The following is a 71,716-nucleotide window of genomic DNA, read 5'->3' as shown; positions in this document are numbered from 1 at the left end:
GCAGCGCACGAGCCAACAGCAGCACAACCAGCTTCTAGATGCGTTCAGGGCGATTCAGTCGAAGAATTTGGAACTGGAACTAAAACTAGGGCAGTGTGTTAGTGGTGATGCGGATGACGAGGAACCGACGCCACTAATCGATGCGGCGTTGCTACGAAGCAGTGAGGCAACCATTGGGCGCTTAAGGCAGGACATATCGGAACTGGAACGTAAGTTCACACAAAAGTCCTCACCAAACGCAAGTGTGCGGCCAGCGGGAAGAAAGCGTCATAAGCTTTGTCCCAAGCATGGCGCGAGCTGTTTAAACAGCGGTGAAAAAGAAGATTCCGAAATGCGGGATCTGTGCGTGTTGCTAAAGGCAATCGAAAGCGATAATCGCCGCCGTTTGCACCGATACGAGGTAAACAATCGTACGTTGCTGAAAACGGTTAAAGAGCATGCCCGCGAACGTAAGTTGGCAGAGAAGCGAACCACTGAACTTGAACAGGAACACGAAAAGTGTTCTCAGTTACGGTGCGAAATGGCATCGTTGCGTGAGCGCTGCTTGCTACTGGAAGCAGATCTTGAATCGAGCCAGCAAGAAGCGACAGGATTGCGTGCAGGGAAAGATCGTCTCTTCAATCTGCTACAAAATAACTGCTTGCTAATGGCCGATGGCGATGTGTGGGCATCGCTGAAACGGGCATTCAAGGAGCTTCACCAACTGCAGTACGAGCACAAGAAAAACGGTAGACTTCGAGAGCAGTTGGAGGGCAGCTCAACAAAGATCGCCGATCTTGAGGCATCGGTTGAACACTGGAAGCTGGCAGCTGATACACAATCGAACGACGTAGACGAGTTGCGTTCCGAGCTGGCCGTCAAATGCCTGTTGTTGGAAGACGCTCATCGTGCCGTGGAGAGACTGGAAGGCGAAAGTAAGTCACTTCAGCAATCGGCATCCTTGGTTGCCGCAAACGAAGCAAGTATCAACGAGCAGCTTGATGAACTGAACCGACTGGTGCGGATACAAGAAATCCGGTTGGAAACTGCTCACGAGAGGCTAAAACTATACGAAGAATCGGATCGGGTTCTAGCGGCATCGAAGGAGCGGTTTTTCCACGACCTACAATCACTGCAAGACGCGATTCTGCAGGAGCGGCAGGAAAAATGCGAACTCCAGGAGGAAGTGCGAGAGCTTCGACAAAACATGGTGAACGCGGTGGAAAACAATTTACAGGTTTGTTCTCTCTAGTTCCGTTTCTACAAGATAAAAGTTTTTATTTCTGAATACTTTTTTATCAAACCTATTCTATTCCTGGTCTATGCTGGTGCCGTATATTCGAATCGATGATTTATCTATCTATTTTAAGGAAACATAACTGAAATCGCCTAATGTCCACCTTTTCCACATGGTGCACCGGCCTTTGTGGACTTGAAAGATTAATTTTCTTCACTTCCACTTTCATTGCAATGTATTTTTATGTGTTTAATGATGATTTTCTGCAACGTAAAACAAGTTGTCTGAAAAGACCTACTAATTTGGTTCCATTTTAACATAGTCCTTTTATCCTTCTGAATGTACGCTACTTCAAATTTTACTACTCTACTACGCTATTATTTATGCAAAAAGTAAAAATAATACACCGGAAGGTTGTTGCCACACGCGGGAAGTGGCTCACCGCAATCTTTTGTCTTGGCGGAACTACCTCCCGTTCCAACTGGCACAACACTGGCCGTAGGAGACAGTTTTCGCTTGAAAATGGCGCGACTCGCCGTTATGTTTTTCCCCAGTCTATTGTCGAGACCAGAAGAGAAATGTTTCCTGCACCACCCCTAAGATAAACTGTGCGCGCGAAAGAGCGTCCCGCCGCTTGAGCTGATAATTTATTAGATTCGGTGCAGCGCGATGCCACCTCGTTTGGGCCATTTCCGCCAGTAACGTTTTATTAATTTTTCACACAATTCTTCATTTTTGCAGAAGTTTCATCTAACGCAGAGCTCCAATGGCATCAGTGGTCAACGATCAGGCTCCATCGCCAGTCCCGATCCGAAGTCGCTTTCGACGCCATCTCCTTCCAGTTTGGACATCGACCAGCTGCAGGCACTTGTGGAGGAAAGTTCCCGTAAGTGCTGCACTCTGCAACCGCTCAACGAAAGTGTATCATCGCTCCGTCAGGAAATGGACAATCTAAACTGTGTATTACAGTCTCGCGGTTTTCCACAGCACCAGCAACCGAATCCACGATTTCCACAATCGCTCATGCAGGAGCTGAACGACGCTACTAACGGTTATTACGGAAGTAGATGAGTGTAGGGGCGAAAGGAGCCATAGTGGTTTGAATTGTAGGACAGCGGAGGATGTACGAGGTGTTTGAATGCCCCCAACGATGTCAAAATTCCTTAATTTTCGTGAAAATAAGTGTTCCTTATGCACATTCTGTTAGCTTTGCTTTCTAGTCACACTTAAGTATTTTAAATTACCACCCCAATTTCCGCGATGTATGTTTCATAACACACACAACTGTGTTCGTTGCTTCGGCCTCAATGTTTTGTTAGTTTCATTTGTTCGCTTAATGATGTATTTTTTCAAAATCATGCAATCGATCTTTTTCGACATTCCGACTAGTGCGTGAAGCAAGCTGCTTATTAGATCCGTTTTCGATCGTTAGACTATTTTTCTGGCTTTCAACGTGCGTGAAAGCGATGTTAAAGTAGAACTAAGCAGTTTACGCAAGTAGGAGAGTATATTTGCTTGCGCAGTAAAGAATCTTAAATCTTCACAGTAGTGTTGCGTGTCAACAATTGTTCGCCAACCGTAGATTAAGTATAGCAAATAGCAAAGCCGATGCTCTAATGCTCATAAAATACGACACCGGGTAAGGTCAGCAGAACTTTGAAGCATAACATAGGCAACGGTAACAGTTTGTTATCGGTAAGCTCCAGTACTAACACGTTGTTATTCGTTTGCACAGATGCTAGTGTTCCATTAGTGGTCGTGTTGCCTTTCCTTATTTTCGTTTATTGCGATTCGTTCTCCACAAATAAGTCACATTAAGTTTTATTGTGATACGATGGCATGCGATGCCGGCATGATGTCGATATACATTATTTAATTTCTGTAAGATGCTTTGGCGTTCCTTGGTCTTTAAGTAATGTTTGTAATTCAACCGTTATTTTAATGGCAATCCCAATAACTCCTCATTAATTCTGCGGACGCCGAAAGCGAATAAATTGTTGTATTATTCTGGCCATTTTCTTTTTATTTTAAATTAAAATATTTTGCGAATGATGCGAAAGTGTAAAAAATCAAATGTATCTATAACCCTCTCAGGCACGCAATTGCATGCGCACTACACAGACATAATCATTTAACGAAGAGCCACAAAACTGTTTGACGCGCGTACCGTTTCCCACTGAATTCTTTGCTCAATTGCCCGCAGTGGATGATATAAATAAAGTGAGACGTTGACGCACTAACGGTGCTGGATTTATTGAACTTATGCTAATACCAATTAATCGCACAGAATACCACCCCACAAGAAGCGGAAAGCCAAAGTCAGGGAGAAACATTTACCTTTTTTCATCCTACGAGCAACGAGGTGCCACACGTGCGATGTGTGCCAATAGTTGCGGCGATGACGGCAAGGATGGAAATGGTATCGAATAACCTACACCGCGCGCGATGGTGTTGCCCATGCTGCGATCGGGCGAATGGGTTCCGCACCATGAAGAAAAATGACAGTACGTTCGTTCGATGGCTGCGGTATAGCGCTGGGCGCCCCGTTGCCCCGATTGAACGAAGGCGTTCGATCGTCACGGCGACAAGCTGTTGTTTCTGCGGCGCTTGTTGAGGGTCTGAGGTTTCGAAGACCCGCTCGATCTGCTTGTCCCTTAGCTGACAGTTGATTGAACGATGAAAGGGATCTTGCCGCCATTGCCGACCGGTCAGACGCAGAAAAGTGATCCCTGCGTGAAGGCAGTTGCCGGGAGAGGGGGGAGACTAATAAAATAAAATACGCACAAGCTGCTCTTGGCCACAGGGAAAAAAATCATCGTCTGAAGCCAGCAATGAAGCGATCGACGGTACTAATTAATGTGTGTCTCGTAATGAATTTATCATAAGATGACAGATTGTAATGGTTCCGGCGGCACTCGATCACCCGATCGGCCTGTCGAGAGCATGGATTATTTTGTAGCAAACGAAAGCGAGCCGGGTATAGAACTTTTCTTAACATAAATATGAAACTACCAATTATTTCATAATCATTGGGCGTTTAGCTAATCCTTGTTTTATGCAAATTTATTATTTTGACGCGATCGTTATTTTAAAGTTAAATAAAATCATGCAGTTTCGACTAGTAATGAATTTGGTGATCGGTTGTTAAACATCCCAATCGAATTCCCCATTCGACTGGAGCGACCCATTTCTTGACCTATCCCACTCGGAATCATGGTCAGTTGATCTTAACCGCTCTCCTTCATCCTTCACCACTGTAGCGGTGCTTCATGAGTATGATTTTGTTTCCGATTGTCTTTATCTTGTTCCAAACTTCGAAACAAACAAACAAATCGTCTTATCTGCCTTAAGGTCCTACGGAACGATACTTTGTGTTTAACCGGTTTGAAGTTGAATTTCGGTGCGCAGCGTGCTTCTTGCAGTTTTTTTTTCTTCTTCCTCGAACATGCGCGCAACCTGATCGCTTGTTTCGTACTTTTGGGCACCATCGGGAACAACAATGTTACGGGGAGCGCCAAGCCTACTCGCAAACCAGATGATTCCGTCGATCGCAGCTACAGTAGCTTCAAGTCCGCTGGGTGCTGAGGGAACCGTAAGGAACCTCCTGAAGACGAGTCACGCATTTCCTTTCTATTCCAATTTTTCCTTTTCTGCAAATTCCGCCCGATGCTGTATTCAATTGTTTGGTTTTTTTTCCTTTCCAACAATGGCCACACCTCGGGAGCACGTGAAGCAATAAAACCCACCGAACGCCACTCTATTCCAGGTGACCTTTCCTCGCATTCCGCATCACTTATTTATGAGTCACCAAGTGGGTGAGTCTTATGAATGCAAATAAGAAATGATGGAAATCAGAGGCGGGGAAAACCGCCTCAGCACCATGCGCCGTTGTTTTTTTTCGTGCTTTGGTCTGTTCCCTCCTGTAACTGTAGAAAGACAAAGCCCCCAGAGAGTTGCAGGCGCAGGACACCTATTGTGTCCATTGAAATCTGGACCTTTCTAGCGGCACCCTTTCACTGTGGTGAACCTTGAACTCCTTGGCATCGATAATCGAACACATTATTGGCAAAGCAGCAGAAGTACCGATTTGCTTTTTTTTCTATCTTTTCTTTGATCTTTAAATTTAATTTCTTCAGATATTGTCCGTGAGCAGTATTTTCCCGGCCAGCCGTGGCAGGTTCCATTATTTACCCTCCCACTCTTTGACACAACGTTAAACACCGGCCAGAGAGTGGTGACCGAATAAAAAACACACGTCTTGAACAAATGCACACCTAGCGCAGACTTCCAAGCGAAGCGACCAGACCAAGCGAATTGTGTCCTGGAGAAGAGAATACGGGAGTCTCTGGACCGGTTAGATTCAGCGCATCGGGTCCTTGGTCCCGGGGGACGATTGAACCTTTTCCGGTCACCCGTTATCCTTCCATCGCTTTTGGATCATCCAAAATTTCTCTCCAGGGAGTGCACGAGATTCGACAAATTTCGCACATCAGAACCGCCCGGGATTGTCATCACATCCCCGTAAGATTATTGGGCACTCTGCGCGAACCGGACCAGTGTTACCCTAGCGCGTTCGGTCTCTACTGTAGTGTAATGAAACGCTTAAACGTTTCAATGTTGGCCATACACCGGCAATGCAAGTAAGTGAAGAAGCGTTCGACTACCTTCTTCTCGAAGGTCAGTTGGCTTGCCTTCGTTTACAGCTCCCATCCGGACGATCGGTGGTGGTGGCATCATGGCGTTACAGACAATTTGGCAACGTTTGTACCACAACATCTTCTGAGAAACAACGTCGAGGACGACCACGAACCGGACGATCCACGCTGGGTACTTCTACCGTGTGATTACTTTTAAGCATGATATGACTGTAAAGTCCGACGGACGAACAGTTGAACCGGGGTTTAAAACATTTACGGTCATTTGAAAAAAAAAATCATTGTAATGAGAAAGGTCGGAAGATATTTGATGAGAAAAATTACGATTTTTGGAAAAAAATTAAAACCATTTCGGAGTCCTCTAATTAACTGTAACAAGAAATTTTGTACACTGTTTCGTTTGTATTAAACTTTATGGCTTTTATCTTCACAAACTTTCCCTCGGCGGACTGATCCTTACTAGAGTGATGTTTAAAAGATTACCTGCCTCGCCGTATATTGAAAAGGGCCGGAGCGAAGTAACAGCGGTTTGATGAAATCCTGCCAAATCGCTTTATCCCTGACCTTGGGCGTAGCTTTGGGCCGTTTGGAAAATCGCTTCTTAGTCTCTGGGGTTCACAGTCCACATCGCGAGAGGGTCGGCAATCACCGGAACGTATTACGATAATTGCCGAACGGGATTACAATGATGGTCCCGGAGCACGCATGCCAGTGCGTGCAGCGGTCCTAGGCCACCAGGGGAGTGTATCTGGCAAGATCTGGTTTCCTACCGGAAGCCAAATTGCCTCAGCCATTAACGTGCCACCCTCGGTGAAGTGAATTCGTATCATATTTCTCGCCGAGCACAAACTGCATTCCGGTGGTCTTACTACCTGTTCCCATAATGGCCAGCGATTCCTGGCTTCCCCAACCCGGCTCAGACGGCGGAATGTAGATTTTGATTTTAGCACTTTAGGAAGCCCCGTCAAGCCTGGTAAGCCACAGCCACATGCAATTGTACGCCATTCGGCAGGAGCATCATCCGGTTTGGGTAAGGGCCGAGCGTGACATCACAGCAGTTTGTGGGCCATGCGGACAGTTTCTGAGGATTTAGGAAAGGAATATTGCTACTTTCCATTACAACGACGTTCATCAGCTTCGTTCGCCATCGACTCAATATCACTTATTACACGTTGTTTTTGGAACTTTATGTTTTAGGGAGATACCATTCAAAGGATGTGTTACATTTTGATGTGTAATTAAAGTAGATGAGAAAAAACAGAAGAATTGTACAGCGTCAAACCTGTTGTATAGTGGTAACAATGGTATTTAAAACCGTTAAAACCCCGTTTTTGCTCCTATATTCGAAAATGGATTTCAAAAAATCATTTTCAAAATGTTGGACAACCCGGCTATAAATGAGCTATTCTGGGCTATTATCCGTGGAACTTTTTGGTCTTGTTATGCATCTCGTTACACAAGTGGCAATGTATGGCCTGGGAAGCATTTCAATAAGTTGTAACCAATGTGCTCCTATTGCATGATAAATGTAATGTTTTTAAGTTGCGCATGGGAGCATTACTCATCAGATGATCCGAAGTGTTAACATGATTTTATATTAACATACGCCCAGATACTATCATTTTCACCGCTAAGTACAATGACTCACAATGGGCAGTGCTCTCCGCTTCACACGGAACCTGTGAATGACGAAATGAACGATCCACTGAAAAAATCGGTCTGCTGTTAGAGTAAACCAAAACCAAAAGTTTTTCCATGTTTCTAATCAAATTAGGTAATCGATTGACAGCGTGGTCAAGAGCCAAAACTAGTTTTGAGCGGAAAGCGATGGAGTCAGAGAGTATACTAAATACGAAAGAAACAGAGACCGCGCCTAGTTCTTCAACTTTGAAGAAGACAGTCAAAAAAATGGCCCAATAATTATAAACATCGTTGGCCGATGATGTAAGAATTTCCGTACATGTTTTGCACCGAAATATTTCATACTATTCTGGGATTTAGCCTGTCAGGCATGTCGATTGAAGAGGTTTTTAAACATTGGATTGTGACATTTACAACCTCATGATCAGCAACAAAATTTATTCTAAGACTACCTATCGCCTATGATCAAAGATAAGCGCGTAACAAGTGTCCGATAAAAATGCCACTATAAGCTTATGTTAAATATTCGTTTTTAAATCTTCAATAATTTTTCTGGGTTTTTTCTGTGCGAAATTCAATCTATTTCATGTACTTTGAACAAAAATTTATCCGTTTTAATAGCGTCATCCGTCCTCCATTCCTCCAAAATATAGCATGTGAAATTATTTCTTTATTGGCAAAGGGTAAACCGTTTGGAGTTACTTTACGTGACGACGTTACATCGTACTTAAACAAAATACAAATTAACAAATTTGTGCGTAGTTAAAACGAAAACTTTTGCTTCTTTTTTCTCCTTTTTTGGAAACCAACTCAACTTTATATTGTCAATTTACATTCACTTTACAACTTGAAAAATTACAACCAAATACTACGAGGTGAGGTCAAAGGTGATTCAAAATCGGTTGATCGGTCGGTTGAGACAGGGAAGAAGATTCCCTGTCTTGATATTTCTGGTCCTGGAAAATTATTGCAACCATGGAAGAGCAATTTATCTTAATTGAAGCACATAATAAGACATGATTTCGGACAATCAAATACATCCTTTTATTTTCAATAGATTAATAGCTAAAATAAAAGCCAGTCTGTCTGGCTACATCATGAATAGTGCCGACGTTTTTCCTGAAGACACAACACCGTTGACTTTTAGTACTAAACTAGATCGGAGCGAGCGCGATAATGCGAAAGTGAGCTGCGTCTGACGGAAGCCGGGCGATGGGTTCCGATTTGCGGTGCCATTACTCTCGGAAGCGCTGGGCTAGCTCTGGAGGCTTATCAAGCGCATTAATGTTGGTTATCTTGGTGTAAATGTGCCCATTGCGCGATCGCAACGGGTGCGTGACGCGATCGGTGCTGTACGGCACGGATCCAATGAATTTCCAGTTCCTGTCAGCCCGACGGCCATGACGATCGTCGGAAGCGATGCTGTGGCGTCCGATCGTCCAACACATTTCGATAATAGCCTACCCATTACGGTATCGATGCCGTGCGTAAGGATGCCGTCATCAGCCGTCAGTTTGGCGCACGTTATTTGTGCAAAGTGTTAAACGGTTCGCGCAACGGGGCTAGAACATTTGGCAAGTGCGCCGGGGGTGATAAACAGGCGTACCGTAATTAAGTTAACGAGAACCTGCCTGCCAGCTCCGATGTATCGCGGGCGCTACTACCGGTGATGCGATGATCTACCGGATCTTCTCTGACGTGCGCTTAGTGCTAGTATACCCCGCGATCCGCTCCGTGTGCTCGAGGACAGCGATGCCAAACAATTGATGTGATGTTCCCAGGGGTCCGAGGTTAGGCGGTTATTTAAACGATGGGTCTCGAGCCACCGCTCGGTTCAGTTGATAGGAAGACCGCGCCAGTTGCTAGTAGTGCGAGCGTGCTAATAGTGTTCAGTGTCCCGAAGGTGGCCATCGGTTGTTCAAAATAATTTCAGACGAACTTTTGTGAACCCCAAAATGGAATCAAAACAGTGTTTGCTGCTGGCGACGGTTATGGTGATCCTTGCGGTCTGTGGAACCGGTTCCGTAAACGGTGCCGCGCTCGGTCGGGCTCCGCGACAACTGAGTAGTCTTCTGACACTGAGCGGTGAATCGAACGCTAGAATAGAAAATGGTAAGGATCGATAGAAACCTTTGTTTCAGTCAGTTGCATTAGTGCACACATCATTCAACATACGGTTTTTCCCGAAATTTACAAACCAAACATTGACCATTTGGGGAGCTTGACATCAAGGGACGGAAAGGAATCAATAATTAAAGTTAATCAATGACAGTCAGACGCATCGCTCTTGCTGTTGCTTGCTGTAGTTGCTTGTATTCTAACGTACGTTTGGCTTCGTTTTGTTCTCGTTCAACGTTCCCAATCCCAATCGCAACGCAGGCACCATCATCTGTGACACGCTTAAGTGCCCGCCGGAGTCGTTCAAGTGTGTGATCGTCAAGAACTCGACCAAGGACGACGTGAACAAGATCCAAGTGACACGCGAATGCCTGGATCCGGCCGGTAAGGCGACGGCGAAGACGCTTACCACCGAAACGTCCAGCTTCCCGGGTCAGCAGTTCGAGAGCTACGCCGAAATCGATAAGAATGGCAACATTGCATCGTTCGACAACCGCGGCAACACGTACAATCACTCGGGCAGTGGTGACATTCACTCCTATCTCTACGAGCAGATAGAGGACCTCCACAAAGCAATACTTGATCAGCTGAGCAACGCTGGAAATCCGTTCACGGCTACGTAAGGTCTTCGGCTCACAAGGTCCGTTAGCGGAACCGTCGAAGGGAGGTCGCAGCAATAAAGGCCCACAGTTTCGTAGTGCCTACCCAACTGGAGTGTTTGTCAATCTTTATTCGAAAGAACTGTGAATGGTTTTGTGAAAAAATCCAATGAAGTATTCGCGGCACAAGGATTGCTTTCTAGCGCCTAGTAAAGGCGCTGCTTCAAAGTACTCCACCGCCCAGCTAGGGTCCGGTAGTTTGCTAGTTTTAATTGGAACACCATCATGTAGAATATGCAGTGAACCTAATGCTTCTGCCCATCGTGGGAAGGTAATCGTTATTCGTCTGCCTTCTCTCATCGTGCTCCAGTGAAACGTCATTGTTTTGCGTGGGTACGACTGGGGTAAGAAATGCTCCGACGGACTACGAGGAGCTATGATGCGGACAAGTGTGGGAAAACCCGCCGTGATTGGGAAGTGGCTATCGAGAGTCGCTGATCGCTGTGTACTAATTAGTAACCCAATAGTTGCATCCAGTGCGAGAAGCACTTACTCGCTATTGATATCGCATCGGATAGGGTTTTACCTGGCAACGGATATCGTTGAATTGTTCTGGACCGCAGCACATCCCGTTGTTTGCCGTACGGAGTACAGAGAACTGAAATTACCATAGCTTGTTACGGCAGAAAGAACAAAATGTGATTGTTGCTACAATAATTGAATGATGCAGCAATCAACACCACATAAATCATTTCATTTGTATGGTGATTTGGATGCTGATTTGATCATTCTCTAAAGTAACATTATTCGAATAGCTGTTGGATTGTTTTAATTTTATTTATCGTGTACTTGGTTCCGTTGGTTGAAGCTTTTCCATTCAAGACGAAGTGGCAGGAAAATCGTCGGTACAGTTGACGGTAAAGTAATTACTGCATTACAGCGCATTTTGTAAAGACTAAGTGCTGAAGCACTTAAACATGAAGCAAAACAAGTTTTTTATTGCATTCATGTACGATTGGCATCTGGTTCTAAGTGACAGCCACACCGCCCGTGAATCAGAGTGGCCATCAAAACCCAGTTCGCTTCCATTCTGGATCATTTCATTGGAAGATCAGTATCGCGATACGAATCGTTTATAATCACCGTTGGGAATTTTTATTGCATGTGCCACGGAACACTTCCTATTGCGTGAGCAACATCTGTGAGCTTTATCCATTTGACCTGTTTGCTCGATGGGTGTACTATTTATTATGTTACGCCTAGAAATATCTACTTTTTTGTATGTAGCTGCGTTGTAATTTTGGTTTCAGTAGAACTGCACGTTGCATAGTGTCATGTTATTTAGTTGTAAATGTTACCCAGTGAAAAAAGCGCCGTTGAAAAAAAATATCAATTTGGAACATTGTTCTTAATAAACACGAATACCGTAACAGTGCATATAAATTCGAGGACAAACTCTAAAGCAAATACTCTTATGCCCATAACGTGGTACTGTTACAATTGTTTCTATCTCATTTGCTGACAAAACAGAATGCCTCATTAGCTATTGATACAGCAAAGAGATAGATTGCTGCCAGCCAGACGAGGCCGAAGTCTGATGATTTGTTTTATGTCATTTTCGAAGGGGAACCGGTTTTTTTTAATGTTGCAGGAATATTAGCGAACAGCAATTGACACAGAATGACAACAAGGTACTTCATGTGATGTTTGCCAGCATCAAAGAAGCTGGGCACGAAGAACAAGCATATTCAACATTGTTCCGATGCCCGCAGTGAAATCAATAACATCTCCTGACGAACCCAGCCAAAAATATTCGAGTTCCAAACGTTTGTGCACTGGCTACGGACGAGATAAGAGACACTAACGCGCAACCATCCGTTATCCGTTTGAAAGAAAAGCAACCACCACAAGATTGTACGACAAACTCCACTCGTTCCGTTGTTCACTGGGAAAACGCATCGTGTTTTGTTTGAACCACACTTCGAAGGGTGTCCGGGTCCAGCACTTGTCGACGGTGAAACGAAAGCCTTCTACATCATCCAGTTCCCGAGTTCCAGACGAATGAGAAACATCCTTCTCGGCCGACGGTCCAAATGGTTCTGGGGCCGTCCACTCCGGCGCCGGCCATTCGCTGCCGTCTCCCTTATCCTTGGTGCCCGTGCGCGTATCCTGGAGCCTGTGCGCGTATCGCCGCCACTGGTGTGCGTGTTTGTGGGGGGCGTCCGGCCAAACCGGTCGTTTCGCTATAGCCGTCCTGCTCGGAGCGAATTGCACGCTCTGGTTGGCTCGCCGGTTCCTGGGGCCGGTCGGAAGGAGCCACCGCCGGGCCGGGTGGTAAATGGAGCCGTTGTCGGAAACCTTCCCCTCGGTCGCACGCACACTGGTGCACACCCAGGGGGGGGGGACATATGATTGAAGCGGACCCTGGGGAGCATCATCATCGCGGAGGGGATACTTCGTTACTGTTAGGGAAGCGCGATGATTGCGCTGACGGCGAGCGCGGCGAATAAATAAAAAGGGGGAACCACTTTTTTGGTGTTCGTTTTCCGTTTACATAGGGCGGTCAACTCATAATCTTCTCCGGTCCCCTTTTCGGCCGGCCTCTGCTGCGTCGTTATCTGCGGCGGCCAGCTCCTGGATACCTGGTGCCGTGCACATACCCACATATTTTGCGATCATTTGCGCACACCACGCATCGCGCCGCGATTTTCCGTGCTGCTACACAAACACGTGCGCAAGGACGCCCCAGCATGGGACAGCACACCCGAGCGGGGCCGACCGACGACGCCGCGACGGCGAGCGATGGACCGGGCCGGACTCAGCCAAACGAATCAAGTCAAATCAAAACAAAAAGCACAGATGAATAGTTCCCTTTTCGACTGCGGATGAGTGCACATCGCTACATGTGTTCCATGCGGCCCCGTACTTCATCGCTGTCATCCGTCGTCGATGGCCGTCGCCTGTCCGTAGTCGCCGCTGCTAAACGGAGTGTGAATCGCTGACCACCGGGCACCCGGCTGGAGAGTTTCTGTGTGTGTTTGTGTGGTTGAACTTAGCCCTTTCTGGGGGAAAACCGCGTTGCACTTAAGCGGTAAACACAAAAGCCCAAACAAACCGGTGGCCGAAATTCTGACCGACGCACCGAAAGGACCCGCGTCGTCACGTGTCACCGCGCGAATCGGCAAATTCTTGAGCTTCGCGCGCATTCTGCACGACACTCCGGGCCGTAGCTAATGAAGTGACGCTTTTCCGGCCGGTATTCGATCGTATCCACCACTCAGTAGTGCTCTTCCTCGCCTCAGGAAGCACCGCAGGTCTAAGTGTTTCAAAGTCGCGGCCTACTAGCCAGGACGTCCATTTGTGCCGCAACACTAACAGATGAATTTAAAACGTGAAAATAGAACAAACGGCTTTTTTCTAGTAAATGGTGCGTAACGTGCAAAGTTGGTCAAATATTTTTGTAAAGCACGCTACAGTTCAAGGACATCGGAACCGCGGTACAACACGAGTGGAAGTGCAAAAGTGCGCCCATACTGTTCCATATAAACTTCACTTTGATGTGTAACTGTTAACTAGAACACGAAACACTTTCCAATAACGGTAGACAGAACATAGCAACCATCGAACTATTGATGAGCAGAAAATATCGTAAGGAACAATTTTAACGTGTGGTTTAGTGTAAGTTTTTTGTGAATCTCGCCAATAGGGTGGGCGATAATAGCGGTAAGTAGCAAATGTTTTATCAACAGTAGATGGGGCAGGTGGGATTATTCAGTTTAAAACATGGGAACTGAACGTTTCTAAATATTTTTTACATTTCGCTGCGGTTTTGTCGAAAGGTCGTGGAGGGTGTAAATTCGAGAAGACAGGCAGGAGTTAAAATCAAGCAGACTAGTTCTTCTAAAATTACGACCAATTCACTCGGTGTACTATCAGTTCCATGGGGATAGGATACGTCTAGGATAGTGCGGCTTAATTTTTCACCCGTGTCACGCAATGTTGGCTAGATGCGCATTCCCGGAGGTCCATATGTAAGTTCATTCAGCAAACTGAAATAGTTGTGCAAACCACATTATGACATACCGCTGCGGCCGATGGTGTTGGTTCCGATGTGGTTGTTGAATTATTATTTTCATCACTATATCAGCGCGAGTTGACCACCGAGTTGGTGGTCAACTCGAATCGAACAAAGACAGCAAGCGGTGAAAAGTCTGCGAAGCTGCGGTTCAAAATGCGGTGCTTTGGTTCGAGGCTCTTTAGCATTGGATGGCAGGCAACACTTTCATGTGAAATGCGTAATGAAATGCGTTTTACGATGCAGCGGGAAGCCGAGTCCTTTGGGAGGCCGCCGACGAATGTGTGGCTTCGCGTGCCGTTTGCATGCCAAATGAACGAGCATTAGTTACAAAACTCTGACTGTCGAGATGCGTACAGTCGTTTGCTATTTTAGAATAGGGTATTGAACTCACATACTGTTAACTTACGAGATGGTTAGCTAACGCGAACAATATTTTTTTCGATGGCATAATACGATTGTCGAACTTCCAATTTTCATTGCTCCCAAATTTGAATTCTGCTAACAATCTGCTACAAATGCTTAAATTATTTCTGGCATTCGAGGGATTCATAAAGCATTCGCATTATTCATCAATGTGTTAGTAAAATTTTCCTTTCGGTTTTCGGCTAAATTCACCCGAATTTCAGTTCGTCAGAACTTCTTTTGAACAGTTCCGTTCTGTAGATGAAACGGTATTGTGATTGTTCGAAATTCGTTTGCTCCACAGTTGTCATTCGGTTTTTACCTTTTAATTAGTAAATTACCTTTTATATTGAAAGTATTGAAAGTATTTTAAAATTTCAGAAAAGTAACCAATCTTTTAAATCTGTATCTGTATCCGTGAATTACCCTGTGGAATCGAATTTGACGATCAGTATCCCGTATAAAATGATTTTGGAAAAATAAACAACAATGTTTACTTCTATTGATCAAAAATCCCGTTAATTGTTATTTGCATACTCCTTTACTCCATTATTTGTGTTCGCCGTTATAAAACTCAAAACACAAATGATTACTGCAATCATTCTCTTCCTGGTGTTTCTGGAATTGTAACTATATCAAGCTGGCCCATTCATATGAACTTAATTTATTTTTCTCAGTTTCTATAACAAAACAAGCCAAAGCCACTAACATAAACCTACAGATCGGTATATCTGTTACTGTGTAACATCAAAATGCGCTGAACCGAATAAGCACAAATGTTCACACAATCAGTCGTCAGTCAGTATTTTATTTATATTACGACGAACAGAGCCGTGTTATGGCCAACTTTAAATTTTGTATTTAAGTTGATGCACTAGCACAGTTTAAATTGACGCCCGTCGCATAGGAAGCAACCAGATTGTTAGTCTATGTCTCATCAAAAGACTAAAGTCTATACAATTATTTTATTTCTAATTACATATTTAAAAACTCGATAACGAGACGACTGACATAACACAACAAAACATTGGCCATGAATATATTCTGGCAAACAAGCTCCATCTTTATAATGTGCAAATATTTTAGGAATTTGTTTTCTATACAAAGTCATGGTTTGACAGACATTTCTAGACTCTTTTCGCAATACCACACAAGTTCAAACGAAGAAACGATTGTAACAAAATAAACGGCAGGATCGGGTAAATAACAAAAAAGCATAAAACTGTTGCAAACGAGATCTCGGCGGATGCTAAAGATTATCCGCGGTACACAGGCCGCGAGCCTCATGGAGCCGCCTGGTAGGTTTGAGACATAGCTCTCGCACTGCAAGGTTTCTAACAAAATCAACGAAACAAACTAGATTTCGCTTACCAGCCACAACATGGCGACGGGGGAATGCCATCAATTTTGTGCCCTAAACGATTCCGGAAAATTATTTCAAAACGCAGCGGGTCCGAATCGCTACGCTGCCATCACCGTCTGGGGCGTCTAACGATGGTTGGGCGCAATAGATAAAACATATAATTTAATGATAAAGGTTGACAGCGGCTTCATATATAATATTTTACCGCCATCACCACCACCACCGGCACCGGCACCGTTCGGGGCTTGTTTGTCTTCGCTTTGCCTCGCCGGTGCCACTTTGTTGGCGAACCGTTGTTGGCGTTTGCCGGTTTTGTTTTTGGTGCGCCACGGCAAATGAAACGGACACCGTGTGTGCGCCGGGAACATCCGCACAGTCCGCCTGCCCGCGCATGCAAAGGAATCGCCACCGTTCCCGGGACCCATAAATCGCTGTCGCTGAATTATTCGAATTTTTAGTTCTGGTGTGGGTCCCCGTGCCATGGTTTCCAGGGCGGCCGTCGGATGTGCTCATCCGTTGGATCCCTCGCGGGAAACACTCTGGTGGCAAACCGGGAACGGATGTACTGCAAAACACATCCCTCAAAAGAACCTCCGGCCGACGCTCCATAAGTCAAACCGGGCCGTGGTCCCGTTCAGTTTGGGTTCGTCGTGGTTTTCGGCGAAAGTGTTCAAATACGTTACCGTCACCCAGAAGATGCTGGGCCAGGTCGGGGAGTAATAATTTCATCTATTCCATTGTCTCATGAGCACTGTTTGGAACCTTCCACGGGGCAGTTTCCGGCCGCTATGGTGGCAGATCCGCTCGACGGAGGTCCTTTCGGTTGAATTCGGGTTCCGGCGGCCGGCCGTTAATAGGATGGGAGTGTGGACGTGTCCTCTAGCAACGTCGGTGCTTTGCCGGGGCGTTTGTGATAGCCGTGACGGTAGGAGCTCGATCGTGATGATACCGGAACATTTAATTGAAAAGTACGAAATGGTGAGGCATACATTGTACGTTCCACTAACAGATACATACTGATGCTCCCTCCAGTCACGGGAGTCTGATAGTAAATGTATGGAATTGTATTAGAAGTGAATCCAAAAATCAAATCGTACATGAAAACGAAATTAGATCACACGGAAAAACTCCAAAATCTAGACGTTATTTATTGACTTTAAAAATATGATACCGAAAAATATGAAACTCCACATAATGCGCAACTTTCTCAGCAGTCAGTCATACTCGACAACAGAAGAGATCTTTCTTGGACAGGGCACCCTTCGACGGCCCGCGAGCGATATGGCCATCTTCTGACCGTTTGTTGGTTGGCCCGGCACTGTAACAATGCAGCCCACGAGCTCCCGGCATTGTCCTGGGCTGACCTCACAGTACCACGAACGTCCTGGGGCAGGCGGATCGCCTGGTGACGCCTATTGTCCTCGCCAAACGGCCGCGTCGAGCCACATATCCTGTGTGAAATTCGTCCTTTTTTCGTGGCCACCTTCAGTGCCAGCGGAAACCTAGCTCTTGTTTTTCGCTCCGCTTCGCGGAAAGTTCGCGGAGCCGGAGGGTTACGACGGCACGGGTGTTGGGGTGGGTCCTTTTTCATCTGCCATTGTTTCTGCCATTAACCACGGCCGTCGGAAATGGGGGCGACACCAGTGTCAAAAGCGGGACGTCGGAAGGACTTTGCACGTCGGCTTCCAGTGCTAGGCAAATGATACGAGCCAAGTTTGCTATTGAGGAAATACTATGCTAGGCAAGAGTATTTCTTTTTTTCCTGAGAACTCACTCTGTGTTACGTTGTTTGCATTTGGTTTTTTTTTTTTTTGGTGGAAATATCGCATGTGTCTGTTTGGCGGATTAGTCCCCCATTTGGTCGGGAAATGTCAAGGCAGACAACTACGGAACGACTTTATTTAAGATGTCCAAGATCACCACAATTTGATTGAAAGTATAGACTTTTACTTTATCAAGTATCATAAATTAATGTTATCGCGATCGAGCGCCTTCGCCCACCACCCGGTCACTCTAGCATCGCAGTGGATGTCTCACCATCTCGAACGGGACCTACCACGCTCCCTGTGTCCCTGTCGACGGTCTAAGAACACTTTGCAAGTTGTTTCGCCGTCCGTCATTCTCATGACATGACTAGCCCACCGGAGCCCGGCGAGATACTCTACATTTCACATCGATCGTCGATCGGCCTCCCGATTCGATTACGCTGGAACGTTAATAAAGCGACTTTTTGGACCCACAAGTTACCGGAAACGTTCCATCTACCGAAAAAAGTAAGTTTGATAAGCGTACGATCGTGTTCTCCCAAAAACGTACGTCGCGCTACGAACAAACCAGTCTCCAGCACCGTCCCGAAGAGGTGATAAAATGTGCAATTTTATGCATGCACGGTGCGAAAATCGGAACCATCATCAAAAATTTAAAGTAAAATCTATTTGACGTTTCTCACATGCGAAAGCGCGCCGTGCCGTTGCTGGTGCTAGCGCCAGGCGTTGGGTGTTTCGAAAAATAAATATTTTAACATTTTTCTTTTTCATGCGGTTCCGTTTTCATCATCACAGAAAGCACATTCCGCGCCCTCTGGTTCACGCTGCTCTCTCCGTTCTTGTTTGATTTGGTTTGGAGTACCGTGTTTTTGTTTTATTTTGGGACCATTTCTTGCGCTCGCTGGAAGTCACACTTTTTTGTCCTGTGTGTCCCGTAGCCCAAAATCGGAGCCACGTCGAACGCGAAAAGTTCCCTTTCATGCTGGATATTATTTAAATATATTTGTGCGAGACAATAAAGTTCAACATATTGCTCCTCACGCCGGCCGGCCGGCAGGTGGCCGGTTCAGCACGTGAAGGAAAAACAAAAAGCACACACAATGCAATATTGTACACATTTTCCGTGCCGCACGCTTTTCTTGTATGCCGAAGCCTTCCGTTTTTGGTGACATTCGTTCCCGTTTTGCCACCATTATCGGCGCCACAATAGTGATTGTAGTGCTTCAAGGACCCCCAAGGGCCGGTGACAAACGGTCTATTTGCATTTCGACGCGCCCAAACAAACGGTCAGCCGGCTTTTATGGGAAATGATTAATGCCTTATCGGAGTTTCCGGATCCACCGACGAACGGTACCGGACTTCGGTTTGCTGGCCGGAGCCTCCGGTCAATTATAGGTCTACCTCAATTTGTTCGGGAAGCTCGCCACCTTGGTGGAACTGTTGGGATAAGCCACCATACTCAAATATTTAGAAGTTTGGCCTGTCGATTGAAGTGGGAACTTTGTGTTAAACTTGTTGGTCCGTAGGGCCTAGGGATGATTAGAGCCTGACATGCATTGGCCAATGTAGTTCAAGCGATACTACAAGCCAAAATTGATACTAATAATAGTAGAAGACAAATAGTATTCCGATTCCCGAAACACCTTCCACAAAACCGCAACGTTACAGAGAGCAACAGAGAATTAAATTATCCCTGGTGCAGGCCATCGCCGCTCGGCGGTTGTCGTACCAGATAAGAAGTAACAAGCAGACTGAGAGACAGGGCCAAGACCAACGTACAATTAATCCGGCCATTCGTTTGCATTCATGCGACACCTCAAGTTTAATTTACAGCCGAAGATGCATTGGGAAAGTTGTGGGGGGGGCCGACACAGCCGTACCGGGTATGGTCGGTGTGGGAAAAATCCTTTTCCTGTGCCGTCGTAGTGTCAATGCCCTGCACCGGCCTCTGTGTGCGTGCCGATTCGAGTGGTGACGATTTGCTCCAGTGACACCGGCCACGGATCGTAAGGATCGCATCCGGGTGGTATCGATTTTTCCTCACTTCTTTCCGCTCTAAAAACTTCACCGAAAACCATATGACTCCGATCTCGCGCTCCGAGGGGTGTCGTGGTGCGTACGCCCAGCACCACCCCACACTGTCCCCGGGCGCATCCCACAACGAATCCGATTCCGCCGAGGAGCCAGTCACTCGCATCAAAATCGTCCTTCGCTCTTCGGTGGTTTATTGGGAAACCGTGTGGAAAAACCAGAAGGGAAGCCACCGGAACCCTTACCGGGCGAAGGGTGGAGGGGGCGGCAGAGTGGCCTCCGGCAAGCCAGACGGCGGTGTGGCGTTCGTGTTGTCAGTTCGAGTGACAACGCAATCCATCGTTCGGTTCGGAGGCGCTACGTGGCTAGTGGGGACGAGAGATAGAAATAGAGAGAGAGAAAGAGAGAGAGAGGGCTGATTGCATTATTCATTAGGTCACTCGATGCGGAACGGACCTGCGCAAACCGACAAGCCGGCCAGTGGAAAGAAGTGTCAAAAATACGGTCAAAACAAAAGCCCAACACGAAACCAATTTCTTGGCCAACACTAACTGACCAGGCGTCGTCGCTGGGAGTAAGATCAGCAACGGTCAAGACTGGACTGGACTGGACAAGTCTCCACAGAGTCCCCAATCGACGCTGGCCGCTAAGCAGGAACACTCGTCCGGGAAGTGTCATCCGGACGGCAGAGCAACTACCAAGGACACAAACGAGCGACAGTCCATAAGCATTCAGTCCTGTGTGTATGTACGGACGCACACTAAAATGCACACAAACACAGAAACTGCTCCGCTCCAGAACCCAACGGCGATCGATCGAAAGTAAGAAGCCCTTGTCAGCTGTTGTTGACAGCCCGAAACGGCCACGCGCTTGCCACGGAACACTGTGTGCCTCGCCTTTGAGGCTAACCTTGCCGTGTCAGGATTATTCCAGGAAAGTGAGGGCCCTTGAGCGAGCTGCCGGGGCTCCCAAGGGACGGGGTTCTCCAAGGGCCGATGATTTTTGGGAGCAATTCTCGGTGGTGGCGCGCGGGACCAACGGGCGTGATGCTGCCCGACGCCACCCGGTCGCCCGGATCAACGGACCGGTGTTCCGGTCCACGCACCCGGTTCCGATTTGGTTCGATTGCTTTTTGTGTCAAATCAATGCCTCACTCAATGGCGGTTCGTCAGGATTACTTCGCCCTTCGTTGTTTAAACTTCGTCCTGCGCTAGGATCTGTCACGCCAATTTGCTTACTTTTTATCGTGTTTTTCTTATTTTCTTGTTCTAAAGAAGAAGGAACATGAGCAGTGCGCAAATGTCATTAGTACTTGTATAAACGGTTTAATATTTAATTATTAAAAAACATAGTCGACTATCAACGTGGTCTGATTGACATCTTACAGAACTACCTTAGAACGAATTGTGCAACTAATCGCAACTGGCGAATCGATCACCGAAGCTTGTATTTAAAGACACATAATACACAAATTAAACAATAACATGGATGAAACAGACACTAAGAAGACATGAAAGCAAAAACATCACGACACCACAATAAATCCTTTCAATTAATAAATAAATTGATACAAAAGTTATTGGGAAATCCAACATAACATGATACGACCGACATTATCAACTGTGAACCTTTTTTAGTTGGAGGTTCGATGATGTGATTTAGATCCTTAAGATCCTTCGACTGAACTTCTTCATATTCGGCACGACAAACACTGAGCGGCGTTGGCCTGCAACATCCACTATGTTAATCATAGTTGTTTTCTGTAACATTGTGTTTCTGCGGGCTGCTAGTCAACTAATGGCATGGAGTATTATGCAGTACTCAATCATACTTTTAGCAAACGTCTAGGTATACTGTATATATTGAACGTTCTATAATTAACTTTATCCCCGTCGCAATCACTAGAAAAATTTCAAATATTCCCATCTATCTCTGCAGCACTCCTGGAAAGGTTACGGTTCCTAGTTCATTTTTCGAGGGAGAGTCGTAAAAATGTCTACCTCCGGCCCATCCCTCCGCATCTACCTGGCGCGTTCGGGGTTACTTTTTGAATTATCTGGCAACTTATATACATTTCCATTACTTACTTGATGAATCGCGGCGCGCTTACAGCGATCACCGAGGGCCCTCGTATTTCTCGTGCAGCGCTCAAGTGCAAGGTATTTGTTTTTCAATTTGATACTTCAAATCCGCTCAGCGAATCACTTCAAATTGAAACACGTTTACGGTTTTATCAACCTCCATTCGCCGTGGGATTGTCTCCCGGGCGCGGCCATAAGCCGAGCTGTCGATTGCGTCCAACGCATCACACCAGTGCCCGTAATCAACCTACGTTACGCCGGTGAACGGCCTCGGAGGCACCCTGTGGCCCGTGCGCCACTCTAACGGCCGGGCAAATGTCCCGGATTCTGGAACGCCGGAGCGGTCGTCCTCGCTGCGCGGGAAGCGAAGACCGCTTCGTCCTTCGCTTCAGCCGGTGGCCACCCTCCGTAACGCAAGACTACACATTTGCCGTGAGGCGGAACGAAAAGGCATGCGCGATAGAGTCAAGTGACGGTTTCTGGCCATGGACCCGGCCTAGCCGGGCCGAGCCGGGCCAGCCGGGTGTCCCCGTGGAGATATTTTTCCTGTTGGCAAATACCGATTTGATATTTCTCTAGCCGCTTGACGGAGAATGATTCACATTAAAGTCCGGAAAGGCCATTCCAACCCGGACCATCTGGTCGGGGAAAAATGTGCCATAAAAAAGGCTTAGAGCGACGCTTTAAGAGCGACTTTGGAAGATTTTGTAAAAACTTAACATTTGAAGTTAAAAGGCACTGCAGGAAGATCAGAAGCTGGTAAGAAGCTGAAGGTCCCCAATGGATCAAAAAAACAGCGTTTAATTTTGAGAAAATAGAATAAAGTTAATTCGAAAACATGAAGCTTACCAATAGTTTCAGAATAAAAGCATTGCAGTTGCAATCGATGGGCGAATAAATGCACAACAAATTTGCTCTATGATGAAAGAGGTAACAAAGAAGCTTAAAAAGAAACATTCACATTTAACACACACATGGTGACACATAAATAATTTCATAAATTAAAAAAAAAACATGTAGCATGCCGAATTGATAAGCTTGTCTGAGTTGGTACTTTTCATCCATAAATTAGCAACAACAAGGATATTTATGAAAAATGGATTCGTATCGGCAGAAAAACAGAGAAACGTCTCAGCGTTGCGCTTACTCTTATCGGTCAGTCACTGATCGGAACGGGTTTTTTTCTCCTATTAAATTATGTTTATATGCTATCCAACACTCTTGCCTGCACACATTCATTCATCTCGCTCTCCAAAGCGACGGCTTTGTGCTCCGGTCGGCACCGAGAAACCGCAAGGACGCCCAACACCCCGGGAACACAATAATTCGAGTTCGAAACGTCAGATATGCGTCGGGGGGGCCGGTAGAGTGGATTTAGTTGGTTGAATTATTTTTCCGTACATAAATCTCGTCGGCCCCACCCGATCCACCCGTTGGTCATCCTCGCACGATGCTGGCTTCCGGGGCGAAGCGGCGGCACCCAACCCGGCGACGGCAGAGACACCGGAAACCGGAAAGGAAATCGAAAAACATAAAACCTATTGTGTAGATAAGTTGTTGGATCCAGTGCCGTTTCCGGGCGGCAGTGGTCGAAGATTTGTAACTGCCGCACTGTTGTGGCCCATCCGTGGGGTCATCCAAGGCATCGTGCGCCCGTTGAGGCCCGTGCATAGAAGATGTGCACATACGTGGCTGTGTCTCAAGATCACATGACGCTGACACTTCCTGTTGCCATTCATCTCAAATCTGAGCCGGGCTCATCTCTCCTGTTCCTCGCGGCTAACAAACTAAAGGGTGACAGTAGAACATAGAAATATAGGCATAGCAGGTATGGGATTGAGTATGGGCAGGTTAAAGCTTGCGTATTTCAATCCAATTTCGACAGTCCGAGAGAGAATTCGCAGGCCACTGTTTGAGCTGTGTATCATAAATTAAGACGGAGGCTCATATCGGCTCTGTCAATCGCCATTTCGGTATCTCAACTATTTACGGCCGTAGTGCTGATAATTAATGTCACACGTATAGTGTCTACGGCGTCTCGGAAACAGGGCAAAAAACATTAATTGTTCGGCAGTATTGCTATAGTCACCAAGCGGGGACCAGAAAGGCCAGGTTCGTCGGCTATGGAACAAATATCGGCCAGCCGCCTTCGGGAGGAATGCCTTATCGTAGCGGCGATGATGTTGGCGTTACTAACGGCTATTCGGGACGTTTTCCTCTCTCGGCACGCTTCACCTAAAACCCATCAACATCCTTCGACACGCCGTCCGCCAACCGACGTTTGTGCGCCGTGCGATATGGGCAAAAGAATCGCTTCACTGAAATCTTGTTCCAGTCCGTTCCTGCGTTATCGACATCCAGGACGAGGGTTAGCCGCGCACTACACACAGGGTAACGAACTAACACATACACACTCGGGCCTTGTCTCATGAGAATGATACTATTTGTGTAGGCTCCGCTTCTGAAGGGTTGGATTCTATTCCTGTTCACAGGAGCATACGGCCAGCGAGACCGGGTTGATGAAATACTCTTAATAACTTCCCCGATAAAGATAATTTGCATGCGCAGCGTGCCGCATGATGTAGTCTTCTTACTATTTCTAAACCTTTTTTTGTCTTTGCATGTTCTTAGGGTCCTTTACGGCGGGCCGCAGCTAGGCCAAGCATAGATATTACATTCAGCACTCTTTGGAGCGTTGCAAACGTTCTGGTTTTATTTTCTGCAGGCAACCCTCCATCGGACACTAAGGGCCCGATACTTGGTTACGTATTTTGGTGCACTTTCGAGAGCGTTGCAAAAAGTCTTTTCAATCCCTAGACGGAGCAGACCTGCGAGGAACTCGTTATCCAGGACCTACTGGTCTGACGTTCGGTGGACATAAAATGGATGCTCGTATCCCGTTTTGTATCGACCTTAGATAAAGCGGTTGGCCTTACCAGCCAACGTCATTTTGTGTTCAAACAATTCCAACGTTTGTTGGGTGGGTTTCGCATTAAAACACGCAATTACTTGCGGCAGTTTTCGTCGTAAGGATTCAACACTCACACACGCCAAAGCGGATTGTTCTGTGGACGTGATATCTTCACGTTTTTATGGCACCTTTCGATCGAGTTTTTGGCTATAAAAACTGGATGATCCGATGCATAAAAGTTTAATGTCGGGGACTTATTTTTATGACAGGCACATAGATCAATTAAATAAGTTGTTTTTCACAATTGCTGACGGTTGGTTTTGTAATCTTTCTAAGATACATGAACGTACGGTGTGCGATACAATGGCAAGTTGATTATGTTACTTCTTACGCACTTGATCTCCATTAGGATCATACGTGTTGATCTGAAGAGACCAAAAAGAATGACAGCTTATAAGATGGCAATACATTTTCCAAATAGCCTTACTCATTTCGCGCACCGGCAAAAATTTCCTTAAAAAAAAATCACTAGTACCTACTTTCGAGACGACTTGGTCAAATTGACCTGTTTAAGATTCAAAAGCCGAATAGAAGCCACGTATGGGTCTCTTCTTGTGGTCTTCCCTTCATTAAAATATCCTTTATGTTTGGGGTCGTAATTCCAATTGCACCACAAAACAATTCTCACGACCATAATGGGGATCTTCCACAATTACAAGTGACTAATTAAAACATTACTCAACACTTAACACAAACAAAAACTGCGCAGCCCTTTTGTGATGTCCTTGCGGTTCGGCAGACGGGTGTTTGGCTGCAAAAATGCACGTTTTTACGTAGCATATGACACGGCACCGACTCTTATTCAGCGATGAGCGTCACATATTTAATGCAATCCTGAAGTGTCGTTGCCGTTGCAGTTGTGGTCTTTTCGTTTTCGTGCCAGTCGCGTCAGTGAAAAGGATGCTTCATTTTGGACAAGCCTCACTAATTAGATATCTTGCATACACAGAGACAATCGTCTCGCAATTAACATCCTTTCATAGACGACTTATCACTAAAGCACCATTCAACCTAACGCCAACGGGGGCTTGTTCTGTTCTGGTCTGGCCAGGCTTTGGGAACGATTTGTGACTGCCATTTTCATCTTTTCAATTCGTTCGCAGTCGACAAGGCTTCTGTGGTGCTTTTCGATATGGGGTTCTTCGTTGTTTTAGGCAATTAATGGTACTATTTTTAGTTTGCTTATTAACTATTATTAGATTACCGTTTTTCTGTTTCTCTAATACTATTTTCTTTTCTACCACACCGCGGTTTAATGGTTCACCATTTTTTCCTTTCACTATTCACATTTTTTAATTTTCAAAAAGCTACGAGAGCGGATCGATAATGCTGTCTGAAACATTCAACAAGCTGGTACGGTTTAGCGTATGTCTGTCGACAAAAATGGGAACACGGTGGCCAAGCTCATTACCTTAATGGAGCGTCGTCTGCTACTACAAATGATGAGTGGTTTGATGCTGGGTTGTCTCGGGATAAAAAAAACCTGTCGTGGCGAAGGATACCAATTTGCCAAAAAGGTAAAAGCTTCTCTCGGGATGTTGATTATTCAAGAATGGACGGATCCTACCGAATCAGAAAGTTTGTTTGGCGAGGTCATATTTTTACTCCCATTAATTTGTGCACATGCTCACGCCTTTGTAATAGATGAACATTGGCCATTTCGATACCAAGCACAGCTGATTAGGACCTTTGTTTCGATGCGAATTGTGGCGAAAGTGTACCTCAATGAAGGGCGGCTTTTCTGCAGTCACTATTTAAATGGTACACCATTATTCACACTCGCGCCTAACACTGACCGCGCCTCACTCCGGTTGGTATCCCACCGTAGTGCGTAATTTATTGCTGGTGACGGGTAATTTACCATTGTTCCAGTGCTCCATAGGTAGAAGTAAAATTGTCGAAATGAATTAATCGATGGCTATTAAAATCAATTACGGTTACAAACGTATCGTTTCGGCTGATCCTTTGGCACACAGTAATACATCACGGTTGTTCCGGACGGTTCGATTCCCAGATTCAAATTCAATTATATGACACGGGTCCGACTACAATACAAATTGTGTGAAAATGGCTCTCCTGAGACTTACTGATGGGCTGTAGTTCCCAAACCAAAAGATATAGTACCGAGTTGGCCGTGGTGTAAAAAGTTACATAATGCGGTAACCCTTGTCGTACACAGAAAACAAATTGTTTACAAATTATTAATTCCCTTTAATTGCATTGCAATTGCAATTATTCCCTTTAATTGCATTAATTATCATAAACAATTAATACCTATAACAATTAGTATGTCAATAAATTAGTGTAATAAAACTTATAGTCTTAATTTGCAAGTCCTCCGCAACAGCGACGTTTTACTTAATTCACAAGGTTCAAAATTGGCGGCCATCTATTCAGAAGCACGGGCCGAAGTCGATTAGTGAACTGTAGGGAACTCGCTGTGCCCTGCTGTTCGGATCTAGACCGAATTTCGGTCCAGCTCGACTAGGTAGCCATTTTGCAAGCGAAACAATGAACGGGTTCGTATCTTGTCAGGAAAAAGGTCCTTGCAAAAGCAATAGTACCAGGCGACGCCCATTGCTGTTATCGCAAGTTTTCTTCCAAGTTCGCTGCCGAACGCTGCTTCTTTGTTATTTGTTAACATTTTCCTGCCAGCGGCGGCAAAATGGGATATTTTTGATTAAAGTTAGTCATGCGTATAAAATATCAACACAAAATTCTATGGCGCATATCGACCCGGCCGGTCCAGGTTCTCTTTGCCCCAACGATTCGGCAGGTTTTACGGCTAGCTTTTTATCTTTTCCCATTTTTTTTTCCGCTGCGGCATATGTATATATTTTTACTCGCTGTTGTGCGCCGTGTTCCGGCGAGAGTCTGATAAAACTCGTTCCACCAAACAGATGAGCGTTACGGACCGATATTGGTGTATAACCGAAATCGAAATAGACGCACGAGACAGGATGGAACTGTGAGACTGAATATTTCGCGCTATAACGATGATGATGAAGGCAGAGAAATCAGTGATCCTTGCGGAGTCCCGAGCCTGTGTTCAAAAACTTTCATCCTGTATACAACGTTTTTGTTGTGGTTGTGTTTTTATTTTATTGTTGCTAAATATTTGATGTTTAGATAAATATTTTAATATTTCCTTCAACATATTTATCTGCAAAATCTTTCTATTAAGAGATAAAAAGTGTGTATTGATCAAAGATTAATTAGCATAAGATGTTACTATTTAAAATTTGGCTAATATTTTTTTATTAGAATAGAAGTTTAATCAGCTGAGGATCAAAAGGCTGCCCCTAGAGTATGTTGATCAAGTATCGCCATCACCTGACATGCTTGACAGCAGAATACCAGATAAGCCGTTGTTACTTATTGCACCATTGAAAGGAGCCGCTAATGCTAATTTGTTTTTCTCTCCAAAGTATTTCAGCAGCATCCGAGATAGATAGAAAAAAAACATTATAATTTACACAACACATATTTTACTTTTTATGTTACTTTTCTATCGTTCGATATCGTTCAATTATCAGTGCCCATTGGTGGCGGAATTGCGTCTGTCGTTAATATGACAAAAAGCTGCCGTAACTAACGAGACACAATTCGAGCTTTCTAGGCGCTTTCTTCCGTATCTAATTTAAATTTGTAATCTTTGATAAAATGTATATCTTAAGTACCCGTTAATGTTTAATAGCATAACATTGTGCAATGAGCGCAGTATGTTACCAAAAATCACTCAAGGGAATTTATTCAATCCAACCATCAGTTCAAATCGCTCTAACATAACACAATAATATAATATTAGCCTAGCCTCAAGCCTCAGTACAAGCCTCTAGCGCTCCAGATACTAACTATGTAGCAACAATATAGGAGTAAAATTATACAAATCTCTCTGATTGCAAAATACCGTCGGCTGCCGAATAATGTCTCATTACCATGGCGTTCGCAGAAAACTCGGCCTTTGCCCATTTTCGGCGAATAATAGCTTCCGCGGAGTTGTTTAAAGTGCGTTACACGGCGAGCCGGCCAAAGGGAGTCGATAAAAAGCCGACGGGCTCGGCAAACCCGTTTCGTGCACCCAAAATCATCTGTAGCCGCTGGGGTATGAAAATTTATGTCTAAATCTCTCTGGTGCGGAAGAATGGACTCACGTGGAGTCGCTGAGCCGTTCGATGATCGGGCGCGGGCAACCGGCTACCGGCTGCCGTGACCGAGCGCGCGTCCTGGCTGCCCTTGTCCTTGTGCCCCGTTGCCAGCTCTCGATAGCCGATGTCATCTAGACCGTAAATGGAATAGATTTGGCACAGTCTACTAATCACCGACCCGGGTTACTGAGTGCGATTCCGGCGAGGCCCGGATGCGGCCGTGCCCTGTCTCTCTCGCTCCTACCCCCTACATGGCCGAATCGATCAAGATGCCTACGAGAGCGGCCAGCCACGGACTGCGCGCAGTTCGTGTTCTTTTTCTCTCATTTTCCAACTTCAACTTCTTCCTCCATTTTGGGAAACCTTTTTGGGAGCCGAGCGCCGTGGCCCTCTTCTGTGCAGCTTAGGCGCTTGCTGATAACAACGAGGATGCTGCTGAAGTGAAACGATGACTCCATGCGCGCGCAGTCCATCGTTCCAGTCTGACTCCCATTTTTCCGACCGACGCGCATCGGGTTACGCCTCAGCGAACCGGAAACAGGATTCGGTACCGCCAGACACGAGTGCACTAATACACCTGCACAGCTCGGCAAGATTGGCGCACCCCGGTGTGTGGAAGCGAAACGGAGCCATACAGAGCGAGTGAAAGGCCGAGAGGGTTGAGGTAGTATCTGAAGTTCCGATCCGCCGGTTTATACGCCGGGCCCCGTTGGCTGCGTTCTCGAGCCTGCCAAGCGTTGCGTCAGCTGCCGGAAATCTTCCTCCTCCGTCGGTCCTGCTGCCTCTCGGCCTCTGGTGCGCCACTGGCAACCGGTGTGTGAAGGACGCCGTTTTTTGCAGTCCCCGGGCGGCGGCCCTATTATGGCACGGTTGAGGAAACCATGTGAATCTACTGAAGTTGAAACGCTTGCCGCTCGTGTGAGTTCGGACAAACTCTACCACGGCGACGGCCTCGGGCAGGCGGAGCGGGGTTGTCCCTGGTCACAACGCTACGACACTAAGTTTGTTTTATAAATGTGTTCTTCGGTAGTGCTCATTTGGCGTTTTTGTTGCCCCTAAACTCAGCGAACTCATTACCGATACGGTGAATCCGTGCGCCTTTCTCATTAGCGAATCGTACGACATTATTTTACCAATGGTTATGAAAAATGGATCCTGTTAGGCATCAGGATCCACTGGTCGACACTGGACACAGGAAGGCTAAGAGTTGGAGCAGTAAGAAGTGAACTGCTGCTTGAAGCTGAAGCATTGCAGCATCGGAACGATCGTCGCGGTACTCTGGGGACGCACGTGGATTTTTGTAATTCGATGGAAATGATTTGCTATAATTATTCGTCAATTTTTAGGTCACGGTCAGGCCGGGTGAAGCACTGCTTTTACCGGCACATCCATCACAATGTTTTTTTGCAAGGCCATTTGACATTTAGTCAAGTAATGAACGCACAATTCTAATGTGGAAAATACTTAAACCAAAAATGAATCAAGATCAAATTGCCTCAAACATATTATTGTCATGGTAAATGTAAATTTTTCGCCTAGGTTATATTTATATTATCAGAATTTATATTATCCTGAATGAGTCAGGATAGTTCGGCAATTGATTTTTTGAATCCATTGACTTATCAATTAGATAACTGTTATCGTTGGAAGATCAGAGGTGGATAATTACATTGGACAGTCGAGGAATAAATGTCTGGACGTTAGTACAAACCATGCTGAAAGTTAATCTGCATCTTGGTACATTGTATCAAATTGCCGGCATCGGCTTCCTTCACAACTTTCGAGTGTACAACTAATGCAATTATGTTGGGTTGATCCACTTCAAAAAAGTTTAGCAGCATGGTTTTAGGCTTCCTAAATTATTTCTGTAGTAACAGCAGACTGGTTTGCAAAAGGGCGTCATTAGTGATCAGAAGTTTCTGGTGACTTCAATTTTAAATATAACTATATAAGATTTAAAAACAACATAAATGGCTTGAAATGATATTCTTTTTTTACTCTGAACGCATGTGATGCGTATTTGAAGAATCCTTGAGTTGGTTGGACAAATCATGTGTCCAATACCTCAACTAGTCGACCCTTTTTCTGAAACATCGAATTGACTCCCAAGAATTCTCCACTAACCTAAAAAATTGCACAAGATTAGCTCGGGAAAAGATTTGGAAGATTCGCACGCCGTTTTAATGTTGGAGAATCTTTTGCCAAATCAGCTATAGTAGATACCGTAGCGCGTGAATCTAACAATTCTGAGCACGCGCCAGCGGAACCGAAAACTGGCCGCATTCCACTAGCCGGTTCAGTTCAGTCGGCGGCCTGAGATGGGCTGAGAAGACCAAGGCGCGTCCTGCGGGTTTCGGTCGACGCTGGACTCACCACTCGGCTTCCCGGTTTCGGTGGCGGCGACCCGACCCGTCTGGACCCGTTCCGGGGGCGGGCCAGTTGTCTTCACTTTCGAAACGATTCAAACACGAACGCCAACTCCGCCGGCTTCGTTCGACTTTGGCCTGGGTTTCTTTTGGCCCCTTTTTGCGGGTACCGTTTTCCATAACGCGCCAGGAATGCTGGGGCCCCGGACATCGCCTTTTGGCGCGCGGCGTGAATGGGTGCGGCGGTGTGAAAGTGGCGTGGAAAATATTTTCCAGCACGCCCATCCGTGCGCAAACGATTCGCCCGGGCCGCCGCGGTCGAGACCGAGACCGTCGGTCGTGTGCGTGTCGGAAGCCGGAAGAATCCTGGGCGAAGGGCGATGAGCAGAGGGGAAGGGGCGGCCGTTTTTCACTCTGTCGCGCAACTGGGCCGGATTTTCAGTTCGAGTGCGCCCGACGGTTCACCGGGCTGTGGTGGTACGAATATTACATAAACATACCATGACAGCTTCCAGCCGAGCGAATCTCCGACGAGGTCCCCGACGAGACGTCCCCAGAAACTCCCAAGTCAGCATGACGCACGGCCACACGGTGCGAAAGAGAGAGGATGCCGGTGGCGAGCGAAAGAGAGCGACCTGGTGCGCTGGTGCGCGAAGCGAGGACACTATCCTTGCAACCACCTGGGGAATCCCGATAGCCGCCGACGACGGCGATGATGGGCTCCGGGGCAGGGGGTCCACCGGCACCGGCGGGGGCAACACGATGACGTGTTCGTGTGCCGTGGTTCGGATCGGATGCCACATGGACCCAGCCAGCCATACATAAACACACAAACCCGGGACCGCGCCCGGACCGTGCAACATATATCTCCAGATTTTCTATGTGAGTAAGCCCGGAGTTACTCATACAAAAAGAAATTGTTGCGCTTTCACTTTGGCGAGCACCGAGCGGAAACTCATCATGTCCGCAAACCCCGCCACCCCCCCGCACGGATGTGGATCCTGGGTGGCCTGTGTGTGAGGGTGTGCGTGTCGTCTCCGTTATCCTTCTCGGTTCGGCACACTCCCACTTTGCTGCGCTGGTTCGGCGGTTCTGCGCAGTACTACCACTACTACTACTACTAAGCCGTTTGATTGTGTGAGTGGTTCGCAGGACACAAAAACGTGAGCGGCCCATTCATTCAATTTTATCCTTCCGAGGGACGTCGGGACCCGGCCGGGTTCCGATGTCCGAGTGGCATGTAGAATCCGGGCCCTGGGAGCCACGTCGGGGAAGGAAGTAAACCTCAATGTATACAAACCAATACCACTGTCGCAAGGACCACCAGCGCCGTGGCGCGTGAGCTGGCCACTTCGTTATGTGCTCGCTGATGTGTGCTGTTTTGAACTGGAACCGCCCATCCGGAAAATAATTCTGTGTTGCTCTCGCACACCCACGCACACAGGCAAGGGCACAGGTTGAATCGCTTCGTCTCACTCGGCGGCCCCGGCGTGTGGAGCCTGTTCGGAACGCAAAGGTCCGAATGTTGGTTTGGCCCAAGGATTCGCTCTAACGCGTGGCGTGCTTTTCCTGGGCAGGTCAATCGATCCAGCTGGAGAATCCGGCAGCCTAGTCCTTGGGCCGTTCACACAGTTTCTACTACATCATGGGGCCCTAAGTCCTTACGGCCACCGCTTCCAGAGCCGGCGATGCTTGCGTTATAGTTCCGAAATGCCGTCGGTACACTGACGGGCTTCCGGACAGGGTCCGTTCACATTCCACCGTAGTATTGATTAAGAGCTTGAACGATATGTTTTAAAATGTTTCTAAAAAGCAGTCGGCAACTGGCGTACCAAAAGGGAAAAGGGAACTTACTAAAAACACACCCTGGCTAGCCGTTTATTAGGATTATAATTAAATTGAGGCTGGGACGACGATTAGTTAGTTGAATTCGAAAGTCAACACGACGTCGTGGACGAAGTGTTAGAAAGTGTTAGGAACATAAGAAATTATTCAGAAAAAATCGGAACTTCTTTGAAGGATCTACAAAACTCACTTCACAAATAAGTATGTTGGAGAAAACCGTGTAATTTGTATGTTTTTGTTAATTTGTACGTATTCAGAAAGCGTTGAGAAAACTTCTAAACATAATAATATGTTCGGAATCACGCATTTGAATTTTTAAGTATCGTTAATTTTTTTTTTGGTTGAAGCATTTGAAAAAGAACATTTGCTAAGTTATGGTCGAGCTGACCCCTGAAATGGGCGAAAAATGTATTTGAAATTATCTTATTAAAATCGATATGCTGCCATAGATCCCCAGCCGGCATTATCCGAAGCCGGATATAGTGTTTCACGAAAAGGAACAAATTAGTTTACGACAATTCACCAAAATTTGCCAGAAAACAGAATGGTACACCCATGTACCTAAACGCTTGAAAACTCTTCTATAAATGTGAAGGTAATTTTTGGATTTCCCGGTAGGACAGCCTTTGGTTGGAGGAATGTTTGCTTTCTTCAACAACTTCTCACACTGGCTCCGACTTCTCGTACCTTACGGGGGAAAATCGACACTTCATCAACCAGAAGCCGTGAAAATTCGACACTTAACCACGGCGCGGTGGCCCGCGTTACGTGTGTGACCTCGTTCAAGAAGAAAACTCATTCGGTGTTTTGTTTTCCTTTGTTTTCCCATCATATGCTGCCTCGTTCGCTCGTTTGGTTCCATTTTTTTTTTGGTCTCTTTGTCCCACCAGCCCATTGTTTGCCTTTCAATGCGTCGACGCTTTTTCTCGCCGACTTTCCGGCGGCCTGTTTTAACCCATTCGCGATTGTTTTTCGCGGCGGTTGTTTGCAGCGGTCCTGGCTCACGGGCGCCATTTGCCCGTGGTGGGTGGTGACTTCCGGCTCCAGCGGCGGTGCTGATAGAAAATCCGAAGGGGAAATGAAGCGTAACCAGTGAAGAGTGCCGGTTTTTCCAACTGACATTTATACGCATGACTGAAGCCACAGCCAAATCACGGCGGCAACGACGGCAAGGACGACGACGACGCACTCTGACGGGACCGTTGAGATAGCGCATGCTATCTCGCTCCGGTGCATTCGGGCCCGGACACACAATGAAAATATGAGCAGGCGGCCACAAAACCGGCAAGGCATCAAACAATAGACCACACTCCGTACGGTGGCGGAAGGCGGAAAAGGTATCGCACCTACCCACGCGAGCCAAAGAAAAGCTCGCGGACAAAGAAATTTCCAGCGAAAAAAGGAGCAAAAAAGAGAGGAAACCAATCGGGACCACTGGACCCGGCCATTGGTGGAACCGAGCATCCGGGTTTTCCCGGTAGACGGTGGTTTAATTTCCCCACCCACTCCGACGGCACTGCCGGATGCCGCCCCGCCGTATTCTGTATGACAAACACACCGGAATGATAAGAACCGTTACGGTTGGCTGGAAGTATTAGACAAACACGCGCATCGCCGCAAGTATGAGCCAGCTCGGAGGAAATCTAAAATGGCGGACCTGCTGGAATACAGAATAGATTTTACTGCAACCTATTGTTGTTATTTTCAAATCGTCGCCACATATACGAACGATACACTCGTTACCGATAGACCATTTCTTACTGTGGATTTGATTTTTTTGCGTACAAAAGATTCGATACACGATTTAACGCAAGATGCTATTACAACAGGTGAAGTAGCAAATTGAATTGCAGAGCAACTGATAATTCCATGCATTTGTGAACAAGCAATATTGGGCAAACCCCAAATTCTTGCTTAAATTTTAAACCATTAAAACGATACGTAACACTGTGGCGGAAAAGTAAGGATAATTTTTATTTTTATTTTTATTGAACACTATACAGGAAGAAGACTTTGCTTTTTTTAGATTTGCGAGACCAGATTTGCCGAACTACGTATTCTGAGCTTTGAGGATTGATAAAAACTCGATAAATGTCATTGATTTTATTTTTGATTGAACATTGAATCGCATAAAACATGTTCTGCAAAATGCGATTTTTGAAATAGTCAAAAATCTACGGAACCATCTGAGCTCAAAATCTTTTATTAAAAACCATGTACAATTAAATGGTTGAATTTTAAAACTTGTTTACATAGTTACCTGTTTGAAAAATAATTTATCAATGGTCAAAAAAATTTATGCTTGCTACGGCAGTGTCAAGTAAGTTTTTGAAAATGTTTCGGTACATCCAGTTTTGTTGTGCAATGTATTTTTGCATAAATTTTGCAAAATTGTTTCATATGTGTTATGACACATCAGTGGTTATTCCCCTTAAGTCTGTTGTGGTCTATCGTGTAGGTGGTTCATGTCGCTGTGTCTTATTTGAAGCAACGTGTGATTGAACGAATCTTCACAATTCACGAGGGTGGTAACAACGATTCATTTATTATACATTAAGATATTATCGACATCATCATCATCATCATCATCGTCATCATCGTCGCTGTCGTCGACCGATTTATCCTTTCCCGCGTTTCGTAGCATTAATTCATCCCCCTTCAGTTCTATTTTGCCAGCAGTTCTCAGTCCCAAAAAATCAGGACCACGACCAGTAAAGTCGGGAAAATTCCTAAACCATTTGCCGTCGATTTTGTGAAACGCAGACAAAAAAAAAGAAAATCAGATTGCGCATTCGGATCCGGAGACCATCGTTCCGCGCGTGGAAGGGACGTGGATCGGCAAAAATTTCCGCTCCGCAGGCAATAAAGAAAATTTGTAAATTCAATAACGATTGTTCTGACACGTGACCACATTCTCCGGTGCGTACGCACCGCCGACCCGTCGGCGGAAATGCGTACTTGCGTACCCCTCGTCTAGATGGCGATCTTTCCGGTTCACCCTTCCGCCCAGCGGTCTGGAGTGGAGTCTGTGGGGTGATTCCTCCCAACGGCGAGCTACTTCCGCACCGGGCTGAAACCATTTCCCCGGGCCTTAATGGCTGCGAAAGACAATGAGTTGACATTGACAGCTAAGCAGAGTGCGATGCGATCTTTGTCGCGGCCAAAGCGTGATAACACTTCAACAATGGGTTTAGTCAATTGCAGCGGAAGTACATAGATCAAACTTTTACTCTTCGCCCGCACGCTCGATGCTTTTGGGAAAGAAAGATTCTTTCTATTTCTTCTGTTTCCGGACTTACACTTTTGAGAGCACGTATGGAGAAAAGTGAAATAAAAAGAGGATCAAAACAAAGAATTTAGAGAGATTACAGAGTACAAGCAATATACTACTGTGGTAAAAACATATCGGGAATTCGCTTATAATTCGAACAATATTCTTTGTTTTTTCATCAAAATCGCTGCAATACATCTATATCTACATTTGTTCGAATAGTCGAAATAATATTCGAAAACATTTTCAAGATAAACTTCGTTTCGGCGTATATCAAAGCTATTGATCTCTAATTGAATGGTCTCTCCACAAATCTGTTTTTTCAGCACATAATTACGCAAACGGCATAATGCACAAATATTATTGTTTGTTGAAAGTTTGATTTTTTGAAAATAATTATCGATGAATATCGATCACCACACAACGATATTCAAAGAAATCTGTTTTCCGTTTGTTTTTGTTCACAGTAGTATTAACCGTAAAATTAACTGTTGCCTTCACAGACTTATTCTGCTTTAGAGGGAATCTCTTTTAAATATTTTATTGTTTCAATTAGATCGAAGATTGTAATTTTCATTTTAACATATAGTTTAACAAAAACGAATAGTTCTGTTCGATAGTTCTGTGGGACTCTGGTCCCAATTACTTACAAACACCAACTACAAAACAACTACTTTTACAACCTTGCCCGACCCCCTGGGATTCTGCACCGTTTTGGAGGAAAACGAGGATAAGAAAATGCTCCGTTTCGCAAAATCTTTCGCTAAAAATTATTCGTTTCATCGAAGCTGAAAAACGAAACATGAAAAGGTCGGCTCCGCCGCCATCGTCCAACAGAGTTGGGGAAGGTACCAATTTTCCGCTCTGGCATGGGACGCTTTTCGCAAGACCCAAACGTTGCTATGCGTGGCGCTGTAACTTCACACCACCCGTTCCACCCTTCCAATTGGGTCCTTCAGGTTGCGCACGGAAAATGGGCAAAAATTGAACGGGAAATACGCGTTGGAAAGTGGCCCCCCGCTGAACCCCCCAAAAGACAAAGTTGTCCTTTATTCACTCCGGCGCAGTGCGCGAACTGCGAAACTGCTTAGTAACGGTACGCTGATGGCGATGAAAGTATTCTTCACATTCAACGCCCACCGAAATTTCGTCATCACTCCACCATCTTTCGTGTCGCCAGTTTTCTGGTAGCGAGTCTCCTTTTTTGGCTTTTGATAAGTTTACAATATCGGAGTGCTATTATGGGGCGAACAGACTTTGATAACGACGCTAACGATGTAAAGTATCACTCCAGTATCTGGGGATCCTTTTCAGTCCAGTGAAAAGCATCCAAAAAGTTTGGAGACACCATGATTCTTCATCGTAAAAGCTACACGAAAATCTGGACCACCATATTGCATACAGTCATTCAAACCTGAATTCCCTCCGCACTGCACTCAAAATATTGCTAAAATTTATTAACCTTTCACAACAGTGATTGATTCTATTGGTCGTTATTTGCGTTTTAAAATAACGTCACGCCACCGTCACCCAACAGCAGCACTTAGTGATGTCACAAAAATATTGAAATCCATTCCGGTCTTTGACAGTTGTTCGGGGTGGGCTTACGTTTTGCTTTTTTGGACAAGACAATTTGAGCGGAGCTTTATTCCACCAGATTGACATTCATCACGCGCCGCGCCGAAGAGTCGAGGTAATTACGGGGAAAAGTGTCAGAGTGGATCAAGCTGACGGCCGACCCTGTCTAGCCCGTGTCTCAGGAGGTTTCCTCAAAAATTGTCGATAATGTCACGGGATTATCGGCCCGTCTTCTGGGCCAATGGGATCGATCAAGCAAATGAAACGGACAGTCTTGACGCAGGTTGCCCAGGCACGGACCAGACAGTTCAATTGTGGAGTGAATCAATCTTGTGCCTCATTTGGTTTTCGAACCATCGTTTGGGATTGCTCTCGGGAGCGTTTTGAAAGTGGTTGTAAAACGATCTCCGGGACGCATCCCGCGTGGACGGATAGGAATTTGAGTTGGGTAACATTATTTGGTAACAAACCTTCAGATATGAATATGTTTCTAGTCAGTCTAATAACCAACCTAGCGCACTTTAGAATTTGCCTAAAATACAGTCCAACGGCACTTCGGGGTTAGGAGCACTACCTCCGTTGATAGAGCCTTCGCTGTCAACATATGAGGTGCCCGTGACAGAAGTAATCAATTCCGCCACCCCTTGCTGATGGAGTTGGGCATCTTTCTCGCCTTTACGCCTTGGACACAAGCAGTGCCACAAAAATGCCTCCATACTAGCGGTGCGTCTGGCCAAAGCCTCAAGAACTCACAAGTGGATTAAGGTACGGACGTTCCTGATTCCGCAGTCAGAGCCCACCAGCGGCCGGGCGATGGCGATGAAAGATAAGAATTTGCTCCAGACCGGGGCCCTGGAATTGTCCATCATCTGTGTTACTTTAGCTGTGGTATCAGGAATCCGATTTGTCAATCTCCGCCCTGTCGCCGTTGTCTGGAATGGCGAATAAGTTGTTTCGCTTTCGTGTTTATACTCCGTTGCTGTGGCCGATGACAGTAGCGCGGGGTTGAATTATTCATGAGATGTGCGCGCTTCCAGGCGGTTTGGTGGGAGTCGCCCTGTGGCCAGATGTTTGTCCCCGGCGTTGGCTGCCGGCATCGGCCGGGTCTTGTAATGCGACAACATGGCGCTTTGCGGTTGCGTTCGGTTACGGAAGTTTTGGGATAAACAAGCAACGCCGGCGACTCCGGGCGCGTCGAAAAGTTACAGCGATTTGTTGCGATGTTTCAGTCACTTCCTGGTGTCAGTATTCTGGCCCTGCAAAAATGAACCGAAATTTCGAAAACAACTAGGCTGTTCAATAAGTTGTTTGCCTCGATAAGAAAAACACATTTTCACGGTTCGAAATTCACTTTATTATTCAGTATAGCCTCCCTGAACAGCAATGCAGTTGATCCAACGAGACTCCAATGTAAGATTTCCGCAGCTATTATGAGGTCGTCATTTGATGAACAACGCTTTTAACGCATGATTTATTTGGGTCTGAAAACAGATGAAAGTCACTAGGGGACAAATCTAGTAAATACGGCGGATACCCCAACAATTCGAATTTAAATTCATGGATTTTTGCCATTGCCCTTATGAAAGAGGATGTTTTCTTCTTTTTTGCCGAATTTTAACTTTAAGTACATCTAGAATATTATAATAATAATCAACATTTATTGTTTTATCAATTTGCAAGTAATCCGCTAACAAAATTCCGTTCGCATCCCAAAAACTGATGCTAATACATTTTTGGGTGATTTCTGGACACGAACTCGTTTCGGAGCTGAAAAACCAGGTTCACACCGCTCTCTGGCCACTTGTTTTGACTCAGGATCATGGTGATCATCCCTAGTGATGAACTTCAGTCAAAATATTCGTTATAGTGCTCCATGAGATGGTTAGGCCTTATACTAAATCTCTTTCAGTGATTCGACGATTTTCCAATACGATATCCTGTATTTTTTTACGATTTCAGATGTTGTGGCTGTTTTTGGGCATCTTTGACATGGATCGTCTTGAAGGCAAACACGACCACGTTTAAACTCAGAAACCCCCTAATTGAAGGCAAAGAGTCCTTATACACTTTCAACATTCGTTCATAAATTTCGTTTCCTTTTAAACCTTCCAAAAATAAAAATGTAATCACTGCACGCTACTTGATTTTTTCCATTACAAAAAAACTATAACATGTCACGGCTTGTAAAAAAATAAGCCACCGATTGAAATGAAACTTCACATGCGTTCATATGAAGAGTGTACCATATGAACAAAAAATGGGGCTATGGGGCTAAAATGGGGGCTAAAAAAATGGTAACAGCGCCCTCTGTTACCGAGGCAAAGAACTTATTGAACACACTAGTAATTCTCTTTTCGGATTCATTTGAAATAATCAAGCTACGCGTTTCAGACCACCAACGGCCGAGTAGTGGTCGAACATTTCATGAGGTCGGGCCCGAGTCGGGCCAAGTTTCAGCACTACGTCACGCAACGCTCAACCGATGGACTCAACAGCTTCAACCGCTGCTGCTGCTCCTGTTACACCTTTTCGAACATGCATCCTACATGTGCTCTGCGGCTCCCTGTCGGCGGCGAACCCTGGCCTGGCAGCCAGCGATGTGGCATCCTTGCTGGCATCCCGCTATCCCCCGCCTCGGGCCCCGCTCGCTTCCAGCATTACAGCACATACCATCGATCGGTACGGTACCGTGGCTTCGCCAGCTCGGAAAATCTCCCGTCGAACCGTATGGGTGTGTGCGCTGGCTCCATCCACCTGTCACACTGTCGACTTCGCTTCAACAAACCAACCGAAGGCGTGGTCAAACAAGCGAAACCAAACCCATTTACATACACACAGGCAAGCCGGCAGGCAAACAAACAGCGAACAACAACACTAGCAGCAACCAACAACGAGCAACAACAATGGCCAAAAACAGCAGTTCCACATTTTCTGCTATCTCGCCCCATGGGCCATGGTCTCTGTCTCACCGACGGCCAGGAGCGCTGGCTGGCTGGATTGTCTGCCTCCTTTCTGCACTGTCGCCTGGGTCCGGGTCCTGGGCTTTGCTCACAATCTCTCGTTCCGCAGACACCAGCAACCATGCCCCATGCCACGGGACCGAAGGACGAAGTAGTTGCTCCTGCTCGTTTGCGCCATCTCGACGAGAGAGTGACCCGCAACTTGCCACCCGACCAGGCCGGCAAATGCAGCGCGGCTGATGGTGCGCTTCGGTGTGGAAACATCGTCGGACTACTGTTCCGATGTGTGCAATTTGTTGAAAGCTACGGCGGAAACTTCGCACCGCACAACGGACGAAATGATCACCTGAGATTATTCATTTTTATGCTAATCATAAACATGGATAACAAATACTCGAGATTCGATGTCAGAAGTGTTGGCGGGATCAAACACCCAAGCGCAGGATCGCTAAGGACTCAACTTTTCTAATTCATTTTCCGAACTTATTTCGCAGAATTTTGACTTGCCCCACAACATGACGGCACATTAGCGTCAAAACGTGTCAAAAAGGTACGGGCATGGCCACACCACCAACACACCAACTCGGGGCGCGATTCCTATCTCGACCTGATATGCTGTGATGCAGGGAGCTAGTAGGGAGAGTTCTAGGTCTTACGAAGATGATGCGAGTAGGCGTATCTAATGGGACATAGTTTTACAAAGTTCGCCCGTCGGCTGGCAACCCGAAGGTAAACTGAGGGAGCACACACGCCGGCACCGCAGTCTGGAGTCGGGCCTCGAGTGGACACAACAAAAAACCAGCATGGCCAACATGGGTTTTGTTTTCATCTCGGGTTCCGTACCCTGCCGTAGAGTTCCGATAATGAGAGTTTGCAGAGTGCATGTACCCTTGTAAAACACCGGTCGTGTCTACGTCTACGGGCTGCTGGGCTGTGGCCAGTGGCCGTGGTTGAAGCCAGTGGCCCGGGTCTCGTTTACATGTTTACCATCGTTCGATCGGAACCGCTTGTACACTGGAATCGAACAGCTGGGTGTAATTGGGAGACATCTGCAATCGAGAACACACGTTGGCACTCTACGTGTCGATTGTACTGCGGAGGTTCTCTTGGTTGTTACGTCAAGTCGAGCTTCATTTGACAAAACCCGATTGGATTTTCTGAGTTTTCGGACTGACAACCAAACAAAAGTAAGAGCAACAAGTTCCGGGTTCCAAACAAATTTTCCAACTGCGTTTTGTCAAGCCACAGGATCCAACAGAACGTTGTCACGTTCGCTCCACTTTTTGCACTAGCGGATGATCTCACATCCGGCTGGAGTGGCTCTATGAAACAAAAAAAACCAACAATAGAATAATCTTCAAACAAAACAGACACACAGAACTGGTAGGTCCGAATAAAATAACTTTTTAAATCCGCTTATCCACGATGTTGATGGCGAAAGCCAAATGTGGACGCTCCGTCGCAGATTTATACATGTCCCGTCGATATGCGTGTCTGGCCATCCGTAGGGAGCCCTCGGGAGATATGAGCAACCGGTTTTGATAGCGACACAAAAATCCTATCGCGTCCACCCGGTTCATGTGTCCACGTACGGCGGTGGCCCCGCCAATAGGAGGAAGAGATCGAGAGATTGGCTGTCTCCATTTTCAATTTTCGATTTTCCTCGTTTGGTTCGTTCGGGAAATTGGTGTTGCTGGTTTCGGTTGGTTCGGCTTTTTCGTTGCTTGCCGGGTGCGATTGCGATTTGGGATTTGGGCGTCAAACAGGAAGGAAACTGGCACCGTACGCTCCCGGTCAGGTCAGCACCAGGACACCGGACGTGCGTTTGGGCTCTTCTCTGCTCCGCCGCATTTTCCACACCGTATTGTTCTGCCGAACGCTGATAATGTTTGGTCCGCAAAAGCGATGGCAACGACAATCGGAAAAGTAAAGGCCCCGAAGCCCCCCACAAATCCGTAATCAATATCAGGCGGCAAACGAACCAACATGAAGGATTATCTGTAAGGTGAATTTTTGTGAGTTCGGCTCGCCTTCGCTCAGCATAGATATGGAATTGTTCCGCCTGCACGCCACACATTTGGCCCTGTTGTGTCTGCTGTCAGCACGCTGCCGTGTGCGTTCCATCACCCAACAGGCTCGATATTTGTTTCCGATGTCGCCCAACGCGATGCGCCGGGATTTGAAATTATTGCGCGTTTATTTCGCAAAGCACGCGGACAACAGTAAAGCCAGGATTATGTCCTGGAATCGGTTCGGCATTAGTTTACCATCCGTACGCTTAGCTCGTGTTTTGGTGGACATGGTTGTTGTTAAATATTTTGTGAATTATCAAACTGTACGTTAACGTACTTTGATGGCGAGTGCCTTAAATTTTAATTTTGCTTCCGCTTTTTAATTACATTGTACATTTGTAGCAGTTGTCAATGTCGAAACCAACAATCTGCTCGGAACAACTTGATGATGCCTCGAGTATGTAATTCAATTATGATGTTTGCCTGTGGCCTGTTGGTTTCACTGATCTTTGGTTGTTGTGCAAAATTCGATGAACTTTCAGATCAATTTCTTGCAGTTCTACAGATCTTTTCACCATGCTAAAAATGCATTCAGAGACGTCTGCGGCTAACAACCTCCCAGAGTCTGTAGAATGTTAAAGAGACGGCTGTAGCTTAATCGATCAAAGTCTCTTTAATTCAAACAACAACACATTTTAAAAACCTATTTTTTTAACGTTAAGTATGATAACCTTTAATAATAAACCTTTTGAATGTTTTCATGTTTATTAGTCTTAATATCAATTACATGTTTTCTTGCTTGTTTGCATCATACGATTGATGTTATAAAATATTTTGTTCAATTTTGCCAGCCAGAAGTGTGGCTGTAGATTGTTGAAGTTCTCCTGATCTCCATCACCCCAAATAATTTGGCCCAAACATGTCCATCAAGCGGAAACTAGTCTGGGAAAGAATATTATCGTATTATTGACTAGTCTCAAACCATTTCATATAAACCATGTTTCCCAAGAAAACTCGGCGCACATGTCTGCCGAGCGCCGTTTGAGCAACAGACATCAACTACAAGGAAGCCACTTGGTTTCGAACGGAATGCGTACGGAAAACCCGTAATTCAATAGAAAATTACCAACTCGTATCTCGGTGGAGGAAGCGCATCGGTAAGATTTTACAGCGAGGTCATTAAAATAAAGCATAATACACACTTCAGCTAACGAGAATGGCGGAACGGCTGGCTCAGGAACGGCCCAAAAACGTGAACGCAAGCGTGCCGTCCACCCGCGTGCCAAACTCCTGTTCCCTTTCGCAGGGCCACCCAAGAGTCCTCCGGTGGAGTTTATTGATATTTTTAATTTGTTTTAAAATATTTCGTCTTCACTTGATCCACAAGTTTTGCCTTTTACGTCCGGGATCTCCCCGGGTCCTTTTAGAGGTTTTCTTCGGTAATCATAATGGGCTGGGGCCTGGCCTGTGTAGCGTAGCTGCCGCTGTTTCACGGTCCCGTGGAGGAGATACGGCCGTGGAGATCAAAGGCGAACTGGAAAATCAAAGGCATTTCATTTTATACTGCTCGCTCAAATTGCTCCTTAAGGACCGTGTACGTTCGTCCGCAGCGTGCTGATGGCGACCTGGGCCACCACCGTTCGTCCTGATCCCCGGCCGGCTGGGGTTCTTCAAAAGGAGCAAGCGGTCCGAGCCCGGGCGGCAGCTACGCTTTCATCCTGATGAAACCATCCTTGGCGGTCGGGATTGGGCTGTGTGCTGTGAGACCTTGGAAAATGATGCACACACACACCCACACACACCGCTGAGGATCGTTAAATGCGTACAATCTCGTTATGAGCGTTTCTAAAGTTTTCCATACGAACGCGACCGACACCGGGGCATGTGGATGATGTTGGTCCGGGTCACCAAGCGCAGAAAGCTCTCCACCGCCAGGTTCACTGTGTTCGTTGGGTCCTGGGACCGTTAAAAGGCCGTCAGCACCCGGAGCGAAGGAACCGAAGGAAGGTCGGAGGGGAAGCGCAGTTCTCGTTGGTCCTTTGTGTAGCCGTTTCCTGTTTATGTTATCCCATTAAATTTTATGATTGATGTTGTCGCAGTTGTCTCCCCATCTTGCCATGACAGACGCCGCCTGTTTCATTGCTTGATCATGTGCCGACTATTTAAAACCTGACGTTACTAAGGCAACGCAGCGCTATGTTCATCATTCGATGGAGAAAGTTTCCATGCCACATGTCTGCAGACTGTTGACCAAGTGTTTGTCTGTTTTCAGGTCCCGACAGATTTCGCCGTATTGTGGGGAAAACCACGGCCATAATAATTCCAGTAAATTGGCCTATCGGAGGCCATTTTGTTTATTTTTTTTTTAACATTTGGTCACTTGCGAAAGCGGACACGAATTTGGCGATCAACATTTTGTTACGTTAGTGTAGAATATATAAATTACTTTTTTTATTTTAAATTGTCACTGACTTTTAGTTTAAACAATTTAATATCCTTCTTACCAACGACGACACAGAAAAACGATGGCAGAAACATTACCGTCATTAGCGAAACTACTCGAAAATGCCTCAAAGTTGATTTTTAAATGCACATTCCTATTATTCGTTACTAATAGTAAACAATATTATGTGCTTAAGGCTGATACAGTCTAAAATATTTTATTTATTGCAAGTTTGTACTAGATATATTCTTACAGGTACATTCACCAGAATATACTTACATAAGAATAAACTTTTTAGAAGCATTCGATGCCAAGAACCCTTCAAATAGAACCTCTACAATTGACATTTTGTTCTCTTTGAAATTGTTCTGTTCGCCACTGAATGATGAAAGCTCTTAAACACTGTGCCTTTAATGTAACATTTCGACATTTTCTTTTCCTATAGTGGAATAAAAAACTCGAAAATATGTCATTATCGTTAATTATGGAAACGTTTAATGATCCTATCCAACTCTTCTACTCTTCAACTCTTCAACTCTATCTTCGAAGAGCAACTCTCTACTTGAATGCTTTTCCAAAAGCATTGAACATCCGGGTAGCGACTCTTCGTCGCTGTTTACAAATCAATTCAAAACCATAATTTAATTTTAATACTAATTTTATCAAAATTATCTGGTTCACGAATCTAGTTTAGATATGGTCGACGATTGTTTTCCATGCAACTGGTTTCTCTTTACAAGAGTTGGCCATAGTAACTCCAGCCCAATATTTTGCAATTACCGTGCTTAGGCTGCTGCGTTTGATGTACATTGATTCCAAAGCATGGTTCCATAACTGGTACGATGGTTCAAAGTACTACAGTCATAAAGTTTTGTAATTCGTTCGTGTACTTGTCCTTCAGGTGAGGCGAATTATTTTATGTACAGAGAATGTAACGCGAAACGAAAATACACAGTACGGCTCTAGCGCAACGGTGCCGGTGATTGGTGAACTTGGATACGATTGTGCCACTATCGACCAGCAACCAGTTTCTCGATTCATGCCGAGCCGAACGGTGGACCTCCAACATGGGCTCCAGCATCCGGACCACAAAATGTCACCACGCACCGGTTTAAATGTCAGCGAAGTGGCCACAGCCGTGTGTCGCTTTAATTTCATCACCACCACCACCACCAGCCCTGCCGTGCATCTAGTGGAGTGCAATTGGGGCGGGAAGGTTTAGTGGCCAGGTGCGAGACTTCGGAATTGGATCGGATTAAATTGAAATTCAACATCCCGCGCCCCGGGGAAGCTCCGTCCCGTCCCGGCTCATACCAAATCATCATGCCAGCAAACGATGCACAACCTCATCACGCATTCACATATTTCTGATTGCGCTCAGCGGCAGTGAAATGAATTACATGGTATTATATTGATAAATCGAGTTGTAAACAAATAGCGAAAATATTTATGCCATTTAAATATATTATTCAAATTTTCGTGTCGTTCGTACCAGGAGACAGGCGGAGCGGTTTGTGGGGGGTTGAACGAACGGAATATGAGGCACACTATCATTCGATTGCACTCATCGATGATATGTTGACCTACCTACCAGCCGCCGTTCGATGACCGATGCATATTGCTCACGGTTTCAGCCCCGTTCCATGAGCCGGCCACCGTTGGCGACAAAAGTTCCAACCTGCCGGCATCAGTCAACATTGGCCAGGTCTGGGCTAAGGGGCCGGACCAGTCCAGAACATAAATTATGACTGCTCCAACATAATAATGTTGACATTAAATTTTTTAAACGACATTAACATATCTGACAGCCATTACGATTTAATACTGCACTCCGATTTTATGCCATGCCACCGTCGGTAGCGGAATTTGGCGCGTGGGGTCGGTCATTAAATGTGCTAACAGTCAAATAGGTACCCGGTCCCGGTCGGTGAGCCTCCTTCATATCTCCACCGATCACCACTGTGCCGATCATAACTTTTGCTCATTAACGATGTAAACTGCCACCGGCCATTGTGGTGTATTTTCGATGCGATCAGATGCGCCTTTTGTCGGTGGTGAACGGATTCACAGGATATGTTAATGAATCACTGGAACGATGAAATTGATGGTATAAATTCCTATTAACAGATAAAAGCCAACGGCCATAGGGCACGTGGTTGGTTTTGCTCGTTCGATTGAACATACCACAAACACTACCAGTATGGTGATAGATTGTATGAGAGGCATTTAGTTGTGATTAGGGATCGAGGTAAAATCGTAATGAATGTTTTGCCTAGTTGAAGTGATTTGTGACATCACTGGAGCCGGCAGATGGTTGCTATATTGAAACTGGTATTCGAATAACGTTTGATATTATAGTCAAACCTTCCACACTTTGAATGAACAGTAAGCGTAGCATTTCTGTGACGGAAAAGAGCATCGGTGTGGAAAAATTCCGAAACTTAACGGTTCAATCCTAAAGTTTAGGAAATTGTTATACGGTCTCAAATAGGAATGATTGGAAATTGTTGTATTCTAACACCACACTCAAGTTCCGATAAAAGGGCTTTCTTTTCGTTCACTTTTTTAGGCAAACTACGGATATTGGAAAATTTAAACATTAGTAAGGGTCTTTTACAGTGATCCTTGTAAATTGCAAAAACCGGGGACCAACATCAACTTTCAAGCCGATTTTACTGGCATTTTGGCAAACAACTCATCGGCCACAAAAACCCAAACTACACGCAAGGGCTCCAACTGGCCACGTCCCTTGTCGTTCATGCTTTCGAGCGGATCACACTGAACGGGAGCATCTGTGCTTCCCATTTTATCAAGCCAGGAGATCCGTCCCGGTCGGCCGTGCCTGAAGTTCGGAAGATCTGCAAACGGATGAGTGCACCGTGGTCCGGGTTTATCATCGCTCAGTACCGGTACCCTTTATCTGACTGCATCCAACCGTAGATAGTAGCGCTGGCAACTAAACACACCCACACACACTTGCACGGTAGCGCCCTAGAGTCCTAGAGGTACGGGTGGCTGCTATCCTGCTACAGGAAAGTACACTAATGGCAGCATACGATGCACACCGCGCGAGTACATCCATCTTTCCATCGCAAGTCCAGCGGCAGGTTGCGGTCCTTGGGTCCACTATTTGAATGGTTGTTGGTTGTGCGTATTCCATTTCGCGTTGAATCTTCTCGTCGGGTTTTATTTATGTGCACTGAAAAGCGCACACCGAACGTCGGGACTTCCATAACGAACTGAAAGAGGCGGACCGGCTTTTATGAGTAGCATGTAATGTAATACTTTATGCTGCCGACGATTTTATGCAAAGGAAAAACACAACAACAATACGAGTGGCATGAAAAGAGCACACCATTTTTGTGAACTTTCCCATTGCCGCTCGGTCATTCTGATATTTTTTTTTTCAATCCAATCCCTTCACTACCGTACCTGGCACGTGGACGCCTGGTGTGGGGTCCTTTGAAAGCCTCACAGCTTACACAAGTACAGTTATGCTATTTTCCCGGTCGTGCAAAAGCTTCGGACGAGTAGTTTGTTATGTTGGCACAGTGCTTTTGCACTCGTGGAGAAGAATATCGGCGCGGAAATCTCAATTAGTTGGTGCAGCATCAGAAAAAAAACGGAGCATTATGGAATGTACCGATGTGCAGTTACGGCAAATCGGCTTTAGTTCGGAATGGCTGTTACGTGCTAGTTTGCCAATGGATCTGCAGTTCCTTTTTGCTAACCGCCCCCAGTCCATCATACTGTCATGTTACCCTGTCACTGTTACTTTTACTTGTTATTATGTACGATCCATCCTTGATTTGTTGTCTTAGTCAATTATAAACATTGCCATAGGAAACCTTGCATTGGTTCCTTTTAAAGCCAAAGAGAGCTTAAATTACTGAAAACACCACACGAATAGCTTTGAATAATCGCCTTAATAACTGGATCGTGTGCAGTTATTTTGAGACAAAGGTAAAACTTTTTAAATTAAATCGACGGCAATTCCCGCGACATTTGTTCACGCATTAATACAATATCAATCATTGCTTGTCTTGCGCCCAGTTAGTCGCTCAATCTGTTTCAAATGGCAGCCGAAAAATCATAATGCACTCTGCACCATTCACGTCACACAATAAAACGTCATTCCACGAATCCGTTCAGCATGACCCCTACTCGTTGGGATTCATAACGGAAAAAAATGTTCTGCCTTCCTGTTTGCCAAATACCATCAGCTTCACAGGCCACGGCAAGGATATCTGAGTGCGACAGTGAACTGCACGTTAGCAGAAATGCAACACCGCTTAGTCAAGACCGGGGATTATCGTCCGGGACGCACAAACAGCCTCTTTCAGTGGGACTTCCTGTATTGTTTTAACTTACCTCTTTTTTGTACGGATTATATCTGACTAAAAGCCCAATCACGCAGATCAATAGGGAGTCATCACATTGACGCAGTGTGGGGACTAACACATGTCTCAACCGACCGGCTGCAATCTTTTTCGGGCACGTTACACAATTTCACTATGCGCACTATGCGCAGCTTGGCCAAAATTGTAATAAAATTTTTCTTCAACTTTAAACGGATATAGAAAATTTACTTAATAATGTTCTATGGTATGGTTTTAGGGAGAATAAAAAAAAATTATTAATTTAACACTTCACTCAGTAAGCTACCACATAAATTTTGGTCAACCTATTACACGGAGATTTCCCACTGTAGAGAGACAGTGGGAAAAAACCACATCCTGTGTCAGAACGAGTAGAGGGATTCATCTCTGTTCTACGTTTTGTTCTGTCGTTGGTGATATGAGAACAATTTCCTATAATTCACGCAAACCTATAATAGCACACGGGAACTGCATTGTCCAAAGTTTGGGCCATTCTTTTTTTTGCGCCAATTTGCTGTAAATCGCGATTGGCTGTGTATTTGCGGAGGTTCGAAATGGTACCGTGATCCGCCATTGGCGAAATAGATCATTGTTTGTGTACCCCTTCAATTGAGGTGGATAATTTAAATCAATGCATTGTTTGTTGTACGTTGGGGTTTGTTAAGATTTTTCTGTTTTGTTTAACTATTGATACCCTGCAGCATTCGTTTATGAATCCAAACCATTTGTTCGAACTGTCGATAAGCGATTGATACAGGATGTTCTAGATTTGCTACGGAACAAAATGGTATACGAGAACATGAACACGAAGTTTGTGGTACAATATTTATGGAAATTAAGCGAACATGACCCTATCTTCCACTTCACTGAAGCACCACCGTTGCAAGTGTATCACTTATCCCGAAACATAAACACTAGACTTGAGACAAAAATGTTGCATCCTCGCCTCCCTCGCCTGCACCTCGCCAACGGCTCGCCCAGCTCTCGCTCCCGAGGGGAACAAAAAGTCAACAAGATGTAGTTACATCTCTTCAAGCATGCTCGAGAGCACGGTCGGTTTTCCCCCTTGTGTTGTGTTGTGATAAATTTCTGGTAAAATTGTTCGACGTTCGCCGTGGCGTCGTGAACAATCGCGCACCCTCTGCGAGGGATCCGGGGGCGAGATAACCCACCCAGCTTTCGCACGGTATATGTTTTAGTACATATTAATAAACACATTTTATCCACTCACCCAATGACCGGGCGCAGCACTACACATTAATAAGGACATTTGTTGCTGTCCGCATTACAAGCAATCATCGTTCATTTGGCACTCCCAAGGAAGGGACAGCGTGCACGGACAGGACAGACAATGTTTCTTGCCCTTCGCCTTGCTTTCATTAGCATAAATTAAAACCTGCCATTTTCTACAATATGGCACATCGCTTATTTTTGTAACTTCAGCAGAGCACCGTTCGTGGTTCGGGCTCCCCAATTATTGTGGTAAAAAAGCAACATTTCTACTGTCCGCCAAATTTACATTGGTTAGAGATTTTATCTGTGCATGTTTTTGAATTTTTGACACTCTTTTTATCGATAGAATGCGCAAAGCAAAACGTCTGATGAACGATGTGAATATTAAACACTGCACGTGTTTTGGGCAGCATAAATCTGCATGAATTACGAAAGTGTGGCAAACGGTGCCACGCGTCTTATTTGATCTGTGCTTGATGAGACTTCTAAGCCACTATTCTTGGATCATTTCTGGTAGTTCCGTTTGGATTAATAAATACAGTAAAACTCTTCAAAGAACCGATAAAGAACCAAATCCAAAGCGAAATTATTGGCTGATTGGGGAATTTGGTGAATCGGCTTGATGAGGTGGCCTATCCAAATTGTATGCATTACCTGACATATTGTGCCTAAAATTTTATATACCATACTTTATAAATTTTTTTTTACTCTACTTTATTTCTTTTACTTTACACAAATAATTTCCAATCAGACAAGAGTTCGTTAGGACAGTACAACGCCCATCGAATTTGCAGCAATCTGCACGAAATCTTTCGAGTTTATTTATGTTTATAGCAAACAAAGCTACTTTTGAAGGGCAATACGCACAGAGCGAAAATCAACGGGTCAAGGGCCTAGTTGGTATTTAGGTATTTAGGATTTTAACTCCGAAAAATAAGAAAACAGATTTTTGATCAATCTCCTGTGGATCATCATCATTATCAGAAGCCATTCCAAACACACAACCGCACATCACTTGCGGACGGCCAGAATGTCTGTTATCCCAGAATGAAGTGTGTTAAGAGTCTGGCAATAGACAGACCAGGAGAGTAAATTAAAAATGAATAATATCATCCAACTGTTTATTGAGCCAAGCTGATCCTCATACCGCAGCAGCACCTCGCTGTCTCTCCAGCATCAATCCCTTCCCCGAGCGACACTAATTGAATTTGCATACGGTTCCACAGGCGAACGACGGCCGCACTTTCCGTCCGCAATCCTGGCGAGTGTTCCCGTCATCCCGTCGGACCAGCTTCTCTGCCGTGTGCGCCGTCTTTGGCAACGAGGGTCCCGCGTTCTCGGATACCGCTGCGCGTTAGGCAACCTTCACCGGGCCGCCGGGACCCGGTTTGTTATCGATTTCGGTGGACATGATGCGTAACGGTTGTTGGTCCTGCGCCTTTCGGTTCTACGCCGTCTAAGTGCTGGGGTGTTTCGGTCGCTCTTCTGGTCTGATTTCGGGAACCTTAAAGTATCGCACAGTTTTGCGGCCCACCAGAAGCTGGAATGCAAACGGCGAACAGGCAGTTGTATGCGAAAACTGTTGGCCACAATTAGGACGACCGCAGAAATGCGCGTACCAGATTCCAGATAGCACGCAGTTCTAACAGTTCTCCCTCCTGGCAACTGGGGTCTCTCTCCGTTACTCACCCGTTATTACTCGTTGCACATTTTTTTTATGCTGTTTCGTTCCGAAAACTATCGCCCACCAGACGCGGCATCTGAACAAAACTATTATGACATTTAGTGAATTATGGCAGGAAAGCATTATTCGGTTCCTTGCTGGTGACTTCGGCCGAGCCAGCTCGCGAACCCTCGCCAGTCGGAGAAAGTTTATTGAATTTCGTTTTCAATCAGTAACGAGCAATAAATGTGTCCCGGAAACGGTGTCGCGTAAATGGAGCTAACCTTCCTCAGAAACACTTCTGGAGCATTTTTTTTTGCATCGTGATTCATTCCAGATATAATGTTTTTTTTTTACTTTTTGCACTCTTTATAGGAGCCCAGACTCGGATGCGCTATCTCTATCTCTGAACGCCGGACGATAATTACTTAAAGCGAATTTTTCCCATCGATACCAAGCTATGGGGCACTTGCGCAACAAACAACGCCGTCATCAGGCCAAGGAAGCAGCATTGCAACGCGAGGAAAGATTGCGCCGATTGGAAGAAATGGATCTGGCGAATATGGTGAGTCCTGGACGCCTCTTGGCATATTCACTTTTATTCAAAAGACACTAAGACCGCTTAAAGGTTTAGTGGTCCGCACTAGTGGTCCGTCTTGTCTTGTAGCTCTCATCTCTACTGCTACCTCTACAAATTTCCTAGCTAATAAAATTATAATGATAATTCTAGCTAATATAACTTCTAGCCAAACCCATTTTGGCCATATTAGTGTTTAGTAATTAGCTGATATTTGGAAGTAGCATGATCATTTATGGCACACTTCTACAAGATTGTTTTTCTATTCATCGTCTCTAACGCCAACTCTATTTGAAGGCTAATTTGATCCGAGAAAATCCTGTTTTCTAATGCAATAATCATCACACTCACGTCGAAAGCTGCTATTAATAGGCAGGGTTTGGTGACACGTTCCCCGTTCAACTATCCACCCTCGGTCGTCTCGGTAGAGTGCGCGTGCGAAATAGTACGAAAGGAGCGGCCTTCTTGTAAAGTGTAGGAAATGGCTCAAAAAGGGGTCGCTATCGAAGGCCACGTGGCGGCTGTCGTTTTCAAATTTTCGGTTAAGCTCTGCTCCTAAACGACAGAGGGGCGATTGGCCCGCGAATTGCATGAACCCATTGAACCCAGCGCGCGAACCGAAATGCCAGAGGAAAAGAAAAAAAAGAAACGATTGTCTGCCATCGTCACAGAGCATCGCATTATGCACAACCGGAAGATTATGCTTTACTCGTACTGCCGAGAACTGCGTAGCTACGGCGCACTGGAAGGTGTTTTACACCTGTCCCAAGACCGTCAGTTTGGGAAGATCGGAAAAGATTTATGTCTCAAAGTAGGATGGGTTGATTTTGAAGATAGTACCCTGAACACATTTTAGCGACTCTGCACTTGAGTGCATACCAATCAACACCTGCAAACGGGATTCACATTAAATCATTTCATCAACAGTCACGCATATTCATGCAATACATATCACTTTGTCTTACTACACCGACCAGCAGAACTATGTGCCCAAATTGTTTGTTCGCTGAACGTACAAGAAATACTAATTCAAAGCTTGCTTCGCTACTTTTCACGTATATTAACAATTTAGTACACAGTTCACAATCGGAAGGAGATCTCTAACTACATTTCTTTTGCTGTTGCGACTGCCACAGACCAGACACTTGTCTGAAATTGTTTTTAATTACCCGTTCCTTAACTATCGCCCCCTCATTACAGTCTGGAGACGTTTGGCACTTTGAGCGAAAACGATAGCACCAATGGGGGGCCATTTCAAGCAACAAGCAAATTGAACGCAAATTAAATCACTTCTTTTTCATTGTACAAACTTATCACATTACACACGTACCTAGGGGTAAGGTGCGGGTTTCTCGAGTCCGGGCAAACCCCTGGCGACCGTCCTAATATCGAGTAATGGTACCCCTCCCCTGAAGTGCGGCAACACTTCCGGAAAAGGGAACAGGTTGTTTTACCCCGAGCGTGCGTCCGTTTCCAGACAGCTCCGGTGCTAGCGCTAATCCTCCGAATCGGGGAGGTTTCGGCGGATCTTCCCACCCACCAAGTGCGAATGATCGGCCATTGCCGCTGCGGTGTAATGCGAGAAGCACTCGGGGTTTCTTTTGTTTTTGTGGGACAAATTGAAAATAGCTGTTTCCTCAGGTGATTTTCCCGGCCGGAGGTGTGGCACCGTTTTGGGGCGAGGTCTGCGTGCCCCGGAAGTAGCCCGATACCTTCCTTGGGATAGGTTGTGGTTTTGTGGTAGCCGAAATCCGGAGGGAGGTAAAGGCCGTGGCGAGTCATGGAAACTCAAGCAAGCAAAGGTGCCACTTGCCTGACGCTGTCGCTGGCTACATCTCGAAATTAGAAGTGCGCTTGCAAAGCCGGGATAGGAAAGAGGGACTTCTGCTACTAGGCGCTGATAAAGTTTGTCAGACAATGGGCGCGATTGCCTGTCGGTCGGAAAACTCCTTCCTGTCTTTTTGTGGCTTTTGGGTGGGATGTCAAAGGACAACAGCCGTGGTTGCGGGTATCACGCCATCACATTACTTTGCTCATTTGAATTTGATCACTGGGCGGCGGCTGAATCGGTCCGTGATGATAAAAACCAGCTCACGGCTGACGCAGTCCCTCTAGGGCTGACAGACAAGATGGCGCAAACGGTCGGACCAAGTGGCAAAACAGTGAAAAACCAGACCACATCGGTACGGCCCCTCAGGGGGAAAACCGAGCCGATGTACGGGAAGACAAAAACATACACAAATGATGAATCAGGTCGACCCAGCGGGACAGAAGCGAACAGAAGGTCGGGTTTTTTTGAAGGGCTGCCACCCTGACAGAATCCAGGCGATACCGGCCAAATCTAATAAATGCGTCCATTGATCTAATCTGGAGTGTACCGCCGATCGACAGCGAAACGGATGGGCGGGAAATGAGCGACGGAACAGGCTTTGATAACAATCGGCGGACTTGAGCACGGATGGGAACCGTAGTATCAATTTTCGCTAATACGATTTGGTGGGATAGAAAGAGGGAGAAGTAAGTGAGTAAGTGGATGGGCGAGGGAATCGATGGTCACTTGGAAGTGTGAAGTAAACCGACGGGAGGTCTTGGAAGAAAATCCTGGCCTGAGCTGATTCTTAAGATAAGTTGTAGAAACAGCAGTGGTAAGTAAAGTAGCTTTATTCATCAACAAATCTTCTGCAAATTAAGTGAAGAGTTAAGAGTGTAGAAGGCAAATTAAATTGGGCTTTTCAAGAATAAATATCCCGCTTTGAAGTTACCCGTAGCATAAGCACCAAAACATCAAATGGGGTGTCTCAGCTATGCAAAGAGAGAAAACTTGATTGACTTTACTGCAGGTGACGTATGTGTCGGCCATCTCTCATATCAAATACCATATTTCGAGTGTTCGTAACAGATAGTCGAGAATTGCTACAAAAGTTTCCTTTGCATCGCCCACCGTTGTTTCGCTAACCGCAAAACAGCGGCTTAGTTTAGGAAGCGGCCTCCCCGGCGGGCATAGAAGTCATCCCGAAGTCCAGCGGATACAACTAGGAACCACGTGACCCCCCTAGGGGGTCACGTGCCGACGATCAACACCTCCGTCTCAGTGCAGAGTCGTACCGCTCGACGGCTATTATTTTTCCACAAAATGTTCACCGAAAAGGGATTTCTGCCGGGAGAACCCATTTTTGAGCCCAGACGAGCTAACATACGGCGGTATGGTCGGCTCTCAACATCAAATGCCCTTTTTAAAAACATCCTTTTGTACGGCAAACGATTTTAGAGGGCACGGCTATGTTTTCAGTTTTATTTAATTAGTTTCAGTTGTTTGCTGCTGTCCTTACTTTCATTGTTCTGTGTGTTACCTTTTCGGAATTAGCCCCGATGTGCGTGCTGCGGTTCTTTGTTGGAAAGGTGGCGTTCTCTTCGTCCTGGCGTCCAGTGGGTTGATCTACTCGGAAAAGAAACCGCTGATTCTTGATGTTTTCCTTTCCCGCCAAGCTGCGCTGGTATTGAGCGAGAATGCTGAGAATGTTTCCCACAAAATATTGAAAGAAAAGGACGACATGTCCGATTCGACTAGTGGGTCTTCTCGTGTGAAAAAAGATACCTGGCAGCATGGTCAAATGGCACGGCAATGTGGTATGTGCCATCGACGGCTCGGTGTTGGAAGCCTGCCACCAAAAACATTCCACGGCAACGTAAAGTGGCCCCCATACTGGGAAGGGCCCCAATGTTGTAGACGAATTGTTGTATCGACGAACTGCGAATGCGGGTGGAAGACTCAGTCGGAGATGATGAATTCCTGGCGTTTGGCGTGCTAGAAATACCAAAGATACCGGAAACCATGGTAATGACCAGGGTATAGAGCAACACATTCCACACTAATTCAAATATCTAACTTGCAACCGAGCGTAGCCCCGTTTGATGCATCCATTAACGAATCACGAGGAAGCCCACGAGGCTCCCGGATAAGTGGCGAAAATGGGTATAATCGAAGAATGGCAGACGAGATATCACGATCATCGTGATCGGACACTTACCTGAACACTAATCATTTCAAATGTCGGGAAGGCCAGAACCGATTGGCGGTTGTTCCTAGACAAGTAAGTAATCATTTTGATCCAAAAATCCAATGGAACTCGAACTTTCACATATTAAAACAGGTAATTTTGTGTACAGTAGACATAGAATTCCTATCAAAAATCCAAATGCAAGTAGCGTAATGGGATGCATTAAACTGTGTGATAGGAAATTTATAATGTTTCCACTGCAACATGGACTTGGTCACAATTCGAAGAAATAGTGCTTCTTCCTGCACAAGCATCTAATTTATGTTTTATCTTTCCAGCTACAATGTTGTTTTTAAGTACTAATCAGTTTATTGAATATGCAAGTGTGACGGTTGGTTACCAAGTCCTTACAAATTAGATACATTTTTCTTGTCAATTAGGAGAGCAGACCCATAGTGACTATTGTTAAGTTGTTATACAAACTCTCACTACTACTCAGAAGAAATAAAATATCCAGCCACATAACCCTGAGCATGCAAACGTAAAAAAGTAAAACATCAACTTTTCCTTCATTTGACAAACTGCTTCGCGGACTTGATCGTTTGCTGTTCTCATTTAAATAGAAAGAAATAGTTTCAATGGACAACACGAAACAATTCTTAAGAGCCACAACATCAGCGGTGCGACTAAAAACAAAAGGCCTTTTATATTTTTGCTTAAACTTTCGCTATCTCGTTAGCAGCTTTAATCGCGCGACTCGCTTTAAGAGCAACGCCACATTTGTTAATAATGTTGTAACTTTAAGTTTGCTACCTCCTCTGCCTCCAACCCAAGTGTGGCCACTCTGGCAACAATATTACATTGTTAAACAATCTTCTCCTCATGGCTGCGTCCATTAAACACAGAACACCGACCAACAGCTTCCGAGGCAGCAGTGTCTCGCGGTACACCTGTGAACAAAATGACTACTTACTTCTACCCTCCGGCAAGTGGACGCTGCGAGCGATTTCGACAACGGACTGTGGGCCGCGCGCAAAGGGCATCTTCTGTGCGAAAGTGCTGCATTTGCAAATTTTGCGACACAACGAAAGGGCTACTACCCGGTGGCAGAGATTCCATTATGTGGGTTGACGAACAATGCAAAATCGATTATGCTGCAGCAACATTGTTATCGTGCTAGGTGCTGCTGTAAGCACCAGGACCATCGCCACTCAGGGAAATCGGAGCCAACAATGCCTTTGTGCATTGCCAATCCCTTCGAAGACCGTTCCGAAACTCTCAAGCTCTGCCTGCCCACGAAGCAAGCAAGAAATGTAAATGTTTAATACTAAAGTTGCTTTCGCCGAATTTCGGGAACGTCAATTGGCAGTGCACAACCCGCGTGAGTGACACAAAGATCCTCAAGTTGCCGGCCCTTGTGAGAGGAGTTGTATGAACCGGAAATCGTCAAACCCGGAACACACCTTGGACAAGGTGCACGATTTATAAAAATTCAAATGGCAAAAAGGTGAAAAGTGTTATTGTTCCGTCCTGGCCGACAGGACCTTTAGCTTTCGCACGGATGTTTTCTGGTTGAGTTTGCTGAACCGTCGCTGTAGCGCCAAATAGCGGATTTTAACAAGCAGTTTAATTGGAAAAGTTCCAACAAATCCCTGCCAGAGTCCATATTTTTCGCACGGTATTCTTCGAACCGCGCCCGGAACTTTCCCGCGTGCCGGTGGATTTTTGCCAAGTACTTTATCGTACTTTTTTTGCTTCTTCGCCTCTTGTGCTCTCCGCAGCGAAACCAAGTTCCCGGACACGTCCAATTCGGCCTAGGGGTTGGAAGCGAAAGTAACGCGATGGTCTATACTTTAATGACAGAACGACGATAAATTTCTTTAAAGTGACAATAAATTACTGGCGATGGCCATAGTATTAAGTTTAAGGAGGGCCTTCCGGTGTTTTCTTTTTCAACTGCATACCATGAACCACGTGATAAAGAAAGACCTAATGATCATCGCTTTCATCGGAACAATAAGTAAAAATCACTTTTTCGTAAATAGAATAGGTTTCCAGCTTTATAGTAAGTTGCTATCTATATATTTTAAATGGTTTTTTTTAAGAGATTCTCCACCGTAGGTTTTCAAATCATCAAAGAAAGGCTTCGCCATCGATCTTGAGCATCCAACAGTGGTGTGAGCAAACAAGATACTCCAACACAAAACGAATACAGTAGCTGCATCTTGGATTCAGATTATTATCAATCAGATTCTGTCGTCTCATTCCCAAACACATTCCGATTGCGTCATGTTCGCATCTGGATTCCTTAGCGTTCCTCATCGCGGCCACCTGCAGCGCAGTTACTGTAATCTTAATCTTACCCCGCTGGGTCAAAACGAAAGTGTTCATCTTTCGACTCCAAAACCGTCGCCTTTTAGAGCAGATACGGACAAACGCGGGCAGACGAATAAGCAATATCATTCTGGGAAGAATTTGAAGCCTGCAAAGATCCCCGATAAACAGTGCAGTAATTAAAAGAAAATTCCAACCAAAATATTTAATGGTGCTGTTCCTGTCAACATGTCGTAGGCCTCAAAACCAGCGGATTGGTTAGCTTAACATTCGTGTTCTTACAGTGACCCACGCAGCATGGTTTGTTGAAACCAGGCTTTAATGCATATTTTGCAAATAATGTATTTTACTTATTGAGAGCAACATACATTGCAACTCTTTCGCTATGTCGGAAACATTAATCTGGTAAAAATCTGTATAAACAAATCTTATCTGGTCACTTGCCAACACGATGTCCTGTCTGGATTTTGTTGTCGCTAGCCAAAGCAACATTTCATACCGGGCTGTGCATCTTATTATTATATGCAAAAACGAAGCAAAACTGGTCTGCCTGAGTTCTCCCACTTACTGCTGGAACCATCGGGATCACTGCCATTCGATCCAGCATCAAATTGACCCTAAGAGGCGAATACGCAGGCAAAGCATCGACCAGCGTATCAAATATCTTCCACGTAATGGCTTGTTATTAGCTGGTGGTTTCTGGACGAAAAAGAATATCACGTCAGCAGAACGTAACGACGTTCTGCCACCCAGTGTGACAATTGATACGAGTACGATTTTTGGACTACAACCTCGTCCTCTTTTGTTTCACATTACTGACTGTTTCATGGATTTTTTCCCGTGACGTGACCTTTAGGCGATGATTCCAGCACAATGTGCCATGCTACGTCAACATCTAGCCATTACAGAAAGTATATTTTGTTTAACTAATTACAATAACTGTGTTCAACATTTTATTTGCAGAAGTATGGATTTTTGAGGTGCGTTTCAGATGCATTGTAAATTGCTTGCCGAAAAATTTAAAAATACAATAAGTTGAAACTGTTTGTTGCCAATGAATTGCGTGTATCTTCACAAATAATCGGGTAACATTGAAATTAAACAAAAAATATCTGTGAAAAACCTCTAGCGAAAGTTTAGCGAATAGTCTAGAGAAGTATCAAAGGGGTTTCGAAGAAGCACCGATGTGAATGATGCAATTTGTGCAATTGGGCGTAAACAATGCAATATGTACAATTGTACGATTTCTGAATAAATAGCACACACCCCAATTCCCTTTCGTACTCTTCTCTTTTCGGCAACTTTTAGTGTAATCTGCCTATTTCGATCCACAGAAATATCCTCTATGGTCCTCGGAGCAGCATCATTGTAATAGCAAACACTTTATGTAGCGAAATATACGAATTAGCGATTGAGGACGGTTGAACGGTTAGATTAAAATTTTGAAAATCCTGCACTGGCTCGTTCTCCACAGTGCTTGCAGCGCCCCTAGATGTGAGTTTGGTCTCGTGACTGTCATTCCGCAAAGCTTGGCGCGTTTACCACATCCACTCGAACGCTTGCCGGTCGAACCCAACTGAATAAATAGCAAGCACACACACTATCGCAGAGTGCTCAACATTCAGTAACCGCGTTTGACGTTTTCCGACAAACTCATTTTTAGCCACGTCTGAGGTTGTTGGGTTTTAATGTCGGTGCGATATTTTATATAAAAGAGTGTTTTCTTTTATCTGAGTATAGTGCAATTGTTGAAAAATGGTTAGTAATCATCGAATGTTGGCCGCTGGGGTGAAGAAAAGTGTCTGTTAAGCATGGCCACAGTCCGTGCTGGAAAAATCCTTTCTTGTCGGCCGGTAAAACGCTTTAATGCACTTGCTCCAGCGAACGCTCTCGTTCGCAGGTCGCGTGGAAAAGCGAATAACAGAATGAAGAACTTGTGCATAACTTTCGACCCGACGGACTGATTCAGGCGTTACTCTCCTTATGATAGCGGATGGCTACGATGAGCAAACCATCCCATCGATATTAGTCCGTTTGTGCCTTGGACGAGGATTCTCTAAACTCTTTAACAATATGTGCCTCTACGAAACGGTAATCACTAAGCCGTCGGGACCGAAACTGGAACATCCGAAACTGACGTAGCGCTCCGTCGTCATCGGTGTATCATTCGAAATACCCACAAGCAAACAATTGTTGATGGTTGTGATAAGTGAAGTGGAAATGTATTGCATTTGGTTGCCTTGTTCTAACTTTACGTGAGGATAGCGAAATATCACATTTCAATGCAACAGACGCAAAGAAAATGCAAATGATGCAAAAGTGTTTTCGAATTTCTCCAAAATGTACAGCAATGACTTCGCGGCACTTTTGAACTAAAATATGCTTCAAAAACAAAATGCAAACTTACATTGGTCATTGGACCTGAATAATGTTTCATTTTGACTCATTTTGTGTGTTTTGTTTTCGAACTACTTCATTTATGTACAGTATGCATTTAGAGTAAATTTAAAGTCATGTAAATTATCATTAAAATACTATATACGAATTTATTTCGGTGTAATTAATCGATTCAATATCGATGATTCAACTAAACAAACAAATGCCGCAGTGCCGTCGGCTTTTATTTTCATACGTTTCTCTTTCTCAATTTGATCGTTTAACGTATAAATTATCTACGTGCATGTTTTAGTACATTAAAACACACACGATAATTGTTGATGCTTCTATTTCCGAATATTTTTCAATTATATATGGACGTTTAATAGGTTTAATTTAGTTTATTTCTGTTGTTTGTATTGCTCGTGCTTTTACATTTTATGTTTAATATATTTTATTCGTTCTCCAGCCCCTAAGATTGGACATCAAAAGACGGCTTACGTCGCGGTCGGATCGTGTAAAGTCCGCGGATCTGCACCCGACGGAACCATGGGCGCTGTGTGCGCTGTACAACGGTCACGTCCACGTGATGAACTACGAAACACAGCAGCTTCTGAAGGACTTTGAGGTGTGCGATCTGCCGGTTCGTTGTGCTCGGTTTGTGGCTCGCAAAAATTGGATCCTCACCGGTTCGGACGACATGCAAGTGCGCGTCTTCAACTACAACACACTGGAAAAGGTCCATTCATTCGAGGCACACACCGACTACGTCCGCTGCATTGCGGTTCATCCAACACAACCCTTGATTCTAACTTGCAGTGGTACGTGTGGGGTTGGCAGAGGGTGCAAAACACGCTTCGCAGGTCTAGGCTTAATCGCGATATGTTTTGCGTTCCCCCCTTACAGATGACATGCTGGTGAAGTTGTGGAACTGGGAAAAGCTTTGGGCGGTGCAGCGAGTTTTCGAGGGTCACACGCACTACGTTATGCAGGTTGTGTTCAATCCGAAAGACAACAACACCTTCGCAAGTGCATCTCTTGACCGAACGGTGAAGGTTTGGCAGTTGGGATCAAACGTTCCCAACTTCACGCTCGAGGGGCACAATCAAGGGGTCAACTGTGTGGATTACTACCATGGCGGCGATAAACCGTACCTCATTTCCGGAGCCGACGATCGGATGGTGAAGATCTGGGACTACCAGAATAAAACCTGCGTCCAGACGCTTGAAGGCCACACACAGAATGTGTCGGCTGTTTACTTTCACCCGGAGCTGCCCATCCTGTTGACCGGCTCAGAGGACGGTACCATTCGCATCTGGCACTCGGGCACCTACCGGTTGGAAACCTCGCTGAACTATGGCTTCGAGCGTGTCTGGACGATTGCTTGCAGGCGTGGCACCAACAATGTTGCTTTAGGGTACGTATAACCGGCCTCCCAGGTTGTGATCCCCATCTCAGCTAATCGTTTCGAATTTCGTTTGTCCTCGTTCCATTTTAACCTTTCACAGTTACGATGAGGGATCCGTCATTATCAAGATTGGGCGAGAGGAACCCGCGATGTCGATGGATGTCAATGGCGGAAAAATCGTGTGGGCCCGTCACTCTGAGATGCAGCAGGTCAACCTCAAGGCTCTCCCGGAAGGTAGGTGAAATGTTATCATTTTAACTGCGGGCCGACTCTCCAAAAAAATCCTTGAATGCATAAACAAAAAGCACGAACGGAAAGTACTTGCATTTTCAACCTTGCCTTCCGTTTACCCACCAACCGCGAATGAAGGGAGAACGGGCTCGGTTTTGTGGAAGAAGACTGGTGAAGCAGAAAAGTAAAAGGGTTAAGTGAAGGCTGGAATGTTTCATTCGCTTTGTCTCATCTATGGGAGTTTTACCTCTCAGCGGAAGTAACAATTAGACGACTGACAAGTGCACGTCTTTCCGCGTGTGTCCCGACGCTTGCACAATCAAGTGCATTAGAATAATTAAACCTCCATTCTCGGTGAATGGGCGCAGAATTCGAATTGTTTGAGGTCAAACCAGCAAACAGTATGGTTTTTTGTAGACAGCATGCATTTTTGTGCAGTCTTGTCAAACCGGAAGTTGTTTAAAACCAGATTCTAACTAATTCGGTTTTTTTCCTCTTTTAAGGATGTAACTTTTTGGATGATATTCCACAAATTATTAGTGCGATTAGCTTTTTGTGCAAATTTTACGTTTTACGTTTGTACAAGAATTATAAGATACGTATCTGAATAATATATTATTCATTTATGGGTGTTTACTTCTATTATTATTGTTTTTATCATATTTAATATGTTTTACAAAATGATCAAACTGTTATCAGTTTTTTTTTCTAAAATGTCCTTTTGCAACGCGTTCCTGCCTAGAGGGTTGAGACTCCTCAGAGTTTATTGTAATTTTATTCTTTTGTTAAGTGAAACAAGCCCTCGGCTCACAACGTGATATGCACCACAAGAGCGGGTGGTGTGATAGTGTGGTGCTAGTTAATGGCGATGAATTATTCACCGGCTGTATTTCAGCAGAAGCTTCGGGTGCTTGGGTTGCGAAACCTATGAACACTGAATCTAATTTTTGTTGTTGGTGTTATTTTCCTTTCCTCTAGGTACGGAAATCAAAGACGGAGAACGCCTCCCGGTGGCTGTTAAGGATATGGGAGCGTGCGAAATCTATCCACAAACGATTGCTCACAACCCGAATGGAAGGTAAATCTTCTCCCCTGGTTCTCATACGTCGAAACGGTCACCAAACGGGCAAACCACTCAAAATCAATCCATTTCTTATCGTCTTTTCGCACTGTTCACGATGTTGCATGGTTGCGAACCAACAGATTCGTGGTAGTTTGCGGCGATGGCGAGTATATTATCTATACCTCGATGGCACTACGGAACAAGGCGTTCGGATGCGCCCAGGAGTTTGTATGGGCCTCGGAAAACAGTGAATACGCAGTGCGCGAGTCGGGCGGCCAGGTCAAGTTGTTCCGTAATTTTAAGGAACGCAAAAGTTTCACCCCAGACTATGGGGCAGAAGGTAAGTTGGTATTCGTTTTCACTTCTTTTTCTTTCAATTTCTTCGACGATCATCATGTGTTTTACGACACTTGTGTGTCGGTTGGCTTTGATTGGAAAACGAATATTTGTCCCAATCGATAATTGAAAACCCAAGATCGCTAGTAACTGCTAATGCCTTCCGATGCAAACTATAATAGTAAAACAAAAACATTAAAAGAATGTCACTATGTACTAACACGTGTTTGCTAAATTAGGCCAAATTTCACATATTTTCTCTCTCTCTTTCTCCATTTCTATTTCTCTCTCTCTCTCTATCTGTTATTTCCTTTTCGCCATTTGCATCGACTGCCAATGGGTTTTTTGTCTGTACTAACATACGCAACATAAAACCATGTTCCACTATTTGTAGAAGGTACTTTTACATTGCAATTTGCGATTAATTTAAGAAGCATGTCGTTTCTCCTTGCCCTCACCCGCAATTGTCCTCCCATAGTTCTGCACGTGTATGAAATACCCTTTTGATTTTGATTTGGGAATTGTGTGTAATCATTTATTTTTCCGTATATATCGATAATCTAGGAATTTTCGGTGGTCAGCTGCTAGCAGTCAAAACTTCGTCTGGTCTAACGTTTTACGATTGGGAAAATTTAGAGCTCATCAGAAGAATCGATATACTACCGAGGTAAGATGTAATGGTTCTTAGCATTCTCTTATCCCTTAGCACTAATTGTTAATTTGTCCTTGATGCTGATTATGGCATTTATTTTGGCTCCACCTTACCTAGACACGTGTTCTGGAACGAAGCGGGAACATTGGTTTGTTTGGCCGCCGGAGAGTTCTACTTCATACTGAAAGTGGACATTGCTATGATACAGAATGCTCTCGCCACCAAACAGCAATTGAGCGAGGATGGCATTGAAGAAGCGTTTGAAGTATGTTTTACCACGCAATTGTTTCCCTGAAAAGAAAATCCGGCCAGGTCTTATCAATTGTGTATTTTTACGTTTAAACATGTCTTTATTTCAGGTACTTGGAGAAGTTAATGAATCGGTGCGTACGGGATTATGGGTTGGCGATTGTTTCATCTACACAAACTCAGTTAACCGGATCAACTATTACGTCGGCGGAGAAATCGTTACCATTTCGCACCTGGACCGAACCATGTACCTTCTGGGTTACGTACCGAAGGATAACAGGTACAAATGGGAGCACGACTCCTTGCGTTGCTTGAATTTTACTCACGATTTTTTTCCTCCGATCACAGACTGTACTTGGGCGATAAGGAGCTGAATGTGACGAGCTTCGCTCTGTTGCTTTCCGTGCTCGAGTATCAGACAGCTGTGATGCGACGTGACTTCGAAACGGCAGACCGGGTGCTGCCAACCATTCCGAAAGAGCACCGCACGCGCGTGGCACATTTCCTCGAGATGCAAGGCTTTCGTCAGCAGGCGCTTCAGGTTTCCATCGATCCCGAACATCGGTTCGAGCTGGCGCTTAAGATAGGCGACCTCGACACGGCTCTGGTGCTCGCCCGGGAATCAGACAGCCCGCAAAAGTGGAGTCAGCTTGCAAGCATTGCAACGAGCAAGAATAAATTCGATCTCGTCAAGGAATGTCTAACGAATGCGAACGACTATGGCGGTCTTTTGCTAGTGGCTACTAGCTCCGGTAAGTGGCGTTATCTGTGCCTTTGGCTAAATACTCTTGCCATTATCATTGCAAATGGCGCTACAAGCCTAGCAAACTTAGTTTCTCCTTCAAATTATTGTCTTCTGTTGGTTCTCGGCCACTCGTTTCGAGACAGCCGAGGTTTATGTGGTTCTATCGCACATAAATTTTACCACCGAATCAAGGCAACTGGGACACAATGATCGTAAATTGTTATTCCTCCGCATATTGTGCGCCTCGGCGAACAAAATGTTTCCTCCTCGACAGTCGATTTCGTAATGATATACAGTACATAAAGCGTAATGGGAAAAGCATTGGTCGTCGGAACATGAGCGTCGTTGTCGCATATATCAATTGTGGCACAATCGGCGAAAGAACTATCGAAACACATCTAACGTTCGATTTGTTGTGTTTTTTGCTTATTCTCCTTATCTGACCAACGGAACGCGCTTGGCAGGTGATAGCGACATGCTTCGAAATCTCGGCGAAAACGGTGACTCGCAAGGAAAGTTCAACATTTCTTTCCTGTCAATGTTTTTGCTGGGTGATTTGGAGAAATGTTTGGAAATCCTGATCCAAACCAATCGGATACCGGAAGCCGCGTTCTTCGCTCGGTAAGTTCGCTTGAAATTCTGACTTTATGTGCAAGTAAAAGTACAAATAACAATACCAATATATGCAATAACTACCGCAGGACATATATGCCGAATAAGATTTCATACGTACTGGAAATCTGGCGCACGGAGCTGGCCAAAATCAACGAAAAAGCCGGCCAAAGCTTGGCCGATCCGCAACAGTACGAAAACTTGTTCCCCGGATTCTACGACTCGGTGAAAACGCAGCAATTTCTTCTGCCAGAAAGGAGTACACTTTTGCCGGCAAATGCAGCTACCAAAGTACGATACGATGAGAAAATGGACATTTTCTCACCTTTACTATCATTACACTTACTTACACAAATTCACTTGTGCAGGTACCGCTGAACATGGATCGGACACCGATGGACGAAATGAAAGAAGCAGAAAACGAAGGACGATTCGATTACAATCCCAGCACTTCGGGGGCTGACATCGCAGCCACTTTGTCTAACGGTGTTTTAGCACAACTGGTAACATTTCGTTTCAATGCCATATTTTAAACATAGTTTGGCTTTTTTCTAACAAAGAACTGTTTTCCTGAAATGATCGCAGCAGAGTATCGACAAAACCGAGCCGGCTTCCGTTGATAACAAAATAGGTGAAAGCACAGCTGTCAACTTCAGCTCGGAAAAGATGTGTCCCACTGTTTCGTCATCAACAGGCGAAAATGATGGTTCCAGCGGGGGAATCGGATCCTCGCACGTGAAACGGAAGACCTCGCTGGATGATTTCGAATCGGAAATCGAAGCTCTGAACCTGGATGATAACATCGACACGTCGGTTAGTATCAGTGAAGAAGGAAAATGTTAGTTTTATGTTACAATATTACAACAAAACTTTATTTTTTCGACTTCCAGGACGTAAATATAGACGACGTTGAGCTCAGTGACGATTGAGCTTTCAAGAAAGATACACCCTTTCAGTATCGACGCCGTTGGAGAATTTAGCAAAAAAGAGTTTTTTCGTTTACGTTTACTATTCCTTCACACATGCACATAGCTGATTTGCTGTCGGAACACCTAACAGGATCGAACGAGAGGCACCATCGCGCGTGTGTGTATATAACCACGTTCCGAATGTTAAATATCGCCAGGGAAAGGCCATATCGCCGTTATATCCGTTGCGAAGCAAGTCGCACTTCTAATATATGCTACTATTACGGAAAAGCCCACGAAAATACATTTCTTGATCTTTTTAAATTTCTAATTTCATTCAATCGGAGCGGGGAAAATGAAGAACTGGTTGAAGGGCAACAGGAATAACGGAATCAAACAACCATATGCACACGATAGCTCATACGAAAATGTAAATCTGTCATTGTGGATTATTTTGGTACCTGTATCATCTTTTTTCACACGCCAGTGTGCTACATTCTTTGGCTTTGAGTTGCACGCCAATGATGGGCTTCTAGTAAAACAACACCAGAAAACAACAAAAATAGGTCCAAGTTCAAAATGCTGAGTAATTGTTGTAAAACAACACGGTTGTTATGTTACATGTGACGTTAAATTCATCGGTGTTCTTTTGTATTGGGCTTTCAAAAATGTATGGTTATGATTTATTTTTTAAAACCAAGGAAATGCCCGAAATGTGCTCCTCCACCCTTAGAACTAAGAAAACGCGAACGATCGTTGGAAAACCGTACTTCCACGTTCATCAACATTTTATTGATATACTGATTAATGTTGAGTAAGAAAAAATTACTATAAAACAATAAAACGATAATGAAAATTGGTCTATCTTCTTGCTTTAGGTCCAAATGCTTTTTAACTAAGGTAAGTTTGCATCATTTTGCTTAAATCCTTTATTACTCCATTCCTGTCGCTAGTTACAGACTCGAAGTCGATCTGGCAACACTGTCCGCAAAGAGCTGTCAAAATTTGATTGAAGGCAGAATATCAACAAAAGAGTTCCTTCGTCCGATGTTTCAGAACTGAAGGTTGTGTGTTGTCCCACTTTAAAGAGCCGGAAAATGAGTTTTTGTGAAAATGGAATTTCAAATGGCTAGCTAATTCTTATGGCCTGCTCTTCGCGTTACTACCATTTAAGAATTGTTGAGCTAAGAGACAGAAATTCTGGGTCGATAAAATGGTATGTTCCGTTCGGGGCCTTTGGGGGAGCATGCTAGCTGAATACTAATTATTGTTTGTTCCCATACAGACACAGGCAAACGCCACGAAACCTAAGGCAGCTCCGCCGGAAAAGGAAGGCGGCAAGAGCAATTTAAACTTGACTTCCGACGAGCTAAAGGAAGAAGGGAATCGGTGTGTGAAAGCCGGCAATTTTACTGAGGCCATTCTTCACTATACACACGCCATAAAGCTAAGCCCCTCAGATGCTATATTGTACAGCAACCGGTCGCTGGCGTTTTGTAAACTTCAGCAGTACTACTATGCGAATGAGGATGCCGAGAAAGCTATTGTTCTGAATCCCACCTGGGCGAAAGGTTACTATCGAAAAGCCGAGGTCAGCATGGGCGTGGGACAGTACGATACGGCTCTGTTGTCCTACGGGAAGGCATTGCAGTTGCAGCCCCAAGACATGGGTATCATTCTGGCAGCGAGGAAAGCAGCCTCACTTAGCAATGCAGACAGACTTGAGGAGAAACGAGCTCCTCTCATCGGTAGCGCGATTGGATGTGTCGTTGGGCTGTGCATCGTTCTGGCAGACATGCTGTTGACGGAAAAACCTACGATAAAGGTATTTTGCCGTATCTCTGTGGACTGATTCACGGTGCTAACTTCTTTTTGTTTTCTTGCAGTACACCACATTGATGGTACTCGTTGTTCTGATTATCGCAGGTATAGGATTTGGAATAGCAAAAATGATAAGATACTACAAACAACAGCAACGTAAAGGTTTGCTTGAACCTCCACTCGACCTGCTGGAAGGTATGCATCCTCGAACCTTGAGCCATTACATTTTAAATCACACCGTCCGAAACGTTTCTCGATTATTAGAGTTTCAAAAAACAAAAGACGACATCAATGAAGATGGGTCCCCGAGTGGTGAACAAAGGCCTGTGAGAAATCGCTACACCAAAGCGCAAGCAAGGCAACGGCTTAAAAAAGCTAAATCTTAGTTAGAACCCCTTCGGTGTGACAACATCTCTTATGGACCCTAGACATTCAAGACAGGTAGTGGTTGCTGACACTTTCATTGACACTTGTACGGTTTACTAAATATTTCATTTCATTTGCTGTTTTTTCAGATTTTATACGACTATGGAACAGGCAATGACTTCCCTAGCAGCCACTGGGAGTCAAATCTAGTGCACATAACGATTCGGCACTACTGTTAGCCACAGATCTTACCACGGCATAACGAATTATTTGGCGGTTTGAAGTGTTTGTTTAAGACGTCTCGTGCATCGTGTACGAAGAGGCATTTAGATAGGCAGTGCAATGAGGCTTCGCCGATTTACGTATATGGGAATTTATTGGTCGGGATTTCAGTTCAATATACGGCATGAAATTTACACAGCGGTCATTCTTCGAAGGTTTTCTTTTACATCGCCAGGCAGTAAACGTCACCACAATGCCGATACTATCAGGATATTTGTCGATATATCGGACCAGAAATAAAAGAAACAGCTTGCGATATGTTATTCGCACAAGTGCTTGGAACAATATCACAATTAGATGCTCTGTCATTAGTTTGTCCTTTTGTTGGTTTGGAAATGTTATCAAATCTATTCTAATAGACTGTGATTAAATTTTGTTAGTAAAAATTTTTAATATTTGCCAGTATTCATGCGTGGAGATCTGAAATTGTTGCACTATTAACGTTTAGGCAGGAATATTATTTTGCTCCTTGTCAGCTGTTGGTTTTGACATTAATAAGCGCTAGCGCCACTTTTCTCCCGTCTAGTGATCCGTGATGAACAGGACAGGTAAAAAGGTAAAGTCCTGTTTGATTCACTTATTCGATTGCATTAATTTATGGTATCAGATGGTGCAATCCACGGTTTGTTTTTGAATGCGAAGGCGGTGTAATTTGAATTCTAGTGCAAAACGGGTTTATGATTGCCGGAGCTCACCGAAGGCACTCGGCGGCGGGCCACATACCTCTCACGTTCTGCGTATTTCATTCGCAAACACATCGCGGCGAATCACACACATACCGTCAGAGAGAGAGGCTATCGTTTCTCTAACCTGTTTAGTGAAAATATTTTACTACCGTGGCAAGTGCAAGGCATTACGGATTCCGTGCGTAAAAATATCGAATGCAAAAGTGAGGAAACCATTCTGGCAGCGAATACTATTGGTGCGGCACTGAATTGC

At 45.1% G+C, this 71,716-nt stretch overlaps 4 protein-coding genes across 6 annotated transcripts in view; all 4 read left to right on the top strand.

Moving 5' to 3' along the window:
• The window catches only part of LOC131209216 (myosin-14-like), a 4,652-nt gene extending 1,638 nt beyond the window's left edge, over positions 1-3,014 (top strand). The window contains exons 1-2 of the mRNA XM_058202229.1: positions 1-1,216; positions 1,958-3,014. The exon at positions 1-1,216 is cut by the window's left edge and continues 1,638 nt beyond it. Coding sequence (XP_058058212.1) covers positions 1-1,216; positions 1,958-2,287 — 1,546 coding nt within the window. The 3' untranslated portion in view covers positions 2,288-3,014. The remainder of the gene's footprint in view (positions 1,217-1,957) is intronic.
• A 6,318-nt stretch (positions 3,015-9,332) lies between these two features.
• Positions 9,333-10,329, top strand: LOC131216456 (uncharacterized). Its single transcript, XM_058210952.1, has 2 exons — positions 9,333-9,624; positions 9,892-10,329. Exons 1-2 carry the CDS (start codon positions 9,468-9,470, stop codon positions 10,251-10,253), a joined length of 519 nt encoding a protein of 172 aa, XP_058066935.1. The 5' UTR covers positions 9,333-9,467; the 3' UTR covers positions 10,254-10,329.
• A 42,875-nt stretch (positions 10,330-53,204) lies between these two features.
• Positions 53,205-69,086, top strand: LOC131206528 (coatomer subunit beta'). 3 transcript variants are annotated; one of them, XM_058199106.1, is made up of 15 exons: positions 53,205-53,384; positions 62,574-62,925; positions 63,011-63,521; positions 63,613-63,746; positions 64,722-64,821; positions 64,947-65,146; positions 65,707-65,809; positions 65,912-66,059; positions 66,154-66,323; positions 66,392-66,795; positions 67,253-67,409; positions 67,490-67,691; positions 67,769-67,888; positions 67,989-68,213; positions 68,291-69,086. In XM_058199106.1, exons 1-15 carry the CDS (start codon positions 53,280-53,282, stop codon positions 68,327-68,329), a joined length of 2,970 nt encoding a protein of 989 aa, XP_058055089.1. In that variant the 5' UTR covers positions 53,205-53,279; the 3' UTR covers positions 68,330-69,086. The 3 variants fall into 3 exon arrangements, with proteins under 3 accessions (XP_058055089.1, XP_058055091.1, XP_058055090.1); XM_058199108.1 differs by lacking the exon at positions 53,205-53,384 and adding an exon at positions 61,384-61,486 and having other exon boundaries at positions 67,769-67,903; XM_058199107.1 differs by lacking the exon at positions 53,205-53,384 and adding an exon at positions 61,384-61,486 and having other exon boundaries at positions 67,769-67,903; positions 67,986-68,213.
• Positions 69,087-69,356: 270 nt separating this feature from the next.
• Positions 69,357-71,033, top strand: LOC131216334 (small glutamine-rich tetratricopeptide repeat-containing protein alpha-like). Its single transcript, XM_058210798.1, has 5 exons — positions 69,357-69,524; positions 69,594-70,133; positions 70,195-70,324; positions 70,394-70,570; positions 70,645-71,033. The coding sequence occupies exons 1-4, from the start codon at positions 69,522-69,524 to the stop codon at positions 70,513-70,515; spliced, it is 795 nt and encodes a 264-aa protein (XP_058066781.1). The 5' UTR covers positions 69,357-69,521; the 3' UTR covers positions 70,516-70,570; positions 70,645-71,033.
• The last annotated feature ends 683 nt before the right edge of the window (positions 71,034-71,716 follow it).

Source organism: Anopheles bellator, chromosome 1, assembly GCF_943735745.2.
Source record: "Anopheles bellator chromosome 1, idAnoBellAS_SP24_06.2, whole genome shotgun sequence".
NCBI classification, from domain to species: Eukaryota; Metazoa; Arthropoda; class Insecta; order Diptera; family Culicidae; genus Anopheles; species Anopheles bellator.
This window is presented reverse-complemented; position numbering and strand designations above follow the sequence as displayed.

Excerpts from the sequence above, each read along its gene's own strand:
- LOC131216456 (XM_058210952.1), top strand. The coding sequence starts at position 9,468 with ATGGAATCAAAACAGTGTTTGCTGCTGGCGACGGTTATGGTGATCCTT. Across the intron at positions 9,625-9,891 it reads GAACGCTAGAATAGAAAATG|GCACCATCATCTGTGACACG; the intron begins GTAAGGATCGAT and ends ATCGCAACGCAG.
- LOC131216334 (XM_058210798.1), top strand. Across the intron at positions 70,134-70,194 it reads CGGAAAAACCTACGATAAAG|TACACCACATTGATGGTACT; the intron begins GTATTTTGCCGT and ends GTTTTCTTGCAG. Across the intron at positions 70,325-70,393 it reads TCCACTCGACCTGCTGGAAG|AGTTTCAAAAAACAAAAGAC; the intron begins GTATGCATCCTC and ends CTCGATTATTAG.
- LOC131206528 (XM_058199106.1), top strand. The coding sequence starts at position 53,280 with ATGGGGCACTTGCGCAACAAACAACGCCGTCATCAGGCCAAGGAAGCA. Across the intron at positions 64,822-64,946 it reads GCTCACAACCCGAATGGAAG|ATTCGTGGTAGTTTGCGGCG; the intron begins GTAAATCTTCTC and ends GCGAACCAACAG. Across the intron at positions 65,147-65,706 it reads CCCAGACTATGGGGCAGAAG|GAATTTTCGGTGGTCAGCTG; the intron begins GTAAGTTGGTAT and ends TCGATAATCTAG.